At 39.4% G+C, this 72089-nt stretch overlaps 1 protein-coding gene across 1 annotated transcript; it reads left to right on the forward strand.

Moving 5' to 3' along the window:
* Window positions 1–23796: 23796 nt before the first annotated feature.
* Window positions 23797–25948, forward strand: LOC149255517 (cytochrome b561 and DOMON domain-containing protein At2g04850-like). The gene is made up of 2 exons (XM_089457244.1): window positions 23797–24481; window positions 25315–25948. Exons 1-2 carry the CDS (start codon window positions 23857–23859, stop codon window positions 25893–25895), a joined length of 1206 nt encoding a protein of 401 aa, XP_089313370.1. The 5' UTR covers window positions 23797–23856; the 3' UTR covers window positions 25896–25948.
* The last annotated feature ends 46141 nt before the right edge of the window (window positions 25949–72089 follow it).

Below are 72089 nucleotides of genomic sequence, written 5' to 3' on the forward strand. Positions count from 1 at the left end.
TACTACCTATAACCCCAAAGTAAGCTACAACAAACTAGGCATTATAAGTGGATGGGGTTTCTACAACAATTTCATGTAGTGATCAAGTACAAGAAGATCAACACAAACAATTTTTGCAACATGCTTTCAAGGCCACCAACATCCAAGATCATAGCTTTAGGAACTTTGATGCACATGGAGGCATTCACCCATGATGCATATAGAGATGCATATTCAGAGGATGAAGAATTCAAGGAGTTGTTTCAACAATTCTAGAGTTGGAGTCATGTGTACGATGGCGATAACACCATTGACTGTCATCTCCAGGACATGAACTACTCTATAGGATGGACCAACTATGTGTTCCTAAAGGTGAGAGATTGCAGCTGATTAGAGGGGCTCACACCTCAAAGGTTGCGAGGAACTTTGGTGTAAGGAGGACAATGGTAAACATGTAGAGGTATGTGTATTAGCCTAATATGTAAGAAAATGCATCTAGGTTCATAAGAGGACGCATGCTTTGTTTTACCAACAAGCCTAGTATGATGAAATAGGATCTATATCATCCCTTAACTATACCCACTCATCCTTAGGAAAGTATTTCCATGGAATTTGTTAGAGGTATATCAATAACCAAGAAGGGACATGACTACTTGTTCATGGTAGTTGAAAGGTTCAACAAGATGTGTGTTCTGATGCCTTGTGAAAATACCGTCAGTGGGAAAGAAGCAACAAACTTTTTCCTTGGACAGGTCTAGGTGCACTTTGAGGTACCCAAGAACATCATTTGAAACATGGACACAAGATTGCTTAGTGCATTTTGGACTAGATTGTGGGAGAAGATGGACATGAATTTAAAGAGGTCTACAACATTCCATTCATAGACATATGGGAAGACAAAAGTAGTCAATAGGACTTTGGTTCAACTTTTGAGGGTTTACAATCATAAGCATTCGAAGACCTAGAGTGAAAACCTGATATATATACAACACTCTTATAGTAGAGCAATCCACACATCTATTAGTAACTCCCCATTTGAAACTTGTTTTGGATATTTTACACCTTCACCTTTGGATATTGCATATGGGCAACAAGGAGGAGTAAGGGAGGATCTTAAAAAGGATGCCTTGAGGACTGAAAAATTTGTGTAGAAGATTAAGAAGATCCATATACTGGTACAAGAGACACTATAGAAGTCAGAGGAAAAATACAAGGCCCAACATCATTGTCACAGAACAGAGAATTCATTCAATGTGGGAGAAGAGTATGGTTATAATTGAACAAGGAGAAGCTACAGGGTCATGGTAAAAAAATCAAGGCTTTGTGGTATGGCCCCTTTGAGGTATTGGAAAAGGTGGGAGATAACACCTACATACTTAGTTTACCCCCATACACATGCATTTACTTAGTTGTGAATGTGGAGAATAGTGAAGCTCTATGAGTCATCCATGCTAGATCATGAAGAGGAATAGGTCATACATTTTGTAGAATATTTGGAACGAGATGCCCAGGAATAATTAACAGAAGAAACAATTTTCCAGAAGAGGTATAAAACTACAAGACATCGAAAACATGACCTTTGGAAGATTGGGTTTAAAGAACAACTTCTAGGAAAAGTTATATCGTACACTAGAGAGAAGGTGGAGTTTCCTCACCTCATTCAGTATAATATTTTGGGGACCAAAATCCTCAAAAAAAGGGGAGGTATGATCCAGATTAAATCATTATATTGTTTTCCATCTATTATGATTCTTTTAGAGTGGAAAAAGTGGAGGAATAACCTCACAAGACCATTTTTTACTAGCAAGACCCAATTTGTCAAATTAGGATATGAAACCTTCCAAGAGCATTTTGAGGCATCATATAACGTTATTGGGGGTAAAATTTTGGTGCTTTAGCACCACACCATTTTTTTCATATCCTACACACAAAATTTTTTCCAACAACACAAGAATCACCTCAATCGGATTTTGTATGCAAAAGTTAGGCCACTTGGAAGATGACATTCTTATTTCATCCACCATAATTCGAGAGAATCCCATGCAAACCCCATTACTCAAGGAGAAGGGGCTAGCCACGTGATCATGATGAACAAGACCCTAGAAGAGTCCATATTGTAACTTTGGTTAACATTTGAGGTAGTCAAACCTAACCATTAGTAGGCTATCAGGCTGTGATATTGTTGGGCCATGAGGAGGAAAATGTGTTCCATTCTTTTCAAATGCATTTATTCCATAGATGAGAAAAAATAGCCAATAGGGATAGGGGGAAATCAGATAGAGAGGAATTGTGCATTGTAGTATTCTACAAGCCACAGACCGTAGTTCTTTTTTCTCTCAGCCATTTTCTATTCAGAGAAAGAGAGCAGAGCGACCTCACCTTCCAATTGGGTTTTTATCTTGAAAGATTTTCCTAGGTTATATCTTGTTTCAAATCATAGTTTACAAGTTTTTGCTTGTCAATTCTCTATTTTTTGCATAATTTTAATTTGCACGCATACACATTTAATAGTAATCTACAGATCCACAAATCTAAAGAGAAATAAAACCCTAATAGTGTAGATTTCAAATTTTTAAATATAGTTTTATTAGATATGTTGTGACAAATTGTCTAATGGAATATCCATGAAATTTTATGGATCATGGCTTGAATTTTTTTGTAAGTTTCAAGGGCACATCATGGAGTTGACAATAGAATTTTCCCAAACTTTTGATGATGAGAGTACACAAATTGGTAATCTAATTATTCATCTTTCTAAGTACACATTGTCTCAAATCATTGGTTTACCTTAGTTGGGAGAAAAACGGTTCAAGGAAAAACCCATAGAAGAGAAGGCTTGGACCCATTTTCTCAATAGATCTAGAAAAAAACCCAACTATGCCACAAGAGTCACAAGAATTTGGTTGAAAAATCCATGGAAAGACTTAGTTTTTCTATCGAAAAGTATATAAACGTTAGAGGACATATAGTGAGATGATTTTATACCATATAATTTTGTTGTTGCATATAAAAAATAAGAAACGTGTCAATATGACTTACTATCTGTTGATAAACCTAACAAAGATGGGCAAGGCCATCCAAAGGAAACCAAGAAATGAAGACCAAAGTCTTTACCTTCATGAGCTTATTAGATGATTGTCCAATATGAGTTGCGAAAGAATGATATCACTTCGGAATTGTTTCTCATTGACAATGGGTTTGTGGAATAGATAAATGAAGAAGACACCTAAGTAAATCTAAAGAAGATCCATAAGATAACTCTTTACAAAAAATAGAATCAAGGAGGATAGTTTCTATGGGTCAAAGAAAGATGAAAGTGGAAAATCCTAGAAAACAAACAATTATATCAAACAAGGGTCACTAGAGATAAGACCAAGGAGCTCAATAGTCAAGGTAAACAAGTCAATAAAAAAGAAGAACAAGCATTTGTAAAGATTACTAAGAGGCCAAGAACAAAAACTTCTACTCCTGTAGCATCAACATTAGAAATTGATAAGGATCAATAGATTTTATATAACTATACTTAATCTTTAGAGGAAAAGGAAAGAGAAACATCCACATTTGCATAAGCAAAAGAAAAAAACTTTACATTTGCAACAGAGGAAAAGGAACCATCATCATTTGAAGAGAAGGACTTTTCCACCTTTACAAACACTTAGCAAGGCACTCCTCAGTATTCCAAGGGAAAATATCCCATGTCATTTTTAGGAATTGATATGAAAAAGAAGAAAAGGAAAATACCAAAAAAAGGTTGAAGAAATGAAAGTGTTGGAAAGATATATTGAAACTCAAAATGAGATGCTCACCATGCAAAGTATAAACACCATTGAAGAAAATTAAAGATTAAAATAATAGATTGAAATGTTACAAAAGGAAAACAACCTCATATTAAAGCAAGCTTACCAATGCTACAAACAAAGACAAGCAATAAAGGCTAAAAATGAAAGTTTGATGGTGAAAGTACTCATGTAGAGACTGAGGCAACCAATATAGAGAGGGCGTACATCGAAGCGAGGGCCTTGTAAGTATGAGAAAGACACAATTTTGATGGCATGGAAATATGCAATACATTATTTTGGGGGAGATGTCGGTCCTTAGTTTCGTCGCTAAAATGCCACTTAAATAATTTCCGTTTCAACCATATTTACCCTATTTTCATTCTCTTTTGTTTCATTTTTCTCACATTTTTTCCAATAAAACCATAAAATTGTATTCACGCAATCTTATTTTAATTTTTATTATTTGGCTATTTTTAAGTGTTAAAACATCAGTTTGACTAACTTTTATAGGAAGTGATTCAGTATAATAATTTCTTTTCTATTAAGATATTTATATGTATTTTAGAGAAAATTGGGAACATGGAAGTTTGTTCCTAGTTTACACGAGATGGGAAACCTCTTCTTGGATCTGTGAAAATCCACACACAAATTCACAGTCAACACATGGTCAATGTTGTGATGCAAAGGAAAATCACGCTTTCACAACAAACAAATCCACCTATGTTTCAATAATCCACAATTTGACACGATTTTGGTTGCCCTAGAGGTTGAATCTATTGGAGAGAAATGCTAAATTGGTCATTTGGTTAGCTCATGGAGGATTATTAACATTTTAGTTTCATTTTTCCTCTATATAAATACTCATACAAGTGAAGGCATGGGGATTAAGTTCGTTCATATAGTCAAACTTTTAATTAAGTGTTGTACGTTTATCTTTTAGTATATATACAATAGCTATGAGATTTTACATTCCATAATTTTCTTAGTGTGTGAAATTCAAATCTTAGAGGCTCCTAGATATCTTGGCATGTGCATCAAATTTCTTTCCTGTGTATATAGTCTAGTTTTTTGTGTATTGTGTTACTGGTAGATATCTCTTTATTTTCTCTTTAATTTTCTATTACATATGTGAATTAGCATTTTTTTATGTGCAACAAATATTTCCTTTAATTTCATGTAGACATTTCTTTTAAAAACAAGTCTAAATCCTGCTTTTGGGTAATGTTTGGAGTGTTCTGAGCCCCTCAGGGCCAGCTCAATTAGTAATGGTCATGAAAGTGAAGTCTTATGTGCGAGGAGGTTTGAGGTTCAAATCCACCAAATTCACCTATACTCGCAGAAGGAGAATACATAGGAACATAGAGGTTATAGCGGTAGCAGTTGGAATTGACTTTGTGTCACATGAGTACGAACTATCCTAGTTGTTGATTCCTCTATATACAAAAAAAATGATTGGAATGGTCTGAAAAGTATTGTTGCAATCTTCTTTCACCCATGTGAGTAGAATATAAACACTACAACTTTATTTTCCACTTGGTGAGAACCCAATGTATGCTTACTTAGCTAGCTATACCTAAGTCCATTACTTTAATTTAAACTAAAATAACAGTTTCAATTCAATGCATAAGTGATTATAATTTATTTCCCAATCAACAATCCCCACAAATGAAGGAAATATTGATGTGTGAGTATTTTGAGGCGTGATATCCAACAACCTATATTTATACCTATGCAACCTTTGTATTCTAGATTGGAATAGATTAGTTCCATTTTATCTTGAAAACCACATTGATAGTCTAGGACCTTGTTTTACTTTGCAATAGTTCAAGTAGAGTTAGCCTTGATATCAAGTTAGAGTTTCATAGTGTTTTCATTGCAGTGACTTAATGTACTTACACCTCATTTAATTATATATATTGAGCTTGAATTCTATTCTCAGTCAAAGCTTGAATTTCATTATTAAGATTGAATTCCATTATTAGTTAAAGTTTGAACTTCATTCTCATTCAAAGATTGTTTAGTTAGATTTCATATGTTTTTAATTTTAGTTTGAATCTCATTTTTTACTCAAACCTTCAATTAACATTCTTTACTAGCCTTTTAAATATCATAGCTCATTTGAAATTTGATAATATATTCATCCTTAGTTAATCTTAATATTTATTAAGGTAACACATTAGGAAACTAACCTAATTATTTCACATATAGTGGGTGTGCTTTATCCGTTTACAAACCCAAGATTATATGATAAATGTCTTAATTTATCTACATAAATTAAGCATAACAATGACCTTGTTTGCATCCTAATGTGAATTCTAGATAACACAAAAATATTGCTTAGAAGTATGATCAAGGTAAAGTATGACTCTTCCCTATGTAATACTTTTGAAATGCATATATTTTTGTAATTTTTAGAGATTAAGATGATGTAGTCTTCAACAACCTTTACAACAATGGTGCCAAAAAGTGATGGTTGATGGAATTATTGAAACAATTCAATGTCATGGAACATGGGACACTTATTCATCAATCTAGGTGTGTAACACTTCAAAAGCACTGTGCACTATGTATGTAAACTACAAGAGTGTACTCTATTAATGAATTTTTAGATAAACAAAATAACCAACTATAAGTAGAACATCTAATCTTCATTCTACTCGCTCTCTAGGATATTGGCCTAGGGATCACCTCTTCTTATTGTTTTCTAGTAGTTAGGTGGAGTAATATCAGTCCCAACAAAGTGTAAAACAAGGGGGGATGACATAGAAAAGGAAAATCAACAGACGTTGCCTACATATCACAATATTAAGAAAACTATATCAATAACATGATACCCATGAAAAGTGCAAAGTCCATAACTCATAATGTTGGTTACTACAAATTAAGGGAATGAAACAACATGAAATTTATGAAGTGGAAATATTTAGAATGAACTAAATGGTTGATAAAATAAATTACTAAAATGAAATGAGCACAAGAATAAGTAACCCACGAAAATAGAAGAATGATAACATAATAAGGTGTTGTGCTCTTTCCTCAAGTTAGCCCTAACCAAAGGAGTCCAAAAAAATAGAGAAATCCATTATTAAAGATGAATTACATTCTCTTTTTTTATTCAAATTGTCATTAAATTACATTACACAACAAGTGCCACAACTATTGCTCTCTAAACTCAAGAAATTATCATTGAATAATATGCAAATTCGAAATGGGAAATTAGAGACCCTATTTCTATGATATATTCATATCTAAATAGTCACATTTCTTCTAGAAGACCCCTAAATGACCCATTGAATCAAATCCCTAAGTGACGGGGGAGAATGCTAATGACCCTATTCCTCTTACGAAGTTGCAACTGTGCAATGGGGGCCTTTCATTCCTCTTGCTTCTAGTTTCAATTTGAATTTCAAATAAGTTTGGGGGAGATTGAGTTGTTCTAGAGTGAATGTTCATCCCCCATAACATGGTAACTTGTTTAGTCTTCCATTGATGATGTAAATAGGATCCGCAAATTTTACTCCTTGGTTACTTTTATCCTAGTGCTTTAGTTCAAAGGGAAGCATGCTATGTGATGACCTTCTAGTGAATATTCCAATCTTTTGATGAAAGATGCAATAAACTTTACCTCATTTCCAACAAATGTTAATACTAATAAAATCCAAACCACACAATTATTTACCCACAAGAATTAAGATTGCATCCATTTGAAAATGAGTCGAATCCATTCCTTATATATATATATATATATATATATATATATATATATATATGCTAGTGAAGATCTAATTGATCATTGGAAAATGGAAATGCTTAAGAGCTATTAAGATTAATAGGAAAATATATCAATGTTGTTGAAAATAGCAACAAGAAATGCTAAAAATAGAAGTGCTAAAAATAGCAGTTCGGGTACTAGTGTTGGACATAGCAATAAGGAATGAAAAATGGATGCTAAAAATAGGATTGCTATAAATAGCATTTCGGGTTAGAGTCATATTTTAGTTAGTCCCTGAACTAAAATAGAGAAGTAAAAATTGGAATTTGATCATAGCAGTTGTTTGTAAAATAATTAATTAATTCACCATGAGTTAATTAGTTGTAGAAAATCAAACATGAAGTCTATGTGGGGACATGCAACAGTGTCTCCATTGATTGAGGAATTTATCCATCAGTTAAAGAGATAAGGATGAGTTTTAATATTGAGTTGTAATTAGTTGGCTCAGTTAACTGAGTCAAGTCCAGTTAGATTAATTCAAACAGTTTGTTGAATTAATTGTGAGTTCAGTTAGTTAATGATTGCATGCATGTAACTACTGCTCTCTAGATAACTGAATATTCTCTCATAAATAACTCATGAATGTTAGTTCAGTCAGAGACCCAGTTGAGATCAGAGGAAGGGACAATGTAGTATCAGTTGGAGATTTTTCCTATATAGGAAACTCATCCATGCAAAAGGAATTATCTCCTTCAGGTTTGTGCAGTTATTTCTGAGCCAAGTGAGCCGTGTGAAATGGGAATTCACACAAGTGGAAGCACTGAACCCCAGGAAAATCTGCGCAAGGAAATAGGAGGCTTGGAGGGAGAGCAAGATAACTTGTGAGCTTATTCTTTTCGTAACTTGAACATATTTCCATTGTATGATAATACATAGATTGGGGTCTTAGGCTGAGGCTTTCCCTGGGTTGTTTCCTCTGTGTTATGTGTGATTGATTTCTCATTCTCTGTTATATGTGTTATGATTGATCTAGCTCAAATTGATTAAGCTTTCGCAAAGTTTGACTGTAGAAGTAGATCTAGTATTTTGCTTTAGTATATTGCATTATCAGGTAATCTATAGTGGAAATTTCATCATGGTATCTGTTGGGTAGCAAAAGCCCCGCACAATGGTTCAGGGGTGCGAAGCCGAACATTTTGGGTAAAGTTAGGATAAAGACTCCGCTGAACGCGCTGAGTGCGAATTGTAATAGGTTGAGTCAAAGGGTAGTCCACTCGAAAATAATGTAAATAAATATAAAAAGAGTCGGCCTGCGTAGGGGTCGCGGGACAGGGAAGGGTATAAATAGAGTGAGGCTCTATGAGGAGAAGGAAGTTGTTTTGTGAAGAGATGAATGGTAATGGGTTCTTAAGAAGAATATAGTCTGAAAGCGTCCGTAAGTCTGAGTCGAGGGTTAGGTAGGAAGCAGAGGCTTTGCAACTGTGTGCGCAGAGGCCTAGAAAGTCCACAACTGTGTGCGCAGATGCCTAGAAAGTCTACAGCTGTGTGCATGGACCCCTGCATCTGAGTGCGTAGGGCAGATCTGGATGTATTGGAGAAGATTCCTAATAAAGAAAGTTTGCTTCTATAATTCTATATTATCGCGCATTTGTCTTTATGGTTTATATTTCTATGAATGGTTAATGCGAATGTGATGAATGTATGCGAATCTGGGTTCATTTTGTGCACAAGTAAATTATGTTGATTAAATGTTTGCTTAAAAACCCTGTTGAGTAGTTCTAACTGCATCCTTCAAATAGAATAGTGCATGAATAAGAAAATTATAATCACTCTGGATCAGCGCGAAGTTATAGAATAGTGTGCAAACCTTCCAGTACACATCTAAACATCCCTAGGGTGCGGAAACCTAGTTCCATCACCCTCCCCTGCTACCTCGAGTGAGACCTCAGTCTGCGCTCCTCGGGCTGTTGTTGAAAGGGCCGGTAGATGTGGGATTTTTTTGACTACATAACTCTTCGAAACCTAGGTTAGGCCTAAACAAGCCAACAAATGGTTCCGTTGCCGGGACCGGGATCTGCCTAAGGGGTGTCTAATGTGGGAACATTGGAATCCTATGAAGAAAGAACTCGAAGATTGGTGGGATATGAAGCTTCGCGAGTTCGCGGTTCAGGAAACCAGAAATTTGCGGATATCGTAGGAACAGTGGTTGGGTCGCTATATATTCATAGACATACATGAGATCTTCTTTGTAACATTCCCGATAGAATTATATGAGTGGATCGCGAAGTTAGTTGATAGCGGTGGGAGGTGCAGATTGGACCAACGCATAGTGTGGACTTCGGAACTGGTGCAAAGGTTGGAAGCCACTGAAGATAGACTTGCACACATGGTAGACCACTGGTTAGATCGGATCATTGGGGGATTTATCACTAAATTCGTGATAGATACAACCGTAAGTTACAACGAAGCGGAAAGGCACTTTCTCCAAGGACTGCGGGGTAGGTGCATCAAATCATTGAATACTTGGATTAAGATGCTGTTGTGCGAGAAAAAGATTTTGTACGTGTATTGATGTCTGAGGTAATGAGGAGTGGAAAGGGTTATCGAAGAGCAGGAGAAGTAGAGAACAACCCATTAATTTTTGTCTCATGGGAAAGTGAGGAGGATCTCGCCAGGTTCTCGCCAGGAAGTGCGGTCTGATTGATTAAAGAATGCTTCCCGCTGATACCACCTCCGTCTACACTGCCACTTGCTTCACCTGGGTTGAGTCCATCCACACCAACGCCTTCGCCACCCCCGCCCCACGAAAAGTCGGGATGGCAACCACAGTCAAGTTACCGACCTTTCAGGGTATAGGGAATGAAGAGCCAAGCCGGTTCTGGTTTGTGATAAAATCTGTATGGGATGCACAAGGCATAACGGATGAAAACATTAAAAAGGCCACGTTGGTCAGTGCACTACAGGGCCACGCATTAACATGGTACATAAAATACTCAACCGATCATCCAAATGAGGGAATAATGGTGATCCAAAATGTGCTGAATAAAGAGTTTGGCCAGCCAAAGTCTAAAGCCCAGTCAGTCACTGGATTCAAAGAAATAGCAATGTTGCCTGGTGAAACTCCATGGGATGTGGACCAGAGATTAAAAAGTACTATTCGCGAAGCAAACATGACCTTAACAGATGGACAACATTGCGCATGGTTTGTGGCATCCTTGATGCCCCATTTAAGGATGGCTTTGTCACAGCATAAGATCTCAACCAAAGCTGAGGCACTGGAGGTAGCAATGAGGCTACACACGACCCCAATACCAGACCCAAGGTTGGGAGTTTAGCAAATCCACGTGCAACTTCAAAACTTAAGCCTAGAAGTGCAGAGTCTGAAGTAGGGAAGAATGTCTCAACCTGAGGTACACCCAGAGGTAGGTTGTATCAAATGTAAGAGCCCAACGCACAACAAGGACCATTGCCTGGTTTTCTTGAACTATCTGGCAAGAGGGGGTCCGATGCCATTAAAGGTAGAAGTGCAAGTAGGACCAAGTACTGCGTAGGCACTTTGGTGCACAATTTGCCAAGAAGTAGGGAAGCATGCGACCGATAATTGCCACCTATTACAGAAGTACACCCAGACTTTGCAACAACTGTATTGCAACTTTTGTCGATCGGTGGGACACGATGAATGAACGTGCCGAAGTTATGACTTAATGCTAGAAAAAACCCCAGCCTACCGAGTGCAGACTAAGGTGCGAGGAGGGTTTCAAGGACGTGGTAGGGGAAGAGGATTGGGGCCCGGATGGGGCCGTGGCCAATTAATTTGTTATAATTGTGGAGGACAGGGACACTATGCATGCGATTGCACTAACCCAACCAGGATCTCATGCCCCTACTATGAGCAGTTTGATCACGAATTAATAGACTGTCTAATTTTAATTGGCAAATTAAGCGAAAAAGGAGTACTCCAGCCTCCACCAACCCAGAATATCCAAATGATGTGTGCAGAATCTTGGGAAGAGGACCCTAGTATAAATATGGTACTAAGAAGCAGCGTAACTGAAGTAAATGAAGGCAGGGATAGGTGCGACACACCTATGAAGGAACAACGTGTGGAGTCAAAGCAAGGAAGGATGGGGGCCAAGAGAAGCTCAGTGGAAGCTTCGACCTCAGATAGGAGGGATCAAATGGAGTCAGAAGTGGACGCCTCTATGGTCACTACCTTTCTAGAAATGTACATGAATTTTTTGCGCAATGGAAAGGCTGTTCAAAGATTGCAAGAGCTGATCACCAGATGCGCTGGATTTAGTGAACCATAAGTCGTTCAGAAGATAGGAAGACATGCTCTACGCACCAGACGCAAGATGAGACTAACTGCGCAAATCAGTGACTATGAAGTGAATCAAGTTATCTTGGATTTAGGCTCAGATGCAAATGTACTGCCTAAACAGACCTGGGAATGGATGGGAAAACCCACACTGCAATGGTCCCCGATTCAATTACGAATGGCCAACCAACAAAAGATCTTACCAATGGGCCGATTGCAAGGTATAACGGTAGATATCGATGGTGTGAGTACCTAGATCGATTTCGAAATTATAGAAATTGTTGACAACAACAATCCTTACCCAGTGCTGTTGGGAATTGATTGGGCTATAGAAATGAAGGGGATTATTAACTTAAAAGGCGCACGATGACCTTTGAACAGAAGTCACTACGGGTGGTAGTTCCGTTGGATCCAGCAGAAGGAGAACGCTATACCGAACCCGTATGTGATGAAGAAGGTGATGACGAATTTGATTGCACTTATTAGATAACCACAAAAGACCAGGATCGGATGCATGCCACCGAGAATAGAGAAATCTTGTGGGAACGCGATAGCATCTGCACCATGGACTCTGAGGAGGAAGCAAAGAAATGGCAGAATCGATTGCAGGAAGTTACAACACTCAACTGTAATAGAGTGACTCAATTAGCATGATGTAATGAAAACCGCCACCCGGGAAGGAAGGACGCGATCCCTGAAAAACAGCTCACATGCATAGTATAAGAACAACCCAGTGCGTCGATAGACTGGTTACACATATCAGCAGAAGAATCATGGAAGCTCAGATATAAGCGAAAGTTTCAACTCCAGATTGGAAGATATGTGTGGTGGATTAGATGGTATAAAGCAATAACCCGAAGAATACAGGTGTATGGCAAACGACCGACACCTCAAGAAGACCAGAGTGGAACACAGGATCATCAAGCCAGGAAGAACCTCTTCCCTACAGCCAAATCAACCACTATAGGTACAGCTTATCCCACCAGGGATGGCGCCCACAACAAGGTCCAGCAGCTGTGGGATGCCATTCTGTGTGCAAAACGACGACTGGATGAGTTGGAACACACTGAGGCTCGAATCCATGACCACAGTATGAAGTTGGACAAAGCCATCACAAAACTTCAATTAGAAGTGGCCTACCTAGATGATGAAAAGGAATTTCCCAAGGAAACTAACATGGCTGGCTTTCCTACCCTGATGCAGTTGCACCCAGAGCCACAGGGGTGCGCACACCATAGTTCCGTAATAGAAGCATAAGGACATATAGGGTGCTCGCGACCCAGGTCAGTGGGGAACCGGAAGACCCGCGCGAGGGGTTCACCCTTCTGACTATCCATCGGAGGTTCAGTCCCAGCACCCCAAGTAGTTGGAAGAGGGTGTGCGACTATAAAATAGGCTGCTGTAAAGTTGTGCGATATGACCACCGGATCCATGCAGAAACCACATCTGCATCCATGGGGATTCACTGCTGCAAAGGAAAGATGGAAAGTGACTGTTAAAGATACTGCTCATGGTATGATGGTGCATTTAAAGCACCTTGAAGCAAGCGGCGGGCCATTAAGGCAAAAGCATAACCGTCCAAATCGCATTTATGAGCTATCACAAGAACAAGCCACCGGTTTTCGAGTTCAATCGATATATAAACAGAGCAAAGGTCACACCACCACGTCGTACTGTCCGGCAAGAGAATCAGTCTGTATTACCTACATCATGAGCAATGAGGAAGTTGAAAATAGTTTGTGGTTTCTGGCATTGCCACAACACTACAAAGATGTTATCCTGAAAGCTCAAAAGCCTATCACCATTAGCCCACAGCCAGAGCCACTGTAGGCAGCCGAGCACTCTAGATCCCCTCGGATGCCAAAGACCAAGAAGAAACCTCCACTTCTAGAATTCGTTAGACGGTTGCCACAACACTAGCCTGTTGGAAAATCCATAATGAAAGAAAAAGGTAAAACTATTATCATTGATAGCGAGGAAGAAACAGAAGAGTCTCCCGCGTGGATAGAAGAGGAAGTCCCCGAGGAGGACCCTATACAGCCAGTGCGACGACCCAAGTATGTGCCCCCAAATAGGAGATGAAAAAGGTACCTGCCAACCTAGATGAATTCAATAATACAATCACTACCCCCTCTCTCTCGAAAGCCGTCCCAGTGGAAAACTCGGTGGTTGGCCGTGTCGTGACAATGAAATTTGAAGATTGCGACCTTGCAGATCAAACAAAATTTCCCCATCTAGCGACGGATGCCTTAATGGACCACAAGATAGATGGTGCAGTGACCACTCTACAACCAAAGAAGTGGTTATGAAAGGTGGACGAAGCCAGATTACTTTGTCTCCTGGAAATCCCGCACTTTCTTCGGCCCCCCATTACTATGTTAGTCATCAAGCAGTTGCTCTGTCTAGTGCATGGAGATACATTATGGGTCGGTAAACCTGTCAGTATTACAACAGAACTTGTTCACCGGATCTCGCATCTTCCTTGCGTCGGACGGAATCCTCGGGAAATTACTGGTAAAAGCAACGATGTAGGGATGATAGAATGACTGAAGAAGACGTATAAGCTCGCCAAGGGACCGTGAGGGTATGTCATTGACAGTATCTCCGACGACGCAGTCTGGGTGGCCACGCAGTTGCTGGCAGGAAAAGTGATGCGGAAATGTCGGGGCTCTGAGGTCCCTGCTGTCGTTATCGCACTGGCTGAAGAATGTGCCGCTGGTGTGCGGTTCAACTGGTCACAGTTTCTTTGTGAAGAATTTCTGACCAATTGTCGCGAAGTCCAGGAAGAAGGCAAGACGTTCCATTATGCATGGCTGCTGTTGTCTCTCATGCTGGTTGCTACTGAGTTTCCTGAAGACAGCCAGTTTCCCATTTTAACCCCGGAATGGCTGGAAGCCGCGCAATATGCGTCCCTCTGGGTGACAAAGGACACAAGCAGAATTCGTGGGATTAAAATCTTTTGGATCTTGATAGATGTGAATGTGCGTCAGTGGATTACTAAGTTACCATGCTTGACAAATGAAGTTTATGAGAGTATGAAGCACATTGCAGAATTCAAAGCAGATATGCATCATGTCTACATCAGGGTGCAGAAGGACCCAACCCAGGAATGGACCCCTCTCGGGTTCATCGTCACTAATGACATTGTTAACGAGATTGTCGAAGCTTGGCCAGTGGCTTGGTGAGGACCCAAGGCCGTGGAACGAGACGAGGCTGCTATTCAAAAACAAAAAGAGGAAGCCAAGCACGCCGCACAACAAAAGAGGAATGACCAGTATGCTGCACAGGTTAAGGCAGCGCGAGAGGCCAAACTCGCAGCAACAGGTAAACCACTACCAGGCGCACCGACACCAGCAAAAGACAAAGGCACTCAGAAGGAAACCACTCAGCCGGCTGCAATGGATATGTCGTCCACTACTACGGGTACCCCATTGAAGCGCTCAGCCACACCAGAGTGCCCGAAGCCACGAAAGAAAGCAAAAGCATCTAAGATAGACAGTGAAGTAACCACCCTAATGGAGGGAAACCTAAATGACATCGAAAACATCATTCGCGAAGCTACTCGGGAGGCAGTTGATGAGGCTATGTCAGAGCAACACATTGTGTTGGGGGAGCTTCGGACACAGTTACGCGAACTAGGATCAAGATTGGCGCGGGTAGGCACTAACGGTTCTACAGAAACTTCCGATATGACCGCAGTGACACCATTGCTCAAAGCCCAAGTTGCTCATTCTACCTCCATTCCGGCAGGCGCGTTGGTCACCAACCAACCGGTGGACTGAGCCATACTAGAACGACTTACCGGACTAGGGCTGAACATGGCTGCACTCCCGCACGATAGTTTGCAACAACTCCACGACAGTACCACAGTCGAACTTCGCACTAGGGCCAGCCGCGTTGACCAGATACTCCACGAGCAGAAAATTAATATGGAACAGCTACGGCTCCAACGCGATGAGGCAGTCACACAAAAACAACAGCTGGAAAAGGTAGTAGCGGAAGCCTGTTCAAGCGCCCAGACGTTAGAAATTACAGGGGACTTGCCCATTGAAGCACAGATTCGTACGTTGGCTACGGAGTTCTGAAGGACACAAGAGGAGGCCGCACGACTCCAGCTAGAGCTCAGCACGTAGATTGTCGAGTTACGCTTACAGGTTCCACCACCAACGCCCCCAGAGGTCGTAATACAATGCAGGAACATTATTTCTATGGGGCGTGCGATGCTTACACGGTCACTCGAGGAATGTACCAAGTTGCTCAATCAGTTGATTGATACGCTCACTGTCCTTCAGGAAGATCCCACACTCTGTAAATTGGAAGCAGAGGCCTGGGAACTCCAGCAAGCCTATGATCAGCTCAGGGGGACCGTGCAGTTTGTTGCTATCCTGCAGCGGTTGGCCAAGATGAGGGAGGTACAGGACATGAAACTCCAAGCCAAAGTCGCGAGATAGAAGGAAGTAGTGGTGAAAGCTCGTATCCAGCCATGGTTGGACGAGGCATTTGCAGTTTCAACCACCATAGAGCATAAGGTAGCACATATGAAGGCCGAATGTGCTATAATGGAGATAGTCGAGACAAGGGCAGAAATATCGGTACCACAGGTGGAACGGATGCAGCGCATGATGGAAGAATTTGTTGTTAGTACCAGCAACGCACTAAAGTTGTTGATTGATCTCCATGGAAAGATGGACGCACCAGCTCAGTGACTCAAGACGAGTCATGATGATTGTATTGGGGGACTATTGGGTAGCAGAAGCCCCGCGCAACAGTTCAGGGGCGCGAAGCTAGACATTTTGGGTAAAGTTAGGATAAAGACTCCACCAAATGAGCGGAGCATGAATTGTAATAGGTTGAGTCAAAGGGTAGTCCACTTGAAAATAATGTAAAGAAATATAAAAAGAGTTAGCCCGCGTAGGGGTCGCGGGCTAGGGAAGGGTATAAATAGAGCGAGGCTCTATGAGGAGAAGGCAGTTGTTTTGTGAAGAGATGAATGGTAATGGGTTCTTAAAAAGAAGATACTCTGAAAGTGTCTATAAGTCCGAGTCGAGGGCTAGGTAGGAAGTATAGGCTCTGCAGCTGTGTGCGCAGAGGCCTAGAAATTCTACAGCTGTGCGCGTGGACCCCTGCAGCTGAGTGCGCAGGGCGGATCTGGATGTATTGGAGAAGATTGTTAATAAAGAAATGTTTGCTTCTATAATTCTGTATTATCACGCATCTGTCTTTATGGTTTATCTTTCTATAACTGGTTAATGCGAATGTGATGAATGTATGTGAATCTAGGTTCATTTTGTGCACAAATAAATTATGTTGATTAAATGTTTGCTTAAAGACCCTGTTGAATAGTTCTAACTGCATCCTTCAAATAGAATAGCACATGAATAAGAAAATTATAATCACTCTGGATCAACGCGAAGGGCAAGCAGCGCAGAGTTATAGAACAGTGCGCAAACCTTCCAGTACACATCTAGACATCCCTAGGGTGCAGAAACCTGGTTCCAGCACCCTCCCCTGCTACCCCGGGTGAGACCTCAGTCCGCGCTCTGTGGGCTGTTGCCAAAAGGGCTGGTAGCTACGGGATTTGTTTGGCTACATAACTCTTCTGAACCTGGGTCAGGCCCAAACAAGCCAACAGTATTAGAGCAAAGGTGATCAAGGTGAAGAACAATATACAAGAAGGGAGAAGTTTGAAGTTTGAGGTTCTTGAATATAGAAATTAAGTTCTTATCACATCTCAATTTCACCAATGGCGTTCAGCTGTTTAAGACTTGAGTATGCCCTTGATGGCGGCTCGAATTATAGAGCCTGGAAGGATCGCATGGAAGCAGTATTATAGGATAACAGTCTAAAGGACTTCATTGTTCAAGAAGTCCCCAAGCCGACTGATGCTACTCAATTTGCGGAATGGAAGAAATGTGTGGCTAGAGCAAGGAGAATCCTTCTGGAGGGAGTTCGAGACCACATAGTCTCGAGTCTCCATGGGAAGGAGACACTATTTTTGATGTGGAAAACATTGAAAGATCTATATCACAACAACAGTGATCAGAGGAAGCTGGCGCTGAAAGACAAGCTTCAGAAAATCAAATGTGAAAAGGGCGACACGATCTCTACATATCTGAACAAGATCACCACCTGCAGGGATGAGCTTGGAAGTGTAGGGATCACGACAGATGATAATGACATGGTGAGTCTTGCTCTCCTTAGTCTTCCTAAGAGCTGGCATAACTACCAAGACTCGGTAAATGGAAGAGAGAAACTGCCAGATTGGGAACGACTTTGGTTAGATCTGATGCAGGAGGAGATAAGAAGAAGCACTAGAGATGGTTCTTCATCCAAGGAGGATGAAGAAAACTGTGCCTTAGCGAGTAAGGCGAAGAAAGGGAAGGAGAAGGATTCTCATCCCAAATCGAGTTCTTCCCATGGTGGGAAGAAGTTTGACAAATCGAAAGTGTGATGATTTCGTTGTCATGAGGTGGGCCATTTTGCTACAAATTGTCCATTGAGGAAATCCAAGATGGGATCCAAAGAAGGATATGAAGGTGAGGCATTGGCCTCATAGTTCGAGTTGGATTTCACCTTCTTTGCATGCATGGTTTCATCCATGGTGGGATGTGGTTGGTTTCTTAATAGTGGAGCTTATTTCCACATGACGGGCGACAAGAGTTTGTTCAATACCTTGGAGGAGAAAGATCTCCAGATGCTCATAGCGATGGGTAATGATGAAAAGTATAGTGTTTCAGGTGTAGGCATGGTTGTTTTTCAGAGGGAGCATGGAGCTCACATTACCTTGACCGATGTCAAGTATGTACTAGGACTGAGGTAAAATTTGGTGTCGATCGCAATGCTGGAAGATAAAGGCTATGATGTAGTCTTCAGTAAGGGAAAGGTTTTCCTTAGACACATCACCACAAGAAAGGTGAAGCAGATTGGTTCATGAGTCAAGAACCTGTATGCTCTTGAGGTTCAAGATGCATGCAAAGCCTTGAGAAGCAAGGCAAATGTTGGAGACTTGGTGGTTGAAAGGGAGAGTACATTACCTCTCAACATGCAGCACTAGAAGAAGTCTCAGACAATTGTGGAGGAGCCACAATTGGTGAAGCAGCTTCAGGAGGTTGTGGAGTAGCCACAACTGGAGAAGCCGAGAGGAGATCAAGTGGAGGCAACCACTCATGTAGAGACCTCCAGTAGGGGGAAATTTCAAGCCAAGTGGTTAGAGGGATCATATGCATCCATAACTCCAGGTCGAGATCATATGCATCCATACCTCTAGGTCAGAGGTGGGGCGATGTGGAGTGACAGTCCCAAGAAGGCTAGAATAGGGGCAGGATCATTGAGGTACCAAACTCTTTGATTAGACCTTGCTACGAGAGCCCCGACGAGGAGTAGCAGGACTGGCTAGGTGGGTAGAGACAGATGCGGATGGAGTGGCAGAGAGAGCTACAGTGCAGAGCTAGCAGGCTACAACAATGCGACAGGCACAAGAGTGTTGCACCAGTGCAGAATGGCACAGAGAGGTGTGCAACGGTGTGAGATGCATGGAGTGTTGCAACAACTCAGAGGTCACAAAGGAAGCACTTTTCAGCGACAGAGGGAGCTTCCGCATTAGAGGGTGTTTCTAGTCCAACAGGGAGGTCAGTTGGGAGATTTTTTTTGTTTCTAGAGTTGCTGGAGCAACAACACTTGGGAGAAGTGTTGCATGCAGAACATTCCAAAGGTTCAGGGTCAGGTTTGAGTTGAATGCCTTTCTTGTTGAGAGGGAGTGTTGAAAATATCAACAAGAAATGCTAAAAATAAGTGTGCTAAAAGTAGCACTGCTATAAATAGCAATTTAGGTACTAGTGTTGGACATAGCAATAAGGAATGAAAAATGGAAGTGCTAAAAATAACATTGTTATAAATATCATTTCGAGTTAGATTCCTGTTTTAGTTAGTCCCTGAACTAAAATAGAGAAGTAAAAATTCGAATTTGATCTTAGCAGCTATTTGTAAAATAAATAATTAATCTACCATGAGTTAATTAGTTGTAGAAAATCAAACATGAAGTCTATGTGGGGACATGCAACAGTTTCTCCATTGATTGAGGAATTTATCCATCAGTTAAAGAGATAAGGATGAGTTGTAATTAGTTGGCTCAGTTAACTGAGTCAAGTCCAGTTAGATTAATTCAAACAATTTGTTGAATTAATTGTGAGTTCAGTTAGTTAATGCTTGCATGAATGCCACTGCTACTCTCCAAATAACTGAATATTCTCTCATAAATAACTCATGCATGTCAGTTCAGTCAGAGACCCAGTTGAGATCAGAGGAAGGGATAGTGTACTATTAGTTGGAGGATTTTCCTATATAGGAAACTCATCCATGCAGAAGGAATTATCTCCTTCAGGTTTGTGCAGTTATTTTTGAGCCAAGTGAGCAGTGTGAGGTGGGAATTCACACAAGTGGAAGCACTAGACCCAAGGAAAAACTGTGCAAGGAAATAAGAGGCTTGGAGGACAGAGGAGAAGGTTGTGAGAGCCTTTGACTGCCTATGAGCAGTATTGTTTAATTGCAGAGAGAGAAAGATAGCTTGTGAGCTAATTCTTTTTGTAGCTTGAACATATTTCCACTTGTATGATAATATAGAGATTGGGGTTTTAGGCCGAGGCTTTCCCCGGGTTATTTCTTCTGTGTTATGTGTGATTGATTTCTCATTCTCTGTTATATGTGTTATGATTGATCTAGCTCAAATTGATTAAGCTTCCACAAAGTTTGATTGTAGAAGTAGATCTAGTATTTTACTTTAGTATATTGCATTATCAGGTGATCTACAGTGGAAATTTCTACAAATGTATTATGACAAATGATGGTAAATAGATGGTAATTGGATCAAAACCTTGGAGTCCATTAATATAGTTGTTTCCATGTCATGTATTAATCATTGTACCTTTGTGGGTAGAACATTATACATTACGTTCATGTACTTACACCACATAGTGATTGACTCAATATGCTCTTTGTAGTGTTGGTTGTGGGATTTGTACTGTCTTTGTATTCAGGGAGATTTTCATGGTCACAAACTAGTTTATCTCCTCTCCACCACTAAATTTGTATGCTTTGAAGTTGGTCTAGAGTGTGTTAAAACATTTGTTGAGCTCTTTACTGTCGATTTTTTCTCAAACATGGGAAAGTTACAATCAATCTTCTACTTGAATGGACCATTGCTACCAAGCAAGCATGATCTATGATTGGCAAATGTTTTAAGTGCAACTTTAGACAAAAATTTACTAAAGAGTTATATAAACTAATTGTAAATTGCCTTGTGTTAATTTTGAAGTGATTGATTAATTATTGCTTACATAGTACTTTCATCAAGGCTAGTAAAGTTGGTATTCACTTAGTGTCACATGTTATTTCAAATTGCATTCAGTGCATCTAGAGGTTTGAACAGGGGTTTGATCAACACTATGCTTCTTTTACTCAAATATGGTTCACACTAACATTGAACTCGAGATAATATGTTAAATTTGGTTCAATCATTGTAAGTGATCAACAAAACAATAAGGCACCGATGAGGTGGGGGGAAGGGTGAAGTGTGTGCACCTTTATTCCAAATATCACATGGAAAGGAAGGATAATGTTCCTATAAGAATGTTGACTTGTGAGAGACTTATTGCATAATGCATCCTGACAATATGCTTTGCAACAAGGATAAATTTAGTTGCACTATCATAACACAATAGGAATGAAGTTAATTGTGCACAATATGTAAGTAAAAACTTGTAGACTAACATAATGTGTAATAGTGAATGAATGAATCATGTGATGCCATGATTGAACAATGATCAATGCTAATAAAATACAAGTTATGTGTAGTATTATTATGCGCGATAGTAAACTCATGTGTGCATAGTGTGTAAAACAATGAGACAATAAACAGTAATGCATTGAAATAGAAACATTCATAAAAACTCATAACTTTTTATTTCTTAGTACAATATGGAGCAAAGATTACAAATTAGACAATAATCTATAAGCTAAGAAATCCAAAAGGCATCCCATGAAAAAAAGAGCCAAAGACATAAGATATAAGCTTCAATTGCCATACACTTAATGTCATTAAAAAACTACAAAACTGTGTGTTGTGACTATGAAGTTTTGAAGTAACTCTGTATGGTCATCTGTATGTAATGTATGATTGTGAGGCTAGACATGAGGAACAAGAAAAGAAACTCAATAATGAATTGGTGTTGAATAAACAAGATATAAATCAATATCTATATAAATCACTAGTGATAAAATGATCAATTGAGCCAGTTCCTAATGACAAGCATCATGCATGGTGAGCAAGGAGGATCACTAAGATATTCTTTGAAATAAGATTAGGTAAGGCATGTACTTAATTGATCAAACTTAATCACTATCCTAAGAGTAAAGGTTAGGTTTACATAGTGCATTTGATTATTTGATCATCTCACTTACCATTTATATATATATATATATATATATATATATATATATAGAATGTACTGTAACATGGATATGGTGCACTAAATTATCATTAAGTTGGCTTGGAAAATTGGTCAATAAATAATTGTTAGAAAAAATTGATATAATAATTTGACTTACATAGTTTAGATATTAAATGAAAAATAAAAAGATATCTAATAAGAACAAAAATTATTTGAGACTATCTTTCAGATTAATCACATAAAATAATTTTATGATCTACATTTTAATCAACACCTCATCACATTTGATGTTCCAACACACAGCAAAACTATACACATGCAGAAACCATAAACCACCGAAGCAATTTGTTAAAACCAAACAACTCTTAAGTGTTCTGTGCAAATTAGTGTTCATAAAAATAAAATAAAATATTTGAGGAATCACAGAGCAATTGCAACCCCTTTCGTATTAAAATAAACATAAAAACTCCCTTGCACCTTTCACTTCATTCTTTTCTTTCATGATTCTAAATTACAACAGTCGGTGGATGGTAGGTGTTTCCACAATTGACCCCGTTCAATTTTGGGTAGTTGCTGGAGGTGGTTGTTAGATATAATCTGTTCGTATAAGTAGAGTGAGGGAACTGGACGGGAAATTCCGTATGAAGGAAAATAGTCACTGGAGGTGGTGGTCAGACATGATCTATTCGTATAAGTAGGGATAGAACTGAAGGGGAAAATTCGTATGAAGGAAAATGATGCTATCTCGTTCCTCCTCTGGTTTGTGCCCATCGTCCCAAATTGAAAGTGTAAATTCAAAAGCTTGAGCACCACTGTCACCCTCCTTTGTAGTTCGGATACGAGGAGATTATTTAAATAATATTTATATATATATATATATATATATATATATATATATATTAATTCGGAGATTTAATTGGTAGATTTGTAGCTTGTTATCAAGAAGATTTGGGATTTAGTTATTGGTAGATTTGTCTCAGTTATTAAAAAGATCTGCGATCCAGTTAGTAAGACTGCCACTATACTCTTGAGCCTACAGCAACTGCCCATAAACCCTTCCAAATAATTAAATCAAATTTCAAACTAAATAATTTTATATTAATTAACCAATCCTTCCTATATAATTAAACCAATCCTTCCTATATAATTAAACCAAGTTTCGAATTTAAGTGGCCCCTTTATTAATGGGCAAATCCTTCCCATATGAGTTATCTACCATTCAACCTAGCCCCATAAGCTATTACAAATACATTGTTGAATATGACATATAAAACTTATTAAACTTGTACTGGGTCCATGGAATTGTTGCTTTACGCTCAAGCGTAGGATACAATTCTAATACCGAAATTTGGTAGTTTCATAACTTTGTAAACACAGTATCAAAGAAAGAACATCAAGTACGACAACAAAAGGAAGCCTATAACCAGCCAGCACCGCCAGCATTACAACAGCAACCCAACTCTTTGCTTTGCTTGGTAGCCAAGACTGTTTCACCAACACCCACTGAACAGCCAGATATATAGAATCACAATCAGAACCAACTAACCCCTCCATTATAATTAATCCTTTGAAGCAAAAGCTCATCTGATATCTTTTCTTCACCCTTCATGATATTTGCTTTTCATGAACATGGAGTTTGCTAAGCAAATATTTTCTGTCAGTTTGGCTTTCATACTTTTATTTCTACCTGCAGTAACAGATGGTGCAGAATGCAGGACCAAGTTCAGAGAAATGGGGAAAATAAAAACATACAAGAAATGCAAGGATCTGCAGACTCAAGGAGCCTCTATTGCATGGACACTGTTTCCCCACAACAACACTTTGGATATAGTCTTCTCTGGTCAAATGATATCTTCATCAGGATGGATAGGGTGGGGAATCAACCCTGTGGCTCCCAATGTCATGGTGGGCACCAGAGCCCTGATAGCCTTCAGGGATCCCTCGGGATCAAGCGTTGTCCTGCCTTATTATTTGGATGAAAAAGTTAAAAACCTGCAGACTCCCCTCGTCTCTAAGAAAACCGATCTTCATGTACTCAAAAGCTCAGTGGAGTTGAGCTCTTCCTCTGCAAGGATCTTTGCCACCATAAAGTTGAGTTTCAATCATAGTACTTCTCTTATCAACCATGTGTGGAACCGAGGAGCTTCTGTGCAGGGCTATTCGCCTGCGATTCATGGGACCAGCGTTGAGGATCTCAGATCGACAAAGACTGTTGAAATGGTGTCTGGTTCTGTGAGATCTAAAGCAGGTAATTACATTGAGCTTTGGTCTAAGTTTATTGAATTTTTTTGCCCTGAATATTATCAAAATGCTCACTAGCTTATTTCTTTTTTAGATATACCCTAACCTTTTTCCCCTCTTTTAATCTACTGATTTTCCCTCATATACCGGAAGTTACCATTTGTCCCAGCTGTATGGTTGAAAAACCCAATAACGGATAGCTTATTTCTGGTTAAAGATTCATGATTTTGAATATGATAAAGTTGAGTCTTTATTAAGAATTCATAATTTTGAGGAGGCTGCTTCAGTTACACTCTATTTTAAATATATATATTTTTTTCGAGAGAATTTACACTTTTCATTATATTATGAAATTTTGAATTGATGGTGATTAGTGTATTTATGAGATTTTGAATAAATAGTGATTAGCATAATATTATAATATTACCGTATTTCTAGTTTTATATATATATATTCTCCAGGAAAAAAATCTTGTTTCAAATTTCTATACCCTTTCTCAAACATCCTTAGCTTTAACCATAAAATGTTAGGATGTAATATTCATATAAATTTAAATATATTTAAATATGGAATTTTTTTTAATTTATAAAATTATATTTTAAAATTTTAATATTAATTAATTATATTTTTAATGAACATTAATGATGCAATTTTAATCATATTTATTATATTTAGTACACAAATTAGATATTTATTAAAAATCATAATATGTTAGTTTGATTTGATTTTTAATGTGCAAGAATATATATAACTTCATTTTTATATCAAAATTTCTGAATTAAGTTATTTTCATTATTTTTGAATATTAAATATATATTTTTTCTTTGTTTGCTTATGTAGGGGATACCATCTTCAACCGTCAGAATTTGATAATAGCACATGGAATTCTTAATAGCATATCATGGGGATTCCTTCTATTACTTGGTGTGATAAGTGCTCGTTATCTCCGACAATTTGAATCTTTAGATCCAACTTGGTTCTACATCCATGCCACCTTACAACTAGCAGGATATGCCATGGGAGCAATGGGATGGGCCATTGGAATCAAGCTTGGAAAACAATCTCTAGGCACAGTGAATGATTTTCATCGTAAACTTGGGATCACTATCTTTTCGTTGGGATCTATTCAAATGTGTGCTTTACTCTTTCGTCCCAAAAAGACCCACAAGCTGAGAAAGTATTGGAAATCATACCACCATTTTGTTGGCTACACTTGTGTGATCATAAGTGTAGTGAATGTATTTGAAGGGATTAGCTTGCTGCAACTTTCCCCATATTCTTATGTCAAGTTGGTTTATAGTTTGACTCTTTCATCTTTGATTGGAGTTATCGTTGTTTTAGAGGTAAACAACTGGATTGTATTTTTTAAAGGTGTAGATGAAAATGACAACAATGCAATAGCTGTCAAAATGGAAAACTAGTATGTATAAGGGCTAAGAATGTATTTAACATATCATGTGGACTTTGAGTTTCATGGCATTTTGATGCAAATTTCATGGCGGATATTTTGTTTCATTCAATTTTTTTTGTTTTCAGAAGGATTCTTAAGAATAAAAAAGCTTAGTTATAATGTAGTTATTAATAAATTTAAAAACTAATTTAGTGGATACATTATCAAAAACCTAACTAATATTTGGTTAGAGAGACATAATCTTAATGAGTCTCATATTTATGCTATAACATGATTTTTTTATAATAATAGCTAATTGTTGCATTATGAATAAAGAAATGTTGTTTTAATGGAGCTTTTTATTTTTATATTCTAAAAAATAATAACAAATTGAATATGATTTTGTGATCAACAATTTGATTTGATTTTTAACTTTTTGTTAATATTGAATATGAATTATGGTTTATAATTATATTTATTTTGGATATTTTTTCTTTTTTCCAAATAAAAAAATAAGTAGCTTTATTATATAAGTAACAATATTACATCAACAAATGCTTAAGGAATTTTTGTGGTTTATGGTCCCATGTTTCCTTACACAAAAGAATCTTGGAATCTACAAGTTTTTCCAATAAGAAACTCATCAAGTATAAGAACATTTGAAATATACAAAGAAAAAATATGAGGCATTAGCATCCTAAAGTAAATTGGTCCAATAATTGACAAATACTGTAATTTTCTAAGTATATCAATAAAATTTACTATTACTATAGTGTTGTCCACATTTTCATAAATGAAGTGATCTTAGTCCAAAAATAAAGAAAATATTTAAAAAATCATTTCTCAATCTTGGAGCCAAGTTGTGTGAAAATATTTTCAGGAGCCTTCTGGAGTCTATTCAAGGATTTTCCAAGATCATCTATCCATTTCCACTCCAACCTCCGAGAGAATATCTACCTCATGATTTTTCTTCCTGTAAATATGGGTGAATGAGAGATGAGAGAATAAACTAGCAGTTCTTTTTTATGTCTTAATAAAAGGGTGTAGTTTGCATAATGAACTTCCTTGTCATCAAATTGATTGTTAGAAGAGAATCACCATAAACATGGATAATTGAAATTCCTTTTTCTCTAGCAATTTGAAGAAAGAGTTTTAAGGCCATCAATTCACTGTAATTGTTTGTGGTTGGCCTAAGAGCCATTGAGAAAAAAGGAGATATCAAAGAGATGTAGTATGCCACTTCCCCTCCTAGGGGTGGGTTCCCTTATGCAACTCCATCAAAAAATCCTAAGGGGAGTCTTTTTGGATTGTATAAATCAGTCTTGGGATTCTGGGCATAGAGGAGATATTTTGAGGAAAAGCAAAAGAAATTATTAGGCTCTGAAAAACATAATGAGTATGGTATGGAAATGAGTCTCGAAATAGGGAATGGTTCTAAGAAAGACAAATACCCTAGGAAATGATCATAGGAAGAGCCTTTATATCTTTCGTGAGAGGGTTAGATAACCAATATTTTAGGGCCGCAAAAATGAAGTATCCTTCCCATGAACAAGGAATTTAATAGATCTCTTAAATTTTGACCAAAATTATTTCATGAAGGGGCAATCCAATATGAGATGTGAATTTATTTTAGAATACCTTTTGTGGTAGGTTGCATCTTCTAGGCCCGATGAAATTCCTTCTTTAAAATTGGTATTACATATGGGATTTATCGATTATAAGGAGCCACACAAAGAGATTAGCCTTAGTTGAAAATTTTAGTTTCCATAGCTTCTTTCCCCACCAGGGGGTTAGAACTTCTTCAATTTCCTGAGCTAAGGAAATGAAACCTACTTTTGGACTATAGCCACTTGAGGGGTTGGGAGACAAAATTAATCTGGGTCATCTTGATTTGAGGGAACGATGAAAGCATTTTTAAGAGTAGTAATGTAGTTTTCTAAAGAGGATGCTAATCTTCCTAAATATTGACCTCTTTCCATGATAACCATCAACCCTGTTCATTTATAAAAATCCCCTTGCTAGATTTGATTTAAGAAGAAGAAAAATTCTCTAATTATTATATATTGTATGATTTGGGAGAACATGATTAGTAGAGCATCTTATCTAGAGATATTTTCTAATAAGAACATTTGTTCCTTTCCCAAATTTCCACAACAATCAATTTTAATGAGGGGGATGTAATTTACAATGGATTATCATATAATTGAGCCATCATGTTTCCTTTTATTTTGGTTCCTTATCTAGTCTACCAAGGTTTCCTAATGGGAGTATTTTCCTGCACAACCTAAATCTAGAGGCCCAATCGTTAAATAAAACACCAAAAATTATTTGTAGCCAGGGCCTTGGAGAAGAGGAAAATATTTCAGTCCCCATCCTCAAAGCCTCTTAGGAGTAGCTAATTTTCTCCAGGAGGCCAGGAATAGAGACTTGTTATCATCTAAGCCAAACAAATGAAATATGAAAGAAATTTGATGGATTTTGTCTAAAATTCCTTTAGGAACCTAGGCTAGGGTGATCTAATAGATAGGATAGCTTCCAAAATAGAAATAACCAAGACCAATCTTCTAGCTCTAGAAAGCCACTTGTTGCACTAGGCATTGATTCTTTTTTGCACCTTGCCAATAAGAAACAACCAATCATTTTGTATGTACCCATTATATTTTAGGTTGAACCCAATATATTTCATCCTCTTGTAGTGTGTAGCACATGCATTTCCAAGAGTTGCAAAATGTGTTGTTGTTTGACGTATGACATTCCCCAAATAAATAATGAGAAATTTTCCTTATTTATCTTCATTCCAATAGATTTTGTTGAATATGGAGAGAACATCTTCAACCTAATCCAAAATCTCTAATATCCCCTACACAAAACTTAAAAATATCATCCACAAAGAGAAGATGAGAGAGGGGAGAAGAAGAGCTTACTACAACTCAGACCTTTTAGGAGTCCATAATTAATTGCTTACTAAATATGTCTATTGATGCCATTTTAAATTAAAAGGAATAGAAGAGGGGGATGAGGGAAGCCAAGCATCAATCCCCTTTTTTTCTATTAAAAAGGTGAATATGAACCATTGATCAAAAGGGAAGAAGAGGCAAAGTTGATACGATTTAGATTCTAAGAAATAGAGGAGTGACAAAAAATTAGGTGAATGGGGAGAACCTTGATATATAGCTAAATTACTCTATCAAATTCTTTTGAAATATCTATCTTGAAGGTGACTGATTTTTACTTTCCTGTGTGAATGAAGTGTAGGCCTTATTGAGCAAGGTCGATAACTTTATGAATTTGGGTCTCTTTGAGAAAACCAAATTGTTCAAGGGATATGTTTTATGAGACGAAATCCTTTAACATTTGAGCTATTAGTTTAGAAATAATTTTGTAGATCTTGTTGCAGAGTAATATAGGTCTAAAATATAAAAGGATCATTGATTATCCAATTTGGATATGAGAGAAAAGAAGTTCAAGTTAAAGAAGGACAAAATTTGACCTAAAGTTCTAGTGTATTCCACCACTCTTAAGAGCTCATTGCCTAAGAAGTAAAAAAGAAAAAAAACTAGGTACAATTTCACTAGAATATTGTTCGGTCTAGGGCCTTTTCCATTTTGACATTTATGGAGAGTTATCAAGAGTGCCTCTTTTGAGACTTTTCTATTAAATGATCAAACCCCTCTTACTCCATGTACACTACAAAGAGATATGCCACATTTAAAATTGCATCTATGGATGCACCAAAGTCTTCCTTGTAAAGCCAATGACTTTTTTTTACCTCCCCAAAGGTGATATCGTTTAAGGACATGAAAAGTGAATCATTTGTCATGTCAAAGGCCCAAAAAACTAGGTACCATTTCACTAGAATATTGTTTGGTGTAGGGCCTATTTGATTTTGACATCTACATAGAGTTATTAAGAGATCCTCTTTTGGGACTTTTCAATTAAATGATCATACCCATATTTTTAATCTGTTCAAACACCTACCATATTCTTAACTAGATGAACATATGCGTTCCATCATCAAAACCAGAAAGGGATACCCTCATAGTCCATACCTTCCCAGTAAGTGTTATTCCTAAGATGAATGGTTATGGAGTTTATCGAACCTTTATATACCTTTAGATCGACAAGAATTTGAGCCATGTTTATGCACCCTGATGACTGATAAGAGGCATCTACTTCATCAAAAAAAATGATGGTATTCCCAATTTCTCTCAAGACTTATGTACACAAAAATCTTAAGGGTATCCCTAGAAGATAGACTAAACCTAAGTTACTTCAAGGTGTTCTAATCTTGCAACAAAATCTAGAGACCATTTCTTTAGGAAAAGTGCTTGAGAGACCCAACTCTAGTGTATGAGCAATATGCTTTTCAAATTAGATATAGTTCTCATAATATAGGCCATCCAACCCTTGGCTAAAGCCATATCTCTAGGCTCATAACATAAAAGAGGGTGAAAGTTTTGATTATCCAACACCATAAAGTATCCATTGTCATTTTGTTACTGGAAAAATGACCAACCAAGGAATCTTTCTCCATTTGTTAGATCTCATTGAGCTTATCATGTCCACCAATAACCATATTAATTTCCTTGACCTTTTATTTGATGTATTTTCAACTTGAATTATGTTCCTCCATAGGATTTGATTTCAAGATAATAAAGGAATGTGAAGGGGCCAATCTTATAGTGCAACCTCTCATGAGTTTTCTTGTGAGAAACTATCTTATAAAACCCTCTTGTGCACAACTTGATGAGCTTTAATTTAGGGGTGGAATGCATGGATGAAAGTAATGTTTAGAAGTGGATTGATTATATATTTCATTGTGAATAGGAGTGTGTTGATGGTGCTAGACCTGCCAACGTTCAGGGGGTCTCCACAATATGAATTCCCAATTAGACCTCACACTGTTTGGTGTAGGAACCCCATTCAAAAATATGACCCGGTTACCAAAGTATTGGGTTTTAATGATGTGCCTTGACTGCAATAACGCATAGAGGGGTGTAATTGTGACTTTGTTGAACAAGAGTATAACACTATGGAGGATCAAGTGCAATGTATTAAAGGTTCTAACACATGAGGGGAATGAGTGGGCCCCTTAGAACCATGTAATAGTACGCAACTTGAAAGGAACAAACGAGCATAAAGACATCACGAGTTAGCCTGCAAAATAGTTCACACATTAACCATGATAGAATTAAACAACAACACGCATTCAACAAGGTTCATACTAATGCAAATGAAATAGTTCATACACATAAGTAAAATAACATATATTAAAAACACAATAAGAATACTCCTACTATATTCACAACATATGCGTGAAAACCTGTTGGCTCTGAACTTTTATTAAAGTGAAAGTTCCAAGCATACATAGATCATTGACAAACCACCTGATCCAATAGTGGAACATGAAGTATACACCTACTCCTCCAAAGAAAGATACTCCCTCTATGCTATGTAGAAGCCAAGGCTCTCAACAAGCTACCAAGCTACTGATTCTAAGCTAAAAGTTTAGCAAAAAGATTGGCTCCCAAAAATCCCTTTCAATGAGTTACGAGGGTACATTTATAACAAAAAAAGTGACTATTCAATTCCCCTTGTGACTCTTGGATTTCCCTCATGACTTAACATCTTTACAAGATGACTCTTTAACTTCATTACATCATGAATATTCACATTCCATAATTGGGACTTTGAATTCCACTTACAAATTAATTACAAAAGAATATTATAAGGCACTCATACCCATATAAGACAAAATTGGCTAGAGCCAACTAGATAGCCTAATAAGAAAAAACAGTTAAGCTTGAGTTTGGGGAAAATCCAACTCAACAAATTCCACTTGATTTTTCTCAGTCATGTAACGGTTCCAAGCATTGTACTACGAGATGATATCCCCACACTGTGTGATGGTATCAGGATGTAAGTAGAATCTAGCCTCCATGGCATCCGGGTACACCAATTTGGAACTAGTCCGTGTTTCCTTCTTGAGTAGGAGGAACATTGTATTGATTTGGACAGGGACACTAATGCACTTCTACATATTTCTTTTTTGTTTACTTCAATATATTCCATGATGGCGATCTTTCTTAGTTTCTCCAAGTATTCTTCAATCTCCTATCTGACTTGATTCCTACGTTTAGTCTCTGTGAGTGATCCAACTGATGGGATCCTATGCGATTTCACGAGGAAGTCCAAGTTGTTGTACAATCGTGCATATGAGGCCTAAGTGTTGGTAATGAATGAGGCAAGCTATTTGTTATTCAAGATGAGCATTTGAACCTTTGCTTTCTCCAACTCTGCCTCTTGCCTTGTGTTCTTTCCCAATTCAAGCGATGCACTTTTTTATTCCATTGACCATTCATGCATGACATCAATAGTTGATTGTATAGCCTTGAGAGTTTTGACATGATATTTACACTTCTGCTACAACCCATCCAAGTGGAAAAATGTCTTATGCATGGTAACAAGCTCATAAATATTCCGCATGGTCTCTCCCAGTTTTGATATTTCACCGAGTATCGTTGCCTTCAGTTCTTCCAGATAGATTTGTGTGGGAGTTGCATTTTGTAATTATCCTTTGAGTTGTTCAACCTCTTACATAACAACTTGCAAGTTCTTTGCAAACTATTTATTCTCGGCCATCAAATAGTCTGTGTTTGACTTTGTAGCACCTGCGAAGGCCAAGTTGGTTGCAGTAATGGCACCTGGATTTCTTATGGTGTTTTTCATGATCACCCTTTCTCTACTGAATGCATGAGATGTGAGGCCATCTGGAAAATGTTTCCTCCTTGCTTGTAAAATATTTTTCTCAATCTCATCGTAAGTTAGATTGTACGCGTCCATAACTGGACCATCATCAAGAGGAACAATTTCGTCTTCCTTTTTTGGAACTTTCTCTACTGGAGGAGGTAGAGACTAAATGGAGACATGTTGTGTACTTGGCATCAATTCAGCGCCTTGTTTATGTGGCTTCGATTCCACCTCCATGTTTTGGATCTCAATAAACTCCTCAATATCTTGAGTGAACTCCTTGTCCTGTATCTGTTTGATCTCCTCCTCTAGTTGTCGGTTCTATTCTTGTTCTTTGGCTTGTCTTCATGCGAATTCCTCTTCTTCTACTCTTCACCTATCTTCTTCTTCCTTCTTCTTCATTTATTCCTCCAATCTCTTCTGCTCTGGTTCTTTCCTCTGCTTCTATTGTTCTTCCTACATCCTTTGTTTCCTCTTCTTCTCTATAGCTATGGATGCTTTAATTATGACTAGATTTTCTTTCGTATTGCAGCTTCTCTCCCCCTGGAATGTGAACAACTTTCCTCTTTCCCTTCTCTCGCATTGGGTTGCGCCCTTCAATTGGTACTGCCTCTTGAGGGACTTATTTCTACGGAGTAACCTGTGATGTTCCAATGAAGCTGACTAGTTTGCAGGACTTGGAGGCATTATAACAATTCTTCCATGCTTCCTCCTCAGGTCTGTGAAAGGTCCTGCTTAGCCACTGAAAATGAATCCTCGCACAATGGTATTTGCAAGAATTCCGCATATTGTATGGGTTGAAGTCCAAACAACTGAATGAAATTTCTCTATTTCCTTTCCTTTGCTGTCTGCAACTTTCAAATTCTTGATTTTGTACAAACCGATTTGCATAGGAAGAGCAGGCCAAGGTGCTTTCTTCTTCCTATGCAGCGCTGATTACAACCTTGTGTAGAGATGGTACACAACTTCTTGCATGACTAATTTATCAATGTAATACCTCAGTAAAATATGCATAGACTTCTATCTGCTGAATACACCGAGGAAAGTGCCATCCGGTGAGGCAAACCAATATGTTATCTCTGACACTGCTTTCATTGCCCCACGTGACATGCAAGGTGGATCTTCCTTAAAGATCAACTTATACAATGGCATGAGGAAGTGATTAGTCAACATTTCCATTACTCCTTTATGGTTGTGCTTTGAAAGTAGTTTGCAATAAACGTGCACGAAAGGCTTTCATGGTATCCAAATCCAATTCATGCTAGGGAATGAATTGTGTGTGTAGATTGCATCCAGTAGGTAGGCATACATGTAAAATCTTGATTTCTTACCCTTGGGGGTACTGAGGGAATTAGCTACATGGATTTCGAAAATTTTGAGCCAATAAGTCTGACCAGTTGAATGGTTTTCCTTTGTTCACAACCTGGTTCAGTAAGAATGCCCACCCTTCAGGGAAGGTCTCAATGCTCTGCTGACCATAGATTCTGAAACATAGAACTATCAATAGATGATAAGACCTCCTGAGATATTTTGTCTTGCAAGTTTTGGTGGGGTTTGATGGAACTTTGATGGCTCTTTCACCCAGATTTTGACAATGTCCTTTGTGTTTAAGTAGCTGGTGGCAGCATAAAATTAATAATCCATAAGAGATTCTAGCTCCAACAAATGGTACATGAGATGATAATCCATTGCCAGAAAAGAAGTAAGTCTTTTTCCACTGGCATTGTTCAGAGTCGTAGTCTTTGGATTTGTGTGAGAAACTATCCAGCTGACAACATCTGCAAATGGGAAAGCTGAATACTTGCAGGAAACCTTATATAGTCCTGACTTCTGAACGTTGATATACACCCGTCAATCTTCAAGCTCTTATTTGAAACTTCTTGTTGATAATGCTTCATTCAATTTCCACCATGTTAAATCTGATTCCTTTTCTATTAGCATTTGAGTATCTGCATAAACTCGTAAGTTCATTGGCGTAGTACTCTCAACTTCCTCCCTGATGCTGATTTCTATGCTATCCTTTGAAGTAGATCCCTTTGGTGCCATGATGTTAGTGACTGATGGAGAGAAGTGCTCAACAACTGTAATACTTGTAGGAGGAAAAAGCACTCATGGCAAAGACAAATTAGCTTCTGCAAATTGAATCTCAAAGCAAGATCACAATAGTAGCCACTAGAATGACAAGGAAAATTACACAATTATTGGGGTGAAGGAGGGATACTGGCTGCTTGAAATGTGCACTATGAAGTCTTAGTAGCCAGTGGTGGAGCTTGAGGCTAGGGATTGTGTAATGCATGGTTCAACCTGGGCAGACTGGGGAGGAGACTACACATTGTGCAGTCTCAGTGGCCAAGGGGTGGGCTTGAGCCCTGGAACTGCACAATGCGTAGTTAGGCAAGCTAGGTGTTGTACATTGTGTAGTCTTAGAGGCTAAGCATCAAGCTTGAGCCTTTAACTTGTGTAACACCCAATTAGAGAAGGAAATTGTTGGCCAAGAGAAGGGCAGATCTGCACGGAAAGAGAGTGGGAAACAAGTAGATCTGGTGATAGTGTAAGTTAAAGTGCATATCTGACTAAGGATATATTTATCAATGCAAATAAATTGTAGAAGAAAAACATGCAAAAGGAAAAATAATCATTCATGTAGAATCATCGAAATGGCGACCACTAATGGGAAAAAAGAAGAAAATTGATGTGACACTTGTAAAAGGAAAACAACGAACCAAAAGAACACTTGTATAAGCTAATATGGGTTAAAACGATAGAAACCATGAAAAGAAACAAGAAAAACAACACTCGCAGAAGCCAAATGACAAAAAGCAACAGAAAAAGTGATAAAAGATGAGAAAAGAAAAAACCACCTAGAAAAATGCCACAAACTCCACCGAACGCTTCTTGATCTCCTTGGGAATGCTAGAGATCCATGATCAAATGTTCAAATGAGCTCTAGGGGCATCCATTATATAGATATAGGCTGATTAGGGCTTACGACATGCATGCCTAAAATCATGGAAAAAGTGAGACTTGGCGGAAAGTTCTAAAAATGGTTAGTTTGCCACCTTTAAGAAACTAATTAATGACTCCCTATTTTCTAGGGATGCTTTTTTCTTCTTTTTTTTACATTTTTCTTTTCGAGAAATAGGGCATGCATACTGTTAAGGAAGATTGCATGGTTCCCAAGGACTGAGAGACTTCTTGACTCAATGCATTGCATAGTTTCTGAGCCTAAGGAAGGCTTGCACAGTTTATGGGCTTAAGGCTGGGATTCCATCTAGTACTGCACAATTTCTAAGCTCAAGTCAAGCCTTCCATCCTGTATTTCGCAATTCCAATAATCAAGGGTGGCCTTCATTTCAAGATTGCATAATTTCTCGAGGAAATCCTAATAATGCTACAAGGTCAAGTCAAAAGCTTTCTTATGAGTGAAATATACCAAAACGAGATCAATACATCACAAGTGAAGAAAGAAAATATAACTCTTGATCACAACATGAATACTTGATGACAGTGAAAGATAAGAACCTGTGGATAGAAGGGAGGATCCAAAATCAAAGCATGGGAAACATTTTAGAGTGTGTTTGTAGAAACTACAACACTTGGTGATGCACTAGTAGAACTCTAGCTCTTTGTATGGATCTTAGTTCATGTAAAATAGGTCTAACTCTCCAGGAAGCATTGGTCAGTTCATTGATCACCATAGATTCTTTTCTTAGCTTAAGTTAAATATGTATTCCCTACCATTTTCTTCATGGATGACACACTTCAAAGGAAAGTCAAACCCAGTCGTTTTGATTGGGGATGGGGAGTATATGGATACACAAGTGAAGCTGGATTGTTAGAGTCTTGATTTTCATCTCTGGTGTTGCTTCACTGTTGATGGGCCTCTAAATTAGACATAAATTAAGGCCCTTGCCTCTAAATTAAACATAAATTAAGGCCTATGACCATCCTTCAGCACATTAAACCTCTCTTTTTGCATTAGATAATGTATTTTTAACTTTAATAAATTCATTAGGAAGGTTTATGAATATTTGCATATTTGTGCCTAATATTATTTATTTTTGTGGAATATTATGAGAATATTGAGCGGATTATGAAGATTTGGAGGAGAAGATAATTTAGGGACTTGCTCCCTACCACAGGAGGATCAATAATAAATAATTAATCAATAAGATATTATGGAATTATGGCACAAATTGTGGGACTCCAATGATTGAGAAAATCTAGGAATGTGTTCCTTGCCATTTAATGCAAATTCCTAGTATTGGGGACCAGATCCACTAATCAAGGGATTTTGGTGGGGAAAGCTTCCTCCATTCATGGGGAGTGATTCCTACTCATTTTGTATAAGAAAAAAGTCGAATTTTCCTCTATGGATAGATTTTCATTAGTGTTCTTGTGGAGAGAACTCTTATTTATGTAGCTCCATTGTATTTTCTTGCAGGGATGTAATTGTATTGATGAAAATAATGAAGATTTGTGTCATGTTCAACTTCTAAATCTTGTTCTCCTCCATAGGTCTCTAAGTTTCATTGGGATTGGCCATCCTAGGAGCCTCAAAGCCCTCTTGTATCATTTTCTTTCATTCTTTTCACTTCTTTACATGCATCTCTTGTTTTTATTTCTTTCTACTTCTGCATTTAGTATTAATGATTTCTTGTTTTATAATTGAGTTAAATGGTTATTGTAAGTTATTTTATAGGATCACAAGCATAATTTCATCCTTGGAAAATATTTGGAAGGTCATAGTAATCATTGAGCTACTTGGATTAGCTTTCTTATTCCCAAATCTAGATTTCTGAAACTCCTTTGTGGCAAAGAACAGTAGATTTATGTTATTTTTTAGAGCATTCTAACAAGATTCAATCGAGTTGGTTCCACTTGAATTAGATCACAAAAATATTCTAGTTCATAACAAAAATTACCCCACTGCATTTGCACTCGATTAGGTTAGGCATTTTTTAGATTTACTAGCTCACTAGTTCTCGAATTTCTAGATTTTCGACTAGCAATGTTTTTCTATATTTTAGCATGGGTTAACAGAGGTATTTTTGAGTGATTCCACTTGGAATGGGAACCTGAGACATTCTAGTTAATAATAAAAATTTTTCTATCCAATTTGGATTTCATTTTCTTGGTCGTTCGATGAATTATAATTTCGTATAGTAAATCTGTAACATCCTGTAGTAAATTAGGGGATCTTGTAGGAAATCACTGTAGCATCCTGTAGGAAAGCCTATTTTGAGCCCAAATTGAGAAAAATCATCATTGAAACTAGGATTAGGCCTCCACTTGACCTCCATGCCATCAATACCATTTTAACCCTCTTTCTCCATATTTTTCTCCGTTGACAAAGATCAAGGAAAGATTAGCATTTGCATTTATAAAGTGAAAAGATTTTGAAAAATGAGTTCTTTAATATTTACACATGCACACAAAAGTTAGTACTCTCTATATCAAATTTCATGCTTAGTAAGTTTAAATCATCACATGCGATAAATAGGGTTAAGCTAGGTTCCTTTTACATTAAGTTCATGATCTTTATGCAATTAGAATAGGTTTCTTTCTTTGTACTTTCTTTCTGGCAATAGGTTAAGGTTCCATTTCGAACATTTCATTTTCTGCAATCAGTTTAAGATTTGACTTAAGTACATGCACTCCATTACATCATGACAACAAAGGAAGGACACATTGTATGCTGCACATATAGTTCTGATACCTCTTAAGTTTGTACGAACCTCGGGTTGATAATTAAAGTCAGTAGCCTTGGGAGTTGCAGCATTCTTGTTGCAATACCAAGGCTCATCAATTTTTGGCATCGTTGCCAGGGAGGTTTCAAAGTATCATTGTTTTATTCCATAGTTGATTAATTTCTTTTCACTTTTTGCAAAAACAAAATATTTGCATTAGGCATATTTAATTTCAAAACTAGAAAATTGCATTGCATTATAGTTTTCATTCAATCATAAAACAAAAACAAAATTTCTCCAACACCAACCCACCCCCCCATTTGATCACGTGGTGCAGTAAGATCCACATCACCATTCACTTTGCAAGTAGTAGAAGAAGATGGAAAAGAATGTAGAAGAAATGGATGAAGATGATGACAATGAAGAAGATCTTCTTGGATTCCCCATTCAAGATCCTAATGTCAACATGCATACGAAGAACATCCCTCCATCTTTTCTTCCAAAATTTCATGGTCTAAGGTCAGAGGATCTGAAAACCTTTCTCTTTGAATTTGAAATTGTTTGTAGATCTTATGGTGATTTATTAAAAACTCAAAAACTGAGATTGTTTCTGGCAACATTGAAGGATAGAGCTCTTAAATGGTTCATGAGTTTAGGGACTAATTCAATAAGATCATGGAATGATATGCAAAAGATATTTATACAAAATTATAAAGATCATGATATTAAAGAATAATTTGTTAGAATGAATCAAAGAGAAGATGAGAGTCTATAGGATCTAATATAGAGGTTCGTGTATAATGCTAAGAGGGGAAAACTACATCATTTAGGATCTGACACACTAAAAACCCTCTTACTTAGAACAATTAGGGATGAGTGGATTGATATTCTTGATCTTATGAGTAGAGATGATGTATATCAATTATCATTTGAAGAAATTTGTGAAACATGCAAACACATATCAAGAGGAAAGGCAAGAGTAAGTCAATCAGTATCAAGATCAATAAGTCAAGTTAAACTTGGAAATTTGTTTGATGACTTTAAAACATAAATTCTTAGAAATCTAACCGAACAAGTAGAAATGTTAAGAATACAAAATGGGAAAAAAGAAATTGTTTGTGTTGTCCATGTAGAATCACATGATGTTAAATGTTGCTCCTCATTACCAAGGTTGAAGGAAGTTCACCAAGAGGACAATGGAGCAAGTCAATTGCTAGTGCAAAAATATTATGTAGCTCCAAGAGGACCATGGCAACCTATTCAACCTGATATGATGCAAGAGCCTAATTAAAAATTTCAAGGTTATGCATATCCACCTCAAAGTAATTGGAACACACATTTTCCTTGGTAACATTGGCCATCCCAACCCCAAAACCAATCTTGGAAACAAGGTTGGCAAGGAACTTATGGGAGCCATCCACAAAATCCTCAATATTTTACTCAATATCCTCCTTACCCAACTCCATCTTATCCCTACCATTCACCTCCACCACAATCAAAATACAAACCACATCCATCGCAAATATCCACTCCCACTCAACTACCTGTACCACCATTTCCAAACCCACACATTGAAGTAACTCATCCCACTTACATTCTAAGGTACAACACTTCCAAGCATCTCTTCTTGAGCTCAATGGAATTCACCATAGCCCAGGAATATTATTACAAAAAAGTAATTCTCTTGATGCCATTGAGGGACAACATGCAGAGAAAGAAGATTTGAAAGAGAAGATCAAAGAATCACGGGCTGCACTTGATGAAGAGGAGACAATAAAATCAAAGATTGAGAAAGCTCCCTCGTGGTTATCATCAAGTCTTCCATGTGTTCAAGAGAACAATCAACAAAAAGAGGAAGATTTGAAGATCATCGAAGAAGAAGACATCCAAGGTGATCCAAATTAGCAAGTGGACTAGGGGCATCACAACTATATTGAAATATGGTTCCAGACAGTCATTAAGTTGTGGCAATACCCTCTTCTTTAAATGTGCTTGATATCATCAAAGTCAAATCATTTGATCTTTCAGATCCAAGTACATGTCAAAGCATACATTTCAAGCCTCCACATCATTTTGTCTATCATCTTGATGTGCACATGGCTTTGTTGGAAGTATTCTTATACTTGAAAGTGATTTTGTTTTTCAAATAGGGTATGGTAGAAGAAAAAAAATGATGAAAAAAAGAGAAAAAAATAAAAATCTCAGGTGAAAACCTCCTTGGAGGCACCCAAGATTAGCTCATTGACTAAAAACCTCCATGAGGTGGTCAATGGGTTGGGAAAAAAAGAAAAAAAGAGGAAAAAAGAAAAAGATCCTAGTTGAAAACCTCCTTTGGGGCACCTAGGTAGACCTACTAGTTGAAAAACTCCTTGAGGCGACTAGTAGGCCTAGAAGAAAGAAAAAAGAGCAAAAAATAAAAAAAATCTTTATTTCATGTATATCTTTGATGAATGCATGTATTCTCCAACATCTGCAAGCAACAAGAACAAGTTGGTACCAAAAGGAAAATTGGTCAAGCCTAGTCAAAAGAAGTCAAATTTTGACTTTCTCCTCCTTTTCTAAAATGCTCGAACAAGGCCAAGGCCATGCCAATCCATCACCGTCATCTATTTTTACCATCCACCCATCATTCTCAAGCTTCTACCATTTAATTTGCATGTTGACCTAAAAACTACATGATGTTTTGTTTTACTACAGGATACAAAAATACATAGAGCAGAAATTTGTTATGTCCATAACTTGAAAACCATGCATCTATTTGCCAAGCTAGTTCAGGGGGAGATGCATATGGATTATGGTAACATGCTCATGCAATTCCAGGAAATTCCATTGCACATGTTTCAAGAAATAAACCTCCATCACCTACAACCATTTTTGCATTTTCTCGGTATCCGTGCATCCATTTAAAAATATGTTTCATGGGGAGATGCATATGGATGATGGTTGCATGCCCAAGAAATTTCAGTAAATTCTAGTGCACGTTTCCAAGAAATCAGTCTCCATCGCATTCAGCCATTTTTAGTTTTTCTTGAGATCTGTGCATCCATTGACCAATTTTTTTTTTATGGGGAGGTACATAATTATGAAGGAAAAATGCTCAGAAAGTTTTAGGTCAATCCATTCTATCATTTGGGAGATAAGGACAAAACAAGTCGGCTACAATAGGTTGTCCTGTAAACATATAGGATTCCCTGAAAACCTATAGGATCCTACAGGAGATCCTAGAGGATATAGAACAACACCTACAAGAATGGTAGTGAGTAGTTTTAAAAAGAAAAACTAGAGGTTGGCTTCTTCATACAATGATAAGGAGACATATATAACCCTCCACATCCATTAGAGAAACATGACAGGGGGATTTAACAAGAGGGAACCCACCAACACAATGAGGATTCATCAGCATCACCATCCAGTACCTGCACATCAAGGAACAACATCAGAGAAAAAAAGAGAAAAACACATGTAGCAAATACAAGCAAGGATTTCACTCTCCAACAAATAGCATCTACAGGAAGGCCATCAGGTAGGTACATGTATGCAATATTCTTGACCTCTTCTCTTGAGCATATTATAGTTAGAAATTTGTTGTCAGTGCATGAGATATGAGGTTTTATAAGCTAAGGATGGGTCAACAGTCTCAACCACCTTCAACTAAATTGCAATTCACTCCTTCACTCATGCAACGTTGAAAAGTCAAATTATGAAGGGTGATGATTTCAAGGAATGAAGAGAGAAGTTAAAAGAAGAAATTTTTGCAAAGGGAAAGTCATCACAACACTCCAAGCCATCCATCCACTTCATATTCACTATCTATTCATGATTCATCTATCCCATTTCATTATTGAAAAAAATAAAATAAACAGAGCATCCTCCCCATTTTCACAAACCTACACTACTCCCTTTGAGCCCTAGCATCATCATCCAATCTGTCTTCATCATTTCTCATCACTCCCATACAGTTAGAAGACCCTGAAAGAGAACTCCACGGCCATTAGGCAGTCATCTAGGCCACAAGAGAGAAGAAGAAGGCAATAAAAAGGAAATTAGGCATTCATCATCAAAACAAAACTCAAACTGCAGTGATGAAAAGATGTTTTCCAAGAGGTCTCCAATCTCTTTCTAGCTTTTGTCCAAGGCCTAAAAATGGGAAAAAGGCATGGGAGTCAAGTTGAGGGCCTGTCCTAGGCTCAGAATATCATTTATGCTCAAAAAGGGTTTCCTTTAGTTTTAAGAGGGTTTCCTGTAGGTTTCATGTAGTTTTGACAAGAATTACTACAGGATGTCCTAGTTCTCATCTAAAGGCAGATTGAAGATTTTAGAGATGTCCAAATGGTGGAACAAGGTAGCAAAAGGTTGATAAGGATATGGAAGACCTTGCTAAATTGAAAAATATTCAAGAACCCATCTTGAATAAGGGAAATAAAGAAAGATAATGGTCTCAAGAAACAATGCTTTTTCTTTGCACAAATATGTTTTTGGGCTTGTCCTTGCAGAACTTACAACCAAGATTATTAATGCACAAGAGAGAGGCCACCAGGGCCATGGATGAGATACAATGAGGTCACTAAGTTTCTCAGAGGATGAGAAACACTTTCAGCAGGGGGTATGATGGGCCTCTAAATTAGACAAAAATTAAGGCCCATGCCTCTAAATTAAACATAAATTAAGGCCTATGACCATCCTTCAGCACATTAAATCTCTCTTTTTGCATTAGATAATGTATTTCTGGCTTTAATATATTCATTAGGAATATTTATGAATATTTGCATATTTGTGCCTAATATTATTTATTTTTGTGGAATATTATGAGTATATTGGGCAGATTATAGAGATTTGGAGGAAGAGATAATTTAGGGACTTGCTCCCTACTAAAGGAGGATCAATAAGAAATAATAAATCAATAAGATATTATGGAATTATGGCATAGATTGTGGAACTCCAATGATTGAGAAAATCTAGGAATGTGTTCCCTACCATTTAATGCAGATTCCTAGTATTGGGGACCAGATCTAATAATCAAGGGATTTTGGTGGGAAAGCTTCCTCCATTCATGGGGAATTATTCCTACTCATTTTGTATAAGTACAAAGTTGAATTTTCCTCTATGGATAGATTTTCATTAGTGTTCTTGTGGAGAGAACTCTTATTTCTATAGCTCCATTGTATTTTCTTGCAGGGATGTAACTGTATTGATGCAAATAATGAAGATTGGTGTCATGTTCAACTTTTAAATCTTGTTCTCCTCCATATGTCTTTGAGTTTCATTGGGCTTGGCCATCCCAGGAGCCTCAAAGCCCTTTTGTATCATTTTCTTTCCTTCTTTTCTCTCCTTTACATGCATCTCTTGTTTTTATTTATTTCTACTTCTGCATTTAGTATTAATAATTTCTTGTTGTAGGATTGAGTTAAATGGTTAATGTAAGTTCTTTTGCAGGATTAAAAGCATCATTCATTCTTGAAAAAGCTTTGAAAGGTCATATTAATCATTGAGCTACTTGGATTAACTTTCTTATTCCCAAATCTAGATTTATGGAACTCCTTTGTGGCAAAGAACAATAGATTTCTACTATTTTTAGAGCATGCTAACGAGCTTCAATCGAGTTGGTTCCACTTTCATTAGATAAAAAAAAACATTCTAGTTCATAACAAAAAACACCCCACTACATTTGCACTCGGTTAGGTTAGGAATTTTTTAGATTTACTAGCTCACTAGTTCTCGAATTTATAGATTTTCGACTAGTAATGTTTTTATATTTTTTAGCATCAGTTAACAGAGGTATTTTTGAGTGATTACACTTGGAATGGGGACCTAAGACATCCTAGTTAATAAAAAAAAAATCCCATCCAGTTTGGATTTGATTTTCTTGGTCATTCGATGAATTATAATTTTATATAATAAATATGTAATATCCTATAGTAAATTAGGGGATCCTATAGGAAATCACTATAGCATCATGTAGGAAAGTCTGTTTTGAGCCCGAATTGAGAAAAATCATCATTGAAGCTGGGATTAGGCCTCTACTTGACCTCCATTCCATCAATACCATTTTAACCCTCTTTCCCCACACTTGTCTACCTTGCCAAAGATCAAGGAAATATTAGCATTTGCATTTATAAAGAAAAAAGATTTTAAAAAATGAGTTCTTTAATATTTACACATGGACACAATAGTTAGTACTCTCTAGATAAAATTTCATGCTCAGTTAGTTTAAATCATCACATGTAATAAATAGGGTAAAGCTAGGTTCCTTTTACATTTAGTTCATGATCTTTATGCAATTAGAATAGGTTTCTTTCCTTGTACTTTCTTTCTTGCAATAGGTTAAAGTTCCATTTCAAACATTTCATTTTCTGCAATCAGTTTAGGATTTGAATTCAGTACATGCACTCCATTACATCATGACAGCAAAGAAAGGACACATTTTATGTTGCACATATAGTGCTGATACCTCTTAAGTTTATATGAACATCGGGTCGATAATTAAAGTCCGTAGCCTTGGGAGTTGCAGCATTCTTGTTGCAATATCGAGGCTCATCAACTGCCAACAGGCCTAGACAGTACCCCGATTAAGTCACTTTAGGGACAAAAACATTGCTTCACTTCGAGAGAGCCTAGACCGTACCCTGACAGAGTTTATTGGTTCACCTCTCTGCGTAGGAAGCCTTTCTCTTATTTCACCTTTTATTATTTTTTCTTTTTTGTATTTTTGTTCAATGAATTTTGCATAGGCACTTATTGATTTAATGAGGCAGAAGAGGGATCCCAACTTATTGAGAGCAATAGAGGTTTTTCCTTCAAATAAGGATGTTTACACACCTATGAAATACAATTCACTTGTTAAAGTTTCCTCCCCTCCTTACTCTACTCGACTTAGTTGACAAGACGAAACCGAACAATCACAAAACCAATTAGAGTAGGTGGTGCTAGTTATAGATTTAAGCATTGTGATTCCACTATGGTTTTCTCTTAAAAAGAACGTATTTTCCATCAGGGTATCATCAACTGAAAGACACGAGATTCACGCAAAGAGAGGGAATAATTAGATAATCAAGCATTGACAGTGGCACAATTTCCTCCCGAACTTCACCATTCTTGCTCCGAAAACCAAATACGGTCTCATGCGGAAGCTATCCTATGACAAAGGGAAAGAAAAGGGCTAGGATGAAAAGTAAACAAAAAAAAAAGCAAATAAAACAATCACTACTCCTACTCCTAAAATAATAGAGAATAGGTCAGGCTTACGTAAAATGAAATTTCCAATGTCACCACCGACCCATAGGATGACCTATATGGGCGAGGGAATCCATATCAATAAAGATATTTAGGCATAACATGAAACAAGAAAGATACAATGATACATACCTTAACATTCGAAGAGTGAAAGCGAATGCATAAAAGTAGAAAATGAAAGCACATGCAAAACACTTTGCAGATGCATTATGGTGCTTGTGCACATCACAACAACAAGACATGCAAGAGCACTTTTTCGAACTTATGAACTTGGAAAACATGAAGAAATAGAAAAAATTAAGTTTTGTAATAGAGATTTATAGGTATGATTCCTCTAATGATTCAAAGATAGGATCACGCATAGCAGATGGAGGATGCGAAAATTGAGATACATGTAGATTTTTAATTTGCACGATCAAATGATTAGGATCCTAAAAAGACACATGAATATTATGATCAACACTGGAATTGACCTCAAGATTGCGATAACCTGACATAAATATCAGCTCGGGCTTAAGTGCCTCGACAACTTGTGGAATCTCCATAACATTAGAAGGTATATTGTCAACAACTGGTGGCTTAGAAATAACAAACAACAAAAAGATCAGAGTTGTGACCAGATGAATGAATGAATAGATCACGAAAGCCATGATCAGAAAGTTAGCTATTGTAAATACAGGCATCCTCATGATCAGATGAATCGAAGAGAGGGGAAGATCGAAAACAAGAATGTTCACCCTCTGTTTGTTTAGAAAGATCATATGACTGATTGGAAAGATCTGAAAAAGAAAATTCTTCCTCTCCATGATTAGACATAAGACTGACATTCCACAAGTTCTGAGTGTGATCAAAATTACCATTGTCAAAAACTGATTCTTTGAAAGATTCAACAGGTGTGATAGAATCGAGGAAGATTTCAGGATAATGTGGAAGAGGGGAAGAAGGAGAAAGATCAACCTTCATCATATATTCTTATTCATAAATAAGAATCCACACATACTCATCATAAATGATATCGCAAGTTGGATGGTCAACACTAACTCCATCCCGAGTTTGATCATCATGAACATCAGAAACTATTGAAATCGACGAACACAACAACTCACAATTGGGATAACAAAAAGAATCGATAGATGGAGGGAGAGGAGAAAGAACATCATTAGAAAAATTAGATTCGCAGTCCAAACTTGCGTTTGAGTTCCAAATATGTGGGGTTGGAAAAGATGGCAGGAGATCAATGGATGGGATCTCAAGTTCTCCAACCTCAACTTGCAGAAATGGATCTGCTTGACCAGGGGAAGGTGAAGAGTCACTTGGAACAACAACCCACTTCATCGAATATTTTGGAGCTCCATAACATGTGTATGTTAGGAGACTTTCAAACAATTCATATTCTTTTGGATTCATCAAAATTTGGACAATAAATTCAAATTTATATTTTATTAAATTCCAGTAAATATCATCTTCAAAAAATTCAAAATAGAAATGAATAAAATGATCATAAAAATCGTCGAGCGATTCATCAGGTGCTTTCTGCAAACGCATGCTTTTCTTGAAAATAAATTTGTAATCATACCTGCCAAAGGCACGAAAGAGCTCTTTGACAAGATGGTCTAAAGAGTGTATGGAATTGGCTGGCAATGTGTAACACCATTCCTTGACACACACTTCAAATGTGAGAATGAACAACGTGCAAGCCACATCCTTGCAGTGAATATTGTGTTTAGTACAAAATTCAAGAAAGTGAGTGGTGTGCTAGAGAATGGTTGTTTCACCCTCACCATCGAATTTTAGATTTGACACGACATTAAGTATTCCCATTGGCACTTTCAGATTTTCGATTCTAGAAAAACATGTCGGGGTTAATATATGGGAAGAAATCGTTAAACATACAGAAAGTTCAAAAAAACTTCATGGTCTTAGCTTGTCATCTAGCCCTCCTTCTAGCACTAGAAATGTTGACGGTGCTGGAGCCGCCATCATTCAGGGGGTCTCCCCAATATAAAGTCCCAATTATGCCTCACACCATTTGGTGTAGGATCCCCATCCAAAATATGACCCGTTTGCCGAAGCAATGGGTTTTAATGATGTGCTTCTGGTGCAGGTAAATTCTCAGTGCGGACACAAACAATTCCTCTAGCCTGGGATAGCGGTTCTATCCACAAACAAACAATCTATGGAAAATATCCTTAAGCTAGAATCAATTAAGAGGGCCTACCTCTTAGAATGTTATTCCGCTTGGCGATGATCCTGCTTCCTTACTCCAGCTATCTTTTGTTTCCTTCCTTCGAATACCTAAAACAAGCAAACAATAACAACAAGAAATGTGATAGCATACAATATTGTATTCAACCTACTTAATAGGTCAAGGAATGCTAAGCCATAAATATGTAAAATGAAACTTCATGTAGGAAATCAATCAATAGTTGCATTTATATAAATCAGAAAGAGATTACAACCAGTGCCTTGATGTTGTTGTTCTCCTCTGACGTATCGAGATTCCCACACTTCTGCTAACACTTCATGGATAGCCCCAACAAGTTTTAAGGCCTCTTTCCCTCTAGTCTCAAACCAAACCAAAACACACTATTCTCTCTCAAACATACACTAGAAAGCTACAAGCTATAGATGACTTGCTGATCATTCAAACTCCCTCCAAAACTAAAAAACTAGTTTTGATTGGGAAAAAGAGAGGTTTATATAGTTTGGATGGATGGGAGATGGTTCCTCTCATCATGGGCTAAGGTCTTATCTCTTGAGTTTGTTCCATCGTAATAGGGGAAAGGAGCCCAACTGACTTCCTCAGCTCCATTCGGCCCAACCATCTACCAGACTTTCGTTACGAAGCTTCTAGAGCTAGAAGCTTCAACTCCATATTTAAAAAACTTTCCAAAAGAGGATCGCCATGATTGGAAAGGGCCTAGTCTCTCCATACGTCGCTAGGGCTAGTTTTAATCTTTGCAAATTGGCGCGAGCAGGAAACTGGTCAGTAGCGCTGATCTGGTAAACTGGGATAAAAGGAAGATTCTTGGGAAATGATGCAAAGGGGAATTATTCTGCTCATGAAGAGGAACAAACTGGGAGTTTCTTCATGATGGGAAAGCATGTAGGTTTCACTGTAGAGGTTCTCTAGGATCATGGACGAGGAGTACATAGACAATGACAAAATGTTGTGTAACAGATGCCCCCTGAAGCATGAAGGCCTAACTAGAGTGAGGGGTGAAATGCTTTACAAGTGGATGCGGGGAACCAGAGTCTGTCATCGGAAAACTTGCAAGTAAGCGTAGATACATATACATCACTGAAAACTCTGAGAAATGATACATGAATCGTGGTATGGACATAACCATCTAGAGAAAGATCATGTAAATGGATCCAAGGCACGGGCGCAACCATCCAATAGAAAGGATCATAATGAAACCAAGGTATGGTCACAACCATCCAATAATGAAAAGGATCACATATAACAAATCATGGTATGGTCGCAGCCATCCATTTGAAAGTGACATGCATATCAACATGATCATGTCACATCACCTCACAACCTAGACTTGTGTAATCTTAGCCCAAGGTCTTGTTCTCCAAACAATCCGATCAAAGTACAAATCCTAAGATGTGAATGAATGTGTTGAAATCGAACATGCTAGAAAGTCGCTTGATTATCGGTCAAAGATGTGAATTGTTAACAAGTGCGAGAGAAACCACCAATAATGACAATGGCTCTCAAGGCACTAGCAACACAGTTCATAGAATGTGAATAAAGGAACTGAAGTCAAACACCGGTGAAATCACCCGATCGAAATCCAATAATGTGAGCTTGTCATCGAGTGCGAAGAACTTGCCATTAGGGCATGAAAGATCTAAGGTACCGGAAGGGAGTCTCTCTGCCAGCTTCCTAGATAATGAGCTGAAGTCGACACGAAGCGATTGTGTCGAAGGAGGGTAATGATGTGTCCAACATCATTGACACGAGACAAAGGGATGCAAATTATTTCAGATCATACAGAGAATCAGGAGTAAGTGTAATTGCAGAAGGACTAACTCTTGAACATATTGGCGACACAACTCTGGAGTTTGGCAGCTTTTGGATCCATAGGATTGGTGGTCATGATGATGTGGCAGAGATCAAATGGAAGGAAAAAATGAATGGCCCAACCCAGGAAGGTCAAATGATGAAAAGGAGGATAACCCAACCCAACACAAAGCAAAAAGTGTCATGTTCAAGAGTGAGCTACCGACACACTGATATAATTTCCAATTTTCCCCCACCATTTCTAGTAGGTACCCCAATTATTTTTTATCGCAATATTGAAGGGGATAACATGTTCTTGCACTGTAATTTCATCCTTTGGATGAATCCTACCTAGTAAGTTTAATGATCCCTAGGAAGGAGAAGCTCAAGTTCGTCATGGCGACATATCCAATGTCGTTTAATGTTTTAACTAGTCCGACAAAGGTGTAACTCGGCATCTTTTTCATGTTTAGAGAGTTTGAAAAAGACACGGAAAATAAAACTCCACATGGTCCCTTTTCGTACATTTGTGTCTCTTGAGCCCGAAAAGGTAGAAAACAATACTTGAAAGAACCGCTTGACCATTTCAGTCAAGGAGTACCTTTTTTGTAAATATTTCATCCCAACCCGAAAAAGAGGTAAATGCATACTAGGAAAATGATGTTTCACAGCCTTTAATGATTTCAAGACGACAAGAGCTCGACAATCTTTTCTTGTTTAAAGAGTCGAAAAAGAGCTGAAAGAAAAACTCGCCATTTTATTCTCTTTAACGAGTCAAACAGGGAAAAAATACTCGACAATCTTTTCATCTGTTATGAGTCAGAAAAGAGCTTAAAGGTGACTCATCCTGGAGGAACGAGCGTTATAAAGGGTAACAACTGGTTTTGGCAATGGTGGAACTACTCAAAACATGTCGTTGTCAATAGGCTGGCTAATAAAACCACTCATTGTTGCGGTCCCTCAAGAAAGGAAAAACAACCAAGTGAAATCACATGATTAGCCAAAGGGATGGTGGCGATGGAATGAAACAACCAAGGCTCATCTAGCATAAATTAGCTGATAAAAACGACAATCACGAGATGTAAATTAGGCATGGGTTCATTTTTACACAAGCTTGAACTCTGCTTGGATTCGTTTTCATGTTTACATAAGCTTGAAATGAAAAACTATGCTTTCTATAAGTTTGCATGCCCCCATCTGATGAGCCCAAAAAATGGGTAACTTATTGGGCTCATTTTGCCTACTATTCTTCATCAATCCACCATTTTTCATAGTTTATGCATGTTTTTTGAGTATGTTTATGTTATTTGAACGAATGAGGGTGGTCACTTTACCAAGAAGGCTAATACGTGGTTATTTAAGGTTTTTTGGACAAATTTTGGAACAAGGCCAAGCAATTATGAGCCAGATGACAGTCAAGCATGAAGGAACAAGGGTGAGGATTCATAGGAAGGGTGTCTCTTGCATTAAAGGGCCCTTCATCGAAATCTCCACCCTCAACTTGGAGCTCAGTAGGCCACCAAAACGAATCCTAAAGGCAGCCGAGCAGCTTTGTGAAAAGTGACTGTTCACTGGCAGTTTGGACAGCCAAGCCCCTTGAGTTAAGGAGGGCTGCTGAAGACCCTCATAGTGCATAAATAGGAAGGCCTCAGCCTTCGTAGGTTACTTTTTGAACTGTTGGGTTTTGCACTATAGTGCTGTCATTTTCTCAGCTCATTTTCGTAGCTGCCGCTGTATAACTTTCTTGTGACATGATTATTTTTGAGTAATGAAGAGCAGATTTATTTGGCATCAGTTCTGAGTTTCTCTTAGGAGCCTATAGCTCTTGGGGTTGGGCCCAACCCAAGTGCCAAGGCTTCCTTTGTGTACTATTATTTGTCTTTTATGTTTTTGCAAAATAATTTCTGTTAAGTAGATTAAAATATTGTTGGTTACCTAGGTCATTGTTGATGCTTAGAAAGGCTTTTTATGTCCAGATTGAGTTGATAGGTTAATAACAGGGAAGATCTTCATAAAAAGGCCATCAAGCACCTCTGATCTCACCTCTCCCTCAGTGGGATCTTGAGCTGGGACAAAGGTGACCTTGTTGCCAAAAAAAACATTGTCTTTGCCTCACCATGCAATCATTAGTGTTAGATTCTCATTTGCAGAAGTTGATACCAGTTGTGGTTAAGCGTTCAGATCCATGATTGCTCAGTTTTCATAGCTATTTCACGTGATTTCATTGCAATAAACTTCTGTTCATTTCCCTTGCTATTACTTAGCCCAGATTAGAGTAAAGTAGCTAGGTCATTGGTTTTCCAAGTCATTGTTTGCTCCGTTTGAGAAATAACTTGTAGAGCACCTGTAATACCTCTCCATCTACCCGTACTCCATCCATCCCATCTGCTCCATCCCCTACCTCTGATTCTTGCCTCGCATTTGCTACGATCCCTCACTTTGACCTAGTTTCCATATTTTTGTGCAACATTGCTCCACTCCTCCTTGAACAAATCTAGCCATCCTCATCTCTCCTCATCTCCATCCAATAAGTCTTGGACCTCCTCACACCCTTATCCTACCCCCATACTCACTTTCCCACCTTTCTCTCTCCATCCACCCTCCAAAATCCCATTTCTGAACATCCTGTAGAAAATACAGAACATCCTGTAGAACCCCTGCAGACTTCCTGTAGAAGCTCCTGGAAGCGGTTTCTTGATAGCCAAACTCTGTGAAAATCTCTGGAAGGGTGTTAGGGACCCGTTAGGTGCTCTTCTAACCTTCCCAACCTCTTGCAATCATTTCCTCTTGCCAATCCACCTCTGCACAATCAAAAACCAATTAAAGCACATGCGTGACAATTCTGACACTTTACTCAAAAATACAAAAAGATTTTTTTTTTTAAATTTTACTGTAGAAGTAGCTTAGACACATGCATTTCACCTTCTTAGAAGTCAATGGCATCTCTTTCAGTAGCTTTCATCCTCTTTCCCGCATCAGTAGGATTAACTGGTAAAATTAGGGTTTGCTAGGGTTTGTGTTTCCTTTTAGCTTTTCAGTTTCTTTCTGCAAGTAGATTAGCCTCCTTTCAGTTAGCTTCCATCCATCAGTTAGAAAGCTTCTTCTTAGAGCTCATAGAAGTTGGCTTGAGTTCCTAGCGGACTTGTGCCAGCTGACCAAGTGACAGCTGCGGCAAGAGCTAGTACTTGTGCATATAGCACCGTCGCTTCCAAGTTTGTTACGAACTACTGGGTTGATAAGAGTAAAGAAGGGAGTCCCAGGAGTTGCAGCATTATTGCTGCAATACTGGAGCCCACCATATTTTTGGCGTTGTTGCCAGGGAAGCGCCAGAGTATTTGTGATTGCTGCTTTTCTTCTATTTTTCTACTCCAACCTTCTGCTAAGTAGTTTATTTCAGTTCCATTCTGCAATTTCATTTCTGCAAAAGTAGATTAGACATTTCCTGTTTTCATAGATTAGCCTTTCAATTCCAAAATTTCAATTCTGCAAGCGTAGAATAGCATTTCAATTCTGCAAGCGTAGCCTAGCATTTCATTCCTGAAAATTTATTTCAGCAAAATAGATTAGTCCTTTCCTGCTTTCATTTCAATTCCACATTTTCATTTCCGCAAGATAGATTTTAGTTAGTTGCAATTCCATCTGTTTCAGTTTTGCAAGTACAAGTAGAAAAAAAACAAAAGTAACCAAAAATATTTTCATGCCTCGTAGGAATAGAGATAATACCGGAAAATTCCTACCCAACACCCCCACCACATCACTGAGTCACCCTTCTCTCTTCTTTGGTGGCAGTGATCCAGAAGAACCTATAGGTGAACCTCCAGAGATATACGGAGATCCTATAACAGAAGAAGAGCAAGAAAACATTCCTTTTGAGACCACGGCTAAAAACATAAACGGTAGAGAGGATGATGAAAGAATAGAAGGTGCCTTCCCCATCCGAGAGACCAATGGGGACATGAAAATGAAAAACATAAGTCCCTCAGCCTTACCGCACTTCCATGGATTGTCTACTGAAGACCCTGATACCTTCCTGTTTGAGTTTGTTGTCTTTTGTCGAACTTATGACTATGCTGAGGATGAGCAAAAGTTGAAACTCTTTCCTTCTACCCTCAAGGATGCAACACTATGCTAGTTCATGGGGTTACCTGGAAACACTATCACCACTTGGGCTCAGATGCAGCAAGCCTTTAACAACAAATACCGGGACTACTGTAGGTCCAAGGAAACAAAGGGAGAAATCTTCCGGATGACCATGGGAAATGATGAGTCTTTAGAAGACTACGAGGAAAGGTTACAACTTAGTTATAAACGGGCCAAGTGCACACTTGACCTTGAATCTCTAAAGTTGGTTCTACTCTGAGGAGTCCCTGAAGACCTTCTAGATACCCTTCATTTGCTAGCTGGAGGGGACATCTACCAACTACCTTATGAGGACATAAAGACTGTGCTTAGAAACCATTCTAGGGCAGCCCAGAAAAGAGGTAGGGGGAATTTGCTTTCAGCTAGTGCCGCCTTCTCCAAGCATGAGTTTGCTAATTAGATGGAAGACCTCAAAAGTGAGATGAGACAGGCCATTTCCATGCAACTTGATACTTTCTGAATCCAACAAAAGAAAGAGGAAGCTGAGAGGGCTTTGGCCATTTTCTGTCCCAGATGTACAAGGAAGCACCCTAAGAACAAGTGTCCATTGCACTCAGTAGAGGTATGTTACGTTTGTGAGGAAGACCACCCCACAAACCAATGCCCAACCTTACCTGGATTTAAAGCCATGTACCAAGGGACTAAGGCAACCACTAAACCTCTCTACTTCCTCAACCAAAGGAGGCCGCATGGGCCCAGGCCTTACCAGCAGGAGATGCAAGGGGCATCCCAAGCTTATTATAGCCCCAACCAATCTGCTCACATGCCTTCTTGGGGCCCCCCTACTCATCCTTCCTAGTCTGCACCTCCTCCATGGTCTTATCCATCTCAATACCATACTCAACCCACTGCTCATTTGTTTCACTCACATGCCCAGCCACCACCTCAGTGGAATGCACCTCAACCGGGATGGAGGCCCCAATACAACTCTCCTCTCGCCATTCTGCCTCCACCACCTACTCAACCACAACCATTACCTCATGCTCCTCCAAGACAACCCCAGATGCCTGCTCAACCGAACCCGAACCCCAACAACAGACAGGCCCAACAGGTATACACTGGGGAGACAACATGCCCTACCTATGCTGTGGAGATCCAAGAGATCAACCTGCGATCTGGGAAGGTCCTTCCAGATCGCCAACCTCCTCCCCCAGAGGACGAGGAAGAGAAATAGGAAAGTGAACCCAACGCCATTCCACCCTTTCCTGAGCGACTAACAGTAACCACACAACCAAACCCAAAGGATACTGAACTTCTGGGAGAACTTAAGCAGTTGTGTGTGAAAATACCACTTCTCTAGGCCATAAAAGATGTACCAATATACAACAAATTGATCAAGGAGAAGTGTTTCAGGCACCCAGGCAGGTGAAAGAGAGATGCCTCGACTATCAATGTCATAGGACAACTGTCCGACCTGATGTTGGGGCAAGTAATCTGTCCAAAGTATTTGGATCCTGGGAGTCCAGTAGTTGATGTCCACATCAATGGCACCATAATCCCCCATACCTTGATTGATCTAGGGGCTGCCATTAATGTGATGACCAGGGACACCATGCTTAAACTTAACCTTCAGAGTTCCTTAAGGAAGACCTCGACAGTCCTGCAGTTAGCAGACCGCTCCACCGTGACTCCCGAAGGGATTGTGGAAGATGTCCTGGTCTCTGTTGACTCTTGGGAGTACCCTGCGGACTTCTTGGTCCTTCAGCCAAAGGCAAAGCTCACTGGATACCCCCTCATTTTGGGAAGGCCTTGGTTAGCTACTGCGGATGCTTACATCAGTTGTCGAGCTGGAAGCATGACCATCAAGAATGGGCCTATGTCCAAACAGCTAGTCCTATACCCTCCTGCCCAACCTCTGCTAGAACATGACTTACCACTCTGGTTGGAAGAGGGAGATGAGGATGAGGTCTATTCTGCACCATTGTGCATAGTAGAAACCACAAGGGAGGCCCTCAAACCGAGGATGACTTGATTGAGAATTTGATTCAAAATCCACCTCCCAGTGCACTGTCCTTAGAGGAGTTGGTGGAAGGTACCCAAGCCAGCGCTTTAGTGGACCTCTGTGTGACTGATCCGACCTCTCCCAGAGTTAAGAATGTGGAATTTGGCCTCGAAAGAACCTTAAAGATCAGCTCCTCCCTATCTCCCTCCTAGGAGAAGGAGTTGTATAGCTTACTAAACAATCATTTGGATGCTTTCGCTTGGAGCTATAAGGAGATGAAAGGAGTCCACCCTTCAGTATGTACCCATAACATTTACATTAAAGAAGATTGTAAACTAGTCAGGCAGCCTCAGAGGAGAATGAATCCAACCCTTAAAGACATTGTCAAAGAAGAATTGCAAAAATTATTGGATGCAGGATTCATCTACCCCATCTCCGACAGTGACTGGGTCTCACCTCTAGTGCTTGTGCCCAAGAAAAACGGGAAGTGGAGAATCTGTGTAGATTACTAAGAACTTAAAAAAGCCACCAAGAAAGACCATTGCCCTTTGCCTTTCATAGATCAAGTGTTGGATGGATTGGCAGGGAAGAAGTTCTTCTCTTTCCTAGATGGGTTCAGCAGGTATAATCATATCCAAATCAGCCTGGAGGACCGAGATAAAACCACCTTCACTTGTCCATGGGGTATCTTTGCCTACCGATTCCTTCCCTTTGGGCTATGCAACGCTCTTGCTACTTTCCAGAGAGTAGTATTGAGCATATTTTTTGAGTTGGTCCACGATTCGGTAGAAATCTATATGGATGACTTTACTCCTTATGGGTCTAAATTCTAAGAATAATTGACTAACCTGGGAAAAGTTTTAATCAAGTGTATTGAGATGAACCTGCCTCTCAGTCCCAAAAAATGCGAATTCTTGATGACTGAAGGGACTGTGCTAGGTCATACAATTTCTCAGCAAGGATTATAGGTGGATCCTAACAAGATTGCTATCATCCAGAAGGTCCCAGCTCCTCAAAAGGTGAGAGATGTTCAGAGTTCCTAGGCTTAGCAAGATATTATAGAAGATTCATTAAAGATTTCAGTAAGCTAGCCTCGCCATTGTTTGGCATCTTAGGGAAAGATGTTGAGTTCAAATGGACTGACGACTGTCAAGGGGCTCTGGATGAGTTGAAAGATAAGTTGGTGTCCGCCTCGATCTTGAGAGGTCCAAACTGGGCCCTACCTTTCCACATCCACACTTATGCCTCGAACAAAGCCATAGGGGCAGCCTTAGGACAAGTTGAGGAGAAACTACCATATGCCATATACTTTGTCAGTAAAAACCTGTCCAAGGCGGAGATGAACTATACTGTAACCGAGAAAGAATTCCTAGCTGTAGTCCATTCCCTAAACAAGTTCAGACACTACATCACTGGTTATCAAACATTCGTACACACTGATCATGCTACGATTAGATATTTAATGAATAAGACTAATGTAAATGTTCGTACCATTAGGTGGTTACTTTTGTTGCAGCAATTTGATTTGACTATTGTCGACAAACCAGGTAAGGAAAATGTTGTTGCTGACTTCTTGTCTAGATTGGATTTGCCTGCAGGTGAAGAAGGGACAGTGGATGACCAGATGCCAGATGAACACCTATTTGCTATCTCAGTGCTCTCTCCACAGTTTGATGATATAGCAAACTACTTGGTCTCAACGCAGTTCCCTCTGCATCTATCCTGAAAGGAGAACAGTAGAATTGTGAGGAAGAGTTCCCCGTTCACTTGGATCGGGGGAAACCTATTCAAACTTGGCCCAGATCAGATCTTGAGGCGTTGCGTTACGGAGGAGGAAGTCTTTGACATCCTCCTAACTTGTCATGATGGGCCCTGTGGAGGCCACTTTGCAGCAAAAAGGACTGCCTTCAAAATTCTACAGGCGGGCTACTATTGGCCTAGTCTTCATCAAGATGTCAGAAGATACATCAGCCAGTGTGACTGATGTCAGAGGATGGGGAAACCGACCCCAAGGGATGAAATGCCTCTCCAACCTCAAGTGACCTTTGAGCCATTTGAGAAGTGGGGCATGGATTTTGTGGGTCCTATCAACCCTCCTTCAAAGAAAAGGTCTTACATCATTGTGTGCACCGACTACCTGACAAAGTGGGTAGAAACAAAGGCAATCAAAGTAGCGACAGAAGAAAAGGTGGCTGAGTTTTTAAGGGAAAATATCTTCTACAAGTTTGGCTACCCGAGAGAGTTAGTCACCAATCAAGGAAGCCAGTTCACCTCTAACCTAATTGAAGACTTGCTCGCTCATCACAAGATCAAGCACAGGACTTCCACCCCATATCATCCACAAGAAAATGGGCAGGTGGAAGTCATTAATAGAGCAATGGAAGGGATTTTGACTAAGGTGGTGAGCAACAGCAGAAAGGATTGGGAAGATCACCTGGTTGAGGCCACTTGGGCCTACAACACCACTTGGAAGACTACAACAAGTTTCACACCTTATGAGCTGGTCTACGGGAAGAAAGATTTGCTATCCATAGAGTTAGAGTACAACACATTGAGGGTGGCAGCTCAGCTAGACTTAGATCTCATCCATGCTCAACGTGAAAGATTACTGCAGTTGAATGGATTAGATGAACATAGAATGCAGGCCCTCCTCCACTCAGAAGTAGTTCAACTCCAGAGGAAGATATGGCATGACCGGAACCTTAATGAAAAGCAATTCCAGCCGGGAGATTGGGCGCTGCTGTATGACTCAAGATACAAGGATTTCAAAGGGAAGCTGAGGACCAGATGGTTAGGACCATATATAGTGGAAAAATGCAATGACAATGGTTCAGTCCTTATCAGGACCATTGATGAAGAAGCCATCCCCATGCTTGTCAATGGGCATCGATTGAAAATCTACAAGAAACCCCTTTCGAGGCAGGAGTTCATTGAAACTTTGGAAAAATCAGTGCTGACAGTAGAGCAGGGCTTTGCCTCTATTCCATCCACACCTTGATCATAAAAAAAAAAAAATAGGAATAAAAAGATCCTTGGGTGAAAACCTCTCTGAGGCACCCAAGGCAGACAGTGAGGGTGAAAACCTCATGGAGGCGCCCCAGCTGTCTCTCAAAAAATAAAGAAATGGAAAAAAAAAAAAAAAAAAGATCCTTGGGTGAAAACCTCTCTGAGGCGCCCAGGGCAGATAGTGGGGGTGAAAACCTCATGGAGGCGCCGCAGCTGTCTCTCAAGAAAAAAGAGAAAAAGAAACAGGCCTAATCTCTGTAAAATTATTGCAGGTTGCAAGGAATACATTGCAGATAAAGAAGGTCACACAAAACGAGGACAGGGGTCCGTACCAGGCTATAGGACATCCTTACAGGCACTCCCTCCATGGCCACTTGCTTTTCCTAGGATTTGATCACATTCGGGTTGAGATTCCACCTCCTAGAGGAAGTTCTGGGCTTTCTACATGAAGTTTTGGGCTCTCTATAGGAAGTTCTGTATTTCTACAGGAAACATCCTGTAGAACCTTCGGGCGGGCCAAATTCGATTTTGGAAGGGGATTTGAAGCTTGGAGTCTGTTGGTTAGGCCTGCAGGCACTCCTCTATTCTATCCATCACCTTATGTCACCCCTGTTGCACCCACCCGGTTATGTGTTCCTGCACAGTCATACAAGAAATCCTGTTTTCTTCAGATGGACAGAAAAAATTTCAAGTGACAAATCAAGCAGCAAAGGCCCACACACTCTACCTATTCAAGCTCCATCTAGACTCTTCATCAGCAAATTTAGCCCTGCTCGTTTAGCCTGCATCCCAGGAGGAGAAGCAGCTACAGGACATCCTACACGAATCTTGTAGCGGCTGATCCCTCTGGAAGACATACTCTAGAGGCAGGGGCAGCCGAAACCAACAAAAGGAAACATGTAAAAAGGCTCCTCCTGGATGTGAAAACATTCTCAACAGCTGAAACCAAACACAACCTGTGCATGCAGCATTGCCAAACGAAGGATCGGGTTCCAAAGCCGTGCATACAACATCAACAAATGAAAGAATGGATTCTAGCACCTGTGCACGAGGCAGTAGCAAGCGAAGCAATCGTTCCAAGTCCCGAAGTCTGCAGAACACGTCCACGACCATGCCGGTAAGTGTCTAACCTTATTCGCCATATTGCATAAACTATATTTCGAAAACTGCATGTCTGTGAAAATGGTTCGGATTGAATGAATTTGGTGGCCAGTCAACTGGCCACCCACAGTCAGTCACATAGCTTCATGGGATCCGAACAAGCTCGGTTACGTTCGAATTCGCCAACGAGACGTGCAACCGACACATGTGGAGTGTCCAGTCGGGGAAAATTGGCGGGACTGGCAGTGGTGGCGGTGTTTAATGATAGAGGAGAGGTAATGGCGGTTAGGGACACGTAGAGGAATGATGGCCGTGATGTTGGCTAACGGTTCAGCCTGGCCACCTCACCCCCTCACCCCCTCACCACGAATTGTGCCATAGTTCAAAAATGCTCGGCTGAAGACTCGCGTTAACCGCTGTTCATTTGCACTTGCAACCGTTCTCGCCCGAAGTACGCGTCCTCTACTTCCACAGTCTGTTAACCCAAGCTTTTCGGCCTATTTCAAAATCCTCCCGCGTACCAGGCTCGTTCAGAAGTGTAGTGACATCCTACAGAAGCCGGCAAGCGTTCTACAGGAAGAGGCTCTACAGGAAATACAACATAGCCTTCTAGAGCAGAGAAGCCTGGTCTTTTCTTCATCAAATTTGGAGTTCCGAGAGAGGTAGGCTCAAAAACACTCTTCCATGCATGGTATATTTCGAAAAAAATGGTGAATTGAGCTGTCTTGAATTGGAGGGTTAGAGAAAAGTCTACCTGTGAGTCGAAAATAGCAGTTGTGTGTTGCACGGAATTTCTCCGTTGGTTCTGCGTCAAAATTCTCCTCCACAGTTCCTGTTAAGAAAACTCCTCCTGTAGAAAAGATAAAGCACTGTCAGGGCTAACCTGTGTAGGAAAAATGTGAATTTTACATGGTTGTATGTATGCTAGGGATGAAAATTGAGCTCTCCACTCTATCTGAGGAAACCTACTTCTTCCTTTTATACACGATCAGTCAAGTTTTGGGCAACAAAAGCATTAGAACTAGGGAATTGGTGCAAAGAGAAATATAAACACCTGAGAGATACTGTCTTGAAGTTCAAAGGAGGAAACCATAAAACCGCAAGTTCTCTCTGCTCAGAGCACAAAACAGAGCACTCTCACCATGCCAGGGGGGTATATCAGGAAGGAACCCTCGGATTCCAGAAAATTGCGTGAACATCTCGAGGTGGTGAACCTCTTCACCTGTGCCAATTGGATGACCTTTTGTGACAGAATTCAGGGTCATGACGATGAGATAATGGAGGAGTTCTTAATGTCCCTGCAACCTAAATCAAAGACACTGGCCACTGTGAATTTCAGAGGGTTGACACTAAAGCTTACCCCACAACTCATTAGTCGAGTTACTGATCTGCCATTGGGGATACCCTGGAGCAAAGAGGAGAGGGCATTGGGCCAAAAAGCCAAGAAAGAATTCTTCCTACCAGAGGAACAGTTTGCAGAAGACAAGAACGGTGTTCAGAGAGCCAGCCTACATCCTTTTTGGAGCGAAGTCAGCTTCCAGATCATGAAATACATTACCTGTGAGGGGCAGTTCAGTATTGTCTACAGCTATCATTTCCGGTTGCTGAGTGAACTCAGACATCAGATGGATTTATCTCCAGAACAGAAGTTAATCATCCCCTATTTTCTCCTGCAATCATTAATTGAGTGTGGCACAAAATTGAAGGAAGGGACACCGGATCAGTTAGCCCATCATGGGCTCATCAAGCTTTTAGTGTAAGATGCCCTCCACACCTACACTGTCCCTCTCTCCTGGGAGATTTTCCGCAACATGGCCAGAGATGACGATATTCGAATTCTGGCCAAGGAACTGACCTCATCCAGTAGTGAAGAAAGGGAACACACTGAGGTAGGAGAGAAAGCCAGTGGTAGAGAAACAAAGGACAAACCACCACAGAAAGAACAAGAAGAGAAACGAGGGAAAGGCCAAGTCTCTGAGCCTAAAACTGTGGGAGGAACAATGGCACATACACCCAGGGAGAAACGATTGCAGAGTAGAGCAGAGAGGACTGAAAATTTCCAAACAAAGGAGGGCACAACCAAGGAAACCACATAGAAATCAAAAGGAAAGACACATCCAGCCAAGCAGACCGAAACAGTTGGAACAATTTCTACAGGAAGAATGAAAACAGTTTCTACAGGAAGCATGAAAACATTCGACACAAGCCTTTCTACAGGAAGCATGGAAACAGAGCAGCAAAAGGAGAAATCACCTGAGATTTTGGCCAGGGAGGCGGCAGCTGTCCTGGCTACCTTAAGCACATCTCCAAAGCAATAAGGGAGCCTTCCATGTATTTTAAGGCAAGAAGGAGCATGCGGATAAAAACTGGCAGGCCCCAACCACAGTCAAAGGAGCCAATTACGATTGTGGACACCCCAGCTAAACAAAAGGAAAGGTCACCTTCAAAGGCATCCATCACCTATGAACAGGGAAGCCTGAAAACATCCACCTGGAGAGAAAGGATGAAAATGTTGGACACAAAGACCTATCTTCAGGATGCTGAGACTGTTCTACAAGAAACGCTGGCTAGGTGAAAGGAGACCGAAGAAATGGAAGGAGAGGCAACTAAATCACCACAGGAGGAAGAAAAGACGGAGAAAATTGTGGAACCAAGCCCCAGGCCCAGCTTGGGCTCCTACTATAACTTGTTATAGGCCAGAAAGATCATTCCCCAAAATTCGCAGTGCCACTTTTCCTTGCACTAGAAGAAGAGAGAGTGAGGACCCACACTTGGATGAAGATCGCCAAGTCCAAGGGTGTGGCAGATATAGGTCCCTTGGAGGAACAACTCAAAGAGGCGAGAAAGTAATTGGCTATGGTACAACATGTGGAAAGAAGCCAGCGGGCCAAGCTACAGGAAGAAAATGAGCTGCTTAAACAGCAGCTACAGCTACAGGGACAGTATAAGGAAGACAAGCCCCACATCTTGGGAGAACAACGACAACAGGAGGAGCCCACAACAGACAAAGAAACCCCTGATGAACAACAGAGAAGAGATGGGTTGCAGGCTGAAATTGAGACACTAACTAGACAGCTACAGGAGAAGGACTTGCAAGCAGCCCAGGAGATACAGTCTCTGAAACAGCAGGTGCAAGAAAAGGAGGCCCAACTGGCCTGCATGGCCAGCTGGGCGATGGAAGCTCTGTAGTGTAGGCAACCTACCAAATCATACACCCTATACCTTAAGGATCAGTGGTTGCAGTTTCAGATTAACACCTTGGCCCAAAGGGGCATCACTCCATTTCAAAATTATCATCAATTTGTGGCTTTATGTGACAGTAGCTCATCAGAGGACAAGGCTAAATTATCAGAGTTTTATTTGCACAACTTAGCCCTTCCAAATATGAATTCATGGGATCCCAACACTGTGGTAGGAGACGTCCAACTTATGGCCATGGCCTCTTGGATGAATCATGAGGAAAAAAGAGCAGCAGAGGTCCGCAATATTATGAGCAGGGAACTCAGTGAGCCACTAATGATCAGAGCAGAGCCGGAGGACCCCTCAGCAGTGATAAGCGCCCACCAGCACTTGGTCAACAGCCCTCAAGATTTACCAGAGTACATTGAGCAACAGGCTCAAGCTATTTCCCACTTTGAGGAGATGGAGAGACTGCTGGGGGATAACTGCCTTCATGCCTGCACAAGGCGGTGGAACACACTGCCTCATAGCTTGAAGATAAGAGAATACCACTCTCCCACTAGGATGAGGGAGGCCTTGGCAAGAGTACCTCTCTACAAACAGTCGATGCAAAATCTGCAGGCCAATTGGATCGGCCTGAAATTCAATCCTCCCTTGCTTTTGGGATTGCTAGAAGGAGTTAAGGAAGAGGAGGAAAACAGACAGTGGGAGGAAGTGGAAAGGAAAGTAGGATTTCACGACCGGGAAGAAGACATCACTGTGGAAGCCTGGGAAATGAGAGAGGCAGTCAAAGCTATCAAGGATGATGAGCTAGACTAGTTGCTCAGAGGATGAGCAACCCATTTAGCAGGGGGGTGATGATGAGCCCCAAAAATGGGTAACTTATTGGGCTCATTTTGCCTATTGTTCTTCATCAATCCACCTTTTTTCATAGTTTATGCATGTTTTTTGAGTATGTTTATGTTATTTGAACGAATGAGGGTGGTCACTTTACCAAGAAGGCTAATACTGGCTATTTTAGGTTTTTTGGACAAATTTTGGAACAAAGCCAAGCAATTATGAGCCAGATGACAGCCAAGCATGAAGGAACAAGGGTGAGGATTCGTAGGAAGGGTGTCTCTTGCATTAAAGGGCCCTTCCTCGAAATCTCCACCCTCAACTCGGAGCTCAGCAGGCCACCAAAATGAATCCTAAAGGCAATCGAGCAGCTTTGTGAAAAGTGACTGTTCACTAGCAGTTTGGACAGCCGAGCCCTTTGAGTTAAGGAGGGCTGCTGAGGACACTCATAGTGCATAAATAGGAAGGCCTCAGCCTTCGTAGGCTACTTTTTGAACTGTTGGGTTTTGCACTATAGTGCTGTCATTTTCTCAACTCATTTTCGTAGCTGCTGCTGTATAACTTTCTTGTGACATGATTATTTTTGAGTAATGAAGAGCAGATTTATTTGGCATCAGTTCTGAGTTTCTCTTAGGAGCCTATAGCTCTTGGGGTTGGGTCCAACCCAAGTGCCAAGGCTTCCTTTGTGTACTGTTATTTGTCTTTTATGTCTTTGCAAAATAATTTCTGTTAAGTAGATTAAAATCTTGCTGGTTACCTAGGTCATTGTTGATGATTAGAAAGGCCTTTTATGTTTAGATTGAGTTGATAGGTTAATAACAGGGAAGATCTTCAGAAAAAGGCCATCAAGCACCTCTGATCTCACCTCTCCCTTAGTGGGATCATGAGCTGGGACAAAGGTGACCTTGCTGCCAACAAAAACACTGTCTTTGCCTCACCATGCAATCATTAGTGTTAGATTCTCATTTGCAGAAGTTGATACCAGTTGTGGTTAAGCGTTTAGATCCATGATTGCTCAGTTTGCATAGCTATTTCACGTGATTTCATTGCAATAAACTTCTGTTCATTTCCCTTGCTGTTACTTAGGCCAGATTAGAGTAAAGTAGCTAGGTGATTTGTTTTCCAAGTCATTGTTTGTTCCGTTTGAGAAATAACTTGCAGAGCACCTGTAATACCTCTCCATCTACCCGTACTCCATCCATCCCATCTGCTCCATCCCCTACCTCTGATTCTTGCCTCGCATTTGCTACGTTCCCTCACTTTGACCTAGTTTCCATATTTTTGTGCAACATTTCTCCACTCCTCCTTGAACAAATCCAGCCATCCTCATCTCTCCTCAGCTCCATCCACCAAGTCCTGGACCTCCTCACACCCTTATCCTACCCCCATACTCACTTTCCCACCTTTCTCTCTCCATCCACCCTCCAAAATCCCATTTCTGAACATCCTGTAGAACCCCTACAGACTTCCTCTAGAAGCTCATGGAAGTGGTTTCTTGATAGCCAAACTCTGTGAAACTCTCTGGAAGGGTGCTAGGGACCCCTTAGGCCCTCTTCTAACCTTCCCAACCTCTTGCAAGCATTTCCTCTCACCAATCCACCTCTGCACAGTAAAAAACGAGTTAAAGCACATGTGTGACAATTCTGACACTTTACTCAAAAATACAAAAAGAAGTTTTTTTTAGATTTTACTGTAGAAGTAGCTTAGAAACATGCATTTCACCTTCTTAGAAGTCAATGGCATCTCTTTCAGTAGCTTTCATCCTCTTTCCCGCATCAGTAGGATTGGCTGGTAAAATTAGGGTTTGCTAGGGTTTGCGTTTCCTTTTAGCTTTTCAGTTTTTTTCTGTAAGTAGATTAGCCTCCTTTGAGTTAGCTTCCATCGATCAGTTAGAAAGCTTCTTCTTAGAGCTCATAGAAGTTGGCTTGAGTTCCTAGCAGACTTGTGCCAGCTGACCAAGTGACAACTGCGGCAAGAGCTAGTACTTGTGCATACAACACTGTCGCTTCCAAGTTTGTTATGAACTACCGGGTTGATAAGAGTAAAGAAGGGAGTCCCAGGAGTTGCAGTATTATTGCTGCAATACTGGAGCCCACCACCATCATAATGACTCAATCGAGGTACATGCCCCCAAAGCTTCATTTCAGTCAACTAGGTGGATGGAATGAAGGTTCACTTTCGAGATCTTGGAAAGACTCGACTGGGATTTTACGAGATCTTAATCAAAGACTCGATTTGGAAAAGGGAGTTTCTTCATTTTTTAATGAGGTTGACACAATAAAAGAACTATCCTTGAGACCCTTGTTTCATTTTTTAACGAGCTTGACACAAGACAAAGAACTATGCTCACACCCTTTGTTTCATTTTTTAACGAGGTTGACACAAGACCAGGAACTATCATGGGGACTCCACTGGGGAAAATATCCTTAAGCTAGAATCAATTAATAGGGCCTACCTCTTAGAACGCTATTCCGCTTGGTGATGATCCTGCTTCCTCACTCCAACTATCTTCCATTTCCTTCCTTCGAATACCTGAACCAAGAAAACAACAACAAGAATAAACATGATAGCATACAATATTGTATTCAGCCAACTTAATAGGTCAAGGAACATTAAGCCATAAATATGTAAAATGACACTTCATGTAGGAAATCAATCAATAGTTGCATTTATATAAATCAGAAAGAGATTACAACCAGTGTGTTGACGTTGCTGGTCTCCTCCGACATATCTGGGTTCCCACAATTCTGCTAGCACTTCATGGATAGCCCCAACAATGTTAGTTTTAAGGTCTCTTTCCCTCTAGTCTCAAACCAAACCAAAACACACTATTCTCCCTCAAACATACACAAGAAGGCTACAAGCTATAGATGACTTGTTGATCATTCAAACTCCCTCCAAAACTAAAACACTAGTTTTGCTTGGGAAAAAGAGAAGTTTATATAGCTTGGATGGATGGGAGATGGTTCCTCTCATCATGGGAGAAGGTCTTATCTCTTGATTTTGTTCCATCCTAATAAGGGAAAGGAGCCCAAACTGACTTCCTTGGCTCCATCCAGCCCAACCATCTACCAAACTTTCGTTACGAATATTCTAGAGCTGGAAGCTTTGACTCCATATTTAAAAAGCTTGCCAAAAGAGGATCGACACGACTAGAAAAGGGCTCAGTCACTTCGTACAGTGCTAGGGCTAGTTTTCATCTCTGAAAATCGGCACGAGGAGGAAATTGGTCAGTGGCATCGGTCTTGTAAACTGGGATAAGAGGAAGATTCTTGGGAAATGATGCAAAGGGGAATTATTCTACTCATCAAGAGGGACAAACTGGGAGTTTCTTCATGATGGGAAAGCTTGTAGGGTTCACAGTAGAGGTCCTCCAGGATCATGGACGGGGAGTAAAGAGACAGTGACAAAATGTTGTGTAATAGTGCCTTGGCTGCAGTAATGCATAGAGTGGTGTAATCATGACTTTGGTGAACACGTGTATGACTTTGCGTAGGATCAAGTGCAATGTATGAAAGTTTCTAACACACTAGGGGAAAATGAGTGGGCCCTTTAGAAGCTTGTAATAGTACGCAACTTGAAATTAACAATGAGCATAAATAAATCATGAGTTAGCTTACGAAATAGTTCACACGTTAACCATGACAGAATTAAACAACAACACACATTCAAGAAGATTCATACTAATGCAAACGAAATAGTTCATAAGTGTTAGCATAAGCGAAATAACATATATTACAAACATAACAAGAATAGTCCTACTATATTCACAACATATGCATGAAAATATGTTGCCTCGAAGCTTTTAAAGTGAAAGTTCCAATCATACATATACCATTGACGAACCATTATCCCCAATAGTATAACATGAAGTCTACACCTTCTCCTCCAAAGGAAGATACTCCCTCTATGCTACGGAGAAGTCAAGGCTCTTAACAAACTCCCAAGCTCCTAATTCTAAGCTAAAATCCTAGCCAATATCTTGGCCCTCCCCAAAATCCCTTTACATGAGTTATGAGGGTACATTTATAACAAAATGGGTGACTAGTCACTTCCCCTTGTGACTCTTGGATTTCCCTCATCATTCCTCAACTTCTTTACAAGATGAATCTTTAACTTCATTACATCATGACTCTTCACATTCCACAATTGACAGTTGGAATTCCACTTACAAATTAATTACAAAAGAATATTATAATACACTCATACCCATATAAGACAAAATTGGGTAGAGCCAACAAGACAACCTAATAAGACAAAATTGTTAAGCTTGAGTATGGGGAAAATCCAACTCAACAAATTCCACGTGATGTTTATCGGTCACGTAACGGTGCCAAGATTTGTATTGCGCGATGACATCCCCAAAATGTGCAATGGTGTTAGGATGGAAGCGAAATATAGCCTCCATGGAATCCAGGTACTTCTGCATATTCTGTCTCTTTAATTCAAAATATTCCCTGATGGAGATCTTTCTCAACTACTCCAAGTATTCTTCAATCTCTTTATTGACCTAATTCCCGTGTTTGGTCTCTGTGAGTGAGCTAACTGATGGGATCCCATGCGATTTCACCAAGAAGTCTAAGTTATTGTGCAATCATGCATATGAGGCCTGAGTGTTGGAAATGAACACGGAGAGTTGTTTGTTATTCTGGATGAGCATCCGAACCTTTGATTTCTCCAACTCTGCCTCTTGCCTTGTCTTATTTCCCAATTCAAGCGGTGCCCCTTTGTATTGCATTGACCATTCATGCATGACAACAATAGATGATTGTACAACCTTAAGAGTTTTGAAATGATCTTTACACTTCTACTACAACCCATCCAAGTGGAAAACTACCTTATGCATGGTAATAAGCTCCTCATAAATATTCTATATGGTCTCTCCCAGTGTCAATACTTCATCGAGTATCACTGCTTTCAGTTCTTCTGGATAGAATTGTGCGGGAGTTGTGTTTTGTAATTCTGCTCGGAGCTGTTCAACCTCTTGCCTAACAACCTACAAGTTCTTTTCCAACTGTTTGTTCTCGTCCATCAAATATTTTGTGTTTGACTTTGTAGCACCTATGAAGGCTAAGTTGGTTGCGACAATGGCACCTGAATTTGTTTTGGTGTCTGTCACGATCACCCTTTGATGAATGCAAGAGATGCAAGGTCGTCCAGAAAATGTTTCTTCCTTGCTTGTACAATATTTTTTTGGAGCTCGTCGTAAGTCAAATTATACATGTCCATAACCACACCATCATTAAGAGGAACAATTTCCTCTTCCTCGCTTGGATCTTTCTCTGCTAGAGGAGAGGGAGATTCAATGGTGACCTATTGTGTACTTGGCATTAGGTTGAAGTCTTGGTTCTGTTGCTCCAGGTTGCACCTCCATGTCTTGGATCTCGATCAACTCCTTAATATTTTGAGTGAGCTCCTTATGCTTGCATATGTTTTCTCTCCTCCTCTAGTTGTTGGTTCTGTTCTTGTTCTTCGGCTTGTCTTTGTACGACTTCTTCTTCTTCTACTCTTTCCCTTTCTTCTTCTTCCTGCTTTTTCCTTTCTTTCTCCAATCTCTTCTTCTCTCGTTCTTCCCTCTGCTTATGTTTTGCTTCATGCACCCTCTATTTCTTATTCTTCTCTACTACTATGGATGATTAAAGTATGACTAGATCTGCTTTCATCTTGTGGCTTTGACCTCCACCTTGACTGTGCACAACTTTCCTCTTTCCCTTCTCATGCATTGGGTTGCGCCCTTTTGCTGGTACTACCTCTGGAGTGACTTATTTCTACAGAGTAACCTACGATGTTCCAACGATGCTGAGTGGTTCAGGGGACTTGGAGGCATTATAAAAATTCTTCCATGCTTCCTCCTTAATTCTATGAAAGGTCTCGCTTAGCCACTGAAAATGAATCCTCGCATAGTGGTCTTTGTAAACATTCCTCGGGATTGTATGGGTTTAAGTCCAAAGAACCAAATGTGAATTTCTCTATTGCCTTATCTTCGGTGTCTGCAACTTTCAGATTCTTGATTTCGTACAATCCGATTTGCATAGGAAGAGTGGGCCAAGGTGCTTTCTTCTTCTCGTGCAGAGCTGCTGACAAGCTTGTGGAGAGATGGTATGCAACTTCTTGCATGATTAATTTATCATTGGCATACATCAGTAAAAGATGAATATACTTTTGACCCTCGAACACTCTGAGGAAAGTGCCATCCGATGAGGCAAACAAATATGTTATCTCCGACATTGCTTCCATTTCCCCATGTGACATGAAAGGTGGATCTTCCTCAAAGATCAACTTGTACAATGGCATGAGGAAGTGATCAGTCAACTTTTCCATTACTCGACTTGGACGTGCTTCGAAAGAAGTTTGCAATAAATGTGCAGAACAAGCTCTCGTGGTGTCCAAGTCCAATTCGTGCTAGGGAATGGATTGTGTGCTCAAATTGAATCTAGTAGATAGGAAGACATGTAAAATCATGTTTGCTTTCCCTTGGGGGGACGGATGGCATTAGCTACATGGATCCACAACTGTTGAGCTAACAAGTCTGACCAGTTGAATGGTTTTCCTTTGTTCACAACCTGGTTCAATAAGAATGTCTACTCTTTAGGGAAGGTCTAAGTGCTCTACTGACCATAGATTATGCAACATAGAACTATCAAGAGCTAATAGGCCCTCCTGAGAGATTTTTTATTGTATGTGTTGGTGGGGGTCTGACGAAACTTAGCTATCGCTTTCACCCAACTTTTGACAATGTCCTTGGTGCTTAAGTAGCTAGTGGAACGAACCATAAAAGCAATAATCCATGAGCAATTCTGGCTCTGAGAAATGGCACATGCAATGATAATCTAGTGTAGAAAAGAAGCAAGGATTTTTCTATTGGCATTGTTTAGAGTCATAGTATTTGGATATGTGTGAGAAACTATCCAGCTAATAGCATCTACCCATGGGAAAGTCGGATACCTGGATGTAACCTTATGTAGCCCTGGCTCCTGGACATTGATATACACTTGCCGGTCTTCAAGGTCTGCTTTGAATCTTCTTGCTGAGAATGCTTCATTCACTTACTTCCATGTGATATCTAATTCCTTTTATATGAACAATTGAGTATTTGCGTAAACTAGAAATTTCATTCGCGTACTCTCAATTGCCTCACCAATGCTTCTTTTTATGGTATCCTTTGAAGAAGATCTCTTTGGGGCCATGATGTCAATGACTGATGAAGAGACATTCTCAACAAATGCAATACATGTTGGAGGAAAATTCACTCATGGCAAAGAAAAATTAGCTTCAACAAATTGACTCTCAAAGTAAGATCATAATAGCAAACCAGTGGACTGGAAAGGAAAATTGTGTAATTCTTGAGGTGAAGGAGGGAGGCTGGCTGCTTGAACTATGCATTGCGTAGTATCAACAGCTAGTGGTGCAACTTGAGGCTAGAGACTGTACAATGTGGAGTTCAGCTTGGGCAGACTAGGGTGGAGACTACACATTACACAATCTTAGTGGCCAAGGGATGGGCTTGAGCCCTCAAATTGCACAATGAACATTTGGGCAAGCCAGGTGTTGTTCATTACGCAATATTAGAGGCCAAGCATCAAGCTTGAGCCTTTAACTTGCACAATTCCAAGCTAGACAAGGCAACTGCTGGCCAAGGGAAGGGCATACTTTCCTAGAAAGAGTATGGGAAACAAGCAGATATGAGTGATGGCCCAAGTTAAAGTGCATATCTAACTAAGGATAGATGGATATATGCAAATTAGGTGCAGACAACATGCAAAAGGAAAAACAATCATGCATGGAGAGTCGTCGAAATGATAACCACTAATGGGAAAAAACAAGAAAGTCGATGAGACGGTTGTAAAAGGAAAATGATGGACCAAACCAACACTTGTAAAAGCTAATATAAGTTAAAACACCAACAACCATGAAAATAAACAAGCAAAACAACACTCGCAGAAGCCAAATGACAAAAAGTGGCAAAAAAAGTGATAACAGACGACAAAAGAAAAACTCTTCTGGAAAAGCACTGTAAACTCCACCAAAGGATCCTTGATCTCATTGGGAATTCTAGATCACCACAATTGAATGCACAAATGAGCTATAGGGGCATCCATTATATAGATCTAGATCAATTAGGGTTTTGATGTGCATGCCTAAAATCAAGGAAATAGTGACACTTGGCAGAAATTTCCAAAAATAGTAAGTGTGCCACCTTCGGAAAACTAATTAATGACTCCCTATTTTCTAGGGATGTTCTTTTCTTTTTTCTTTTCAGGAAATATGGCATGCACACTTCCAAGGAATATTATGCAGTTCCCAAGGACTGGGCAACTTCTTGACTAAGTGTATTGC

The sequence above is a fragment of the Pinus tabuliformis genome, chromosome 7 (assembly GCF_031772625.1).
Source record: "Pinus tabuliformis cultivar Carrire ecotype Pingquan chromosome 7, CPIR1, whole genome shotgun sequence".
Lineage (NCBI taxonomy): Eukaryota > Viridiplantae > Streptophyta > Pinopsida > Pinales > Pinaceae > Pinus > Pinus tabuliformis.

Coding starts and splice junctions, on each gene's coding strand:
- LOC149255517 (XM_089457244.1), top strand. CDS start 23,857: ATGAACATGGAGTTTGCTAAGCAAATATTTTCTGTCAGTTTGGCTTTC. Junction 24,482..25,314: donor TTCTGTGAGATCTAAAGCAG/GTAATTACATTG, acceptor TTGCTTATGTAG/GGGATACCATCTTCAACCGT.